The sequence below is a fragment of the Bufo bufo genome, chromosome 9 (assembly GCF_905171765.1).
Source record: "Bufo bufo chromosome 9, aBufBuf1.1, whole genome shotgun sequence".
Taxonomy (NCBI): Eukaryota; Metazoa; Chordata; class Amphibia; order Anura; family Bufonidae; genus Bufo; species Bufo bufo.
Window position 1 is genome coordinate 176708199 of NC_053397.1, and position 72089 is coordinate 176780287.

Sequence of the window (72089 nt, forward strand, 5' to 3'; positions counted from 1 at the left end):
GTTGCTCTACGCTGCATGGGACACTCATGCAGCGCTTAGACTAAGGCCTCATGCACACGACCGTATTTTGTTTCCGTGTCTGATCCGTTTTTTTGCTGATAGGATGCGGACCCATTCATTTCAATGGGTCCGCAAAAAACGCGGACAGCACACCGTGTGCTGTCCACATCAGTATGTCCGTTCCGTTGCTCCGCAAAAAAAAATAGTGAATGTCCTATTTTTTTCTAGTTTGCGGTCAAGGATAGGCATTATTACAATGGATCCGCAAAAAAAATGGATGCCATACGGAACGTCATCTGTTTTTTTTGCGGATCCGCAAATTGCGGGCCGCAAAACACATACGGTCGTGTGCATGTAGCCTAAGGCTACTTTCACACTTGCGGCAGAGTGATCCGGCAAGCAGTTCCGTCGTCGGAGCTGCCTGCCGGATCCGGCAATCTGCATGCAAACGGACAGCATTTGTAGACGGATCCGTCTCTCCGCATGTCATCCATTTCACATTTTTACCGGTCTGCGCCGGAAGGACGGATCCGGCACTAATACATTTCGGCAACTGATCCCGAATTTTGGATGGAGATAATACCGCAGCATGCTGCAGTATTTCCTCTGTCCAAAACGCCGTTCAGTGACTGAACTGAAGACATCCTGAACGGATTGCTCTCCATTCAGAATGCATGGGGATAAAACTGATCAGTTATTTTCCGGTATAGAGCCCCTAGGACGGAACTCAGTGCCGGAAAAGAAAAACGCAAGTGTGAAAGTACCCTAACCTGCCATAAAAACAGCTGTAAAAAGGCATATTGGCGGTCACTAAGGGGTTAAAGGGCCCCTCCTGCACACTAGCAGCCAGGAAACGTTTTCCGATAGCCAGTGACGTCTCCGACTTGCTAAACATTAGCACAAAAGGGGCAAGACAACTGAGTACCAAAATGACAGCACATCAATGGGGCAAAATCAAACAGGATGATGGAGAACCAAAATACCCTCTTAGGGCTCATGCCCACAAACATGTGTGCCCCATGTTTTGGACCGCAAACTGCGGTCCGCAAAGCATGGGACCGTTCGTATGCACGCTGTTTTTGGACCGATTCATTTAAATGGGACTGTGATCCACAAGAGACGGTCCCCACCGCCAAAAAATAGGACTTTTTTTTTTTTTTTTGCAGTGCGGAGTCACATTAGTGCTTAGTAGTGCTTCTATGGGCATCCGATCCGTGCCTCCACACAGCTCCGTATCTTGTGGATTGCGGACCCATTCAAGTCAATGGCTGTATGTAGGCCGCAATACGGGCACGGGGCACACATATGGGCATGAGCCCTTACAAAGGCCATGGCTGCAATGGTTTAAGTGCACACACATTATGCATTCTAATGTGGATATCTGCAAGTGGCATACAAGTAGGATGGGATTGCAGAGGTTACAGTCGCACACGGCTGCGTAAGCCTATTGTGAAACATGAAACTAGGAGGCAGTGCAGGGGTGCAATTACTGTGCGCCATTTTCATCATGGGCTAGCAGGATCGTCATCTGGGGCAGTTGCTGCCGCATACACTGAACCAAACAATGCACCTGATTCAGTGGACCTGAAATGTGTCAGCGGCAAAAGTTACAATCTTTGTATTACAGGATACCTTGAATGAAAAAAGTTGCAAGTCTTGAATTGTAAAAAGGTTGGAATCTGCAAACGGGGAGGGGGATTTTGGCTGGAACAGCAGTGTTGTCACGGCCATGTATCTCCTCCAGGTGACACCGAGGTCAGCTCAGGTGTTGCGCCTCTTCCTGTTTCAGGTGACAGACATCTGCTATGGCCATGTTGAGAGAGCAGGAAGAAGCTGAGCTGCCGCCTCTGGCCCCCTGCCTGGTCAAATTCACTCACTGCGATCGAGATATCTACAGCAGCGCTGTCCCTCAGCAGTGCCCGGTCTGTGGGCAAAATGCGGTGAGCTCCTGGCAGCTGGAGCAGGCTCCTGTCAGCATCCCCTGCCCTTTTGTTAATGCACACAGGGAAAAATGCTCTTTTGTACTGAGACCAACAAAAGGCGGCTTTTTAGGGTAAGTTAATCATTACTAAGCCGTGATCTACAGCTCCACTCATTAACCCACTAGACTGACCGTCGGGAGGAGTTGCTATGAAAATCCCCTTTTCAGCCTTGCAGGGCACGGAAAGCATAGACACACGGAGGGGATAGACACACAGACCCTTCACCGATATCTTCATGGATGAAACACCGACCGTGTTTACTTTCTACATTATAAAGTAATACAGAAGGATTCTTTGAAGGGAACCTGTTACTAGTGTTGAGCGAACTTGTGTTTTAAGTTCGGCGTCTAAAGTTCGGCTTCGGGTTTTTGAAGAATCCCGTTATGGATTGTAAATTCCGTTATGGTCATTGGTAGCAGAATCCATAACGGGATTCTTCGATAACCCGAACTTTAGACGCCAAACTTAAAACACAAGTTCGCTGGACACTAGCTGTTACCTCTACTGATTTCAGCGGGCTAATATTTAGTACCTTATCAGTATTGACAGCGCAAAGCTCTCAGCGCACGGCCACGTTGCGAGGGGAGATGAGTCCACTGTGACTTGTGGTCCCACTCTCCCCATGACTGGCAAGTTGTGGTCATGTCAAAGAGTCACTATTCTTTCACAAATTTTATTTAAAGAGGACCTTTCATGGGTTTGTGTGTTAGAAACGGGTATGCTTACCAGATAGGGCAGCCCCCTACAGATGCAAGGACTTTTTTTTTCCTAAAATACCCCTCCGTTCCAGCGCTGTGTCCCCCACTGCAACTGCCACGTCCAATGCAATTTGATAGGGCCAGGCAGGCATGATCACGTTTACACGGCCTGGCCCTGTCAATCCAAGTGAAGAGGGCGCAGCAATTTTTCCCAGTAATGTGTACACATATGAACATGGGACAAACACAGATGCCTTCAGCGGCCAAGTGCACATGTAACAGGTCAGTCAGTGTCATAGGTACAAATCTGCTGACAGAGGCCCTTTAACACAATCCTATCATTCTGATGCTGAAGTCACTGACCACTTACCTTTCTTTGTAGTCTTGCTATATGACATCTCCTGTACTATTATTTAAGTTTAAAAGGGGTTGTCCGCGCTTTTTACCATTGAGGATAATACATGGTCATTAATATTAAAAAGCCCGGACAACCCCTTTAATGATGCAAATGATCAGCGCATCTTATTGTTTCCTCCAGGGAGTACGATGGCTGCTCAGATCTTCACGTTGGCATCACCAGTTCTAAAGGTGAAGAAGGCTATATGTAACACAATTAACAAACTTTGATTATTACTCAAACTCTTCATTGGAATACAATGTTGTAAATGCACAAAAGAAAGTTGACAATGGGTAACATTTAGGGTTTATTCAGGCAAGACATATAAAACGCGTTCATGTTCCAGATGCTAGAAACGGGACGGAAATGGATGACGTCCGCGTGCGGTCCTTTTTTCCCCCACAGATCCAATGAGTTAAATGGGCAAAATTGGACCAAAGCAGTTAATGCAGCAATTTTCTTGTCTGTGCGGACTATCCGTCATGTGAACTCGGCCAATGAACATAATGGCTGCAACAAATGCCACTTATAGGATCCTCACAAAAAATGAGTACCGTGCTGCACACTTATATTTACTGTATCTGTTTGTATAGGAAAGCTCAGCAGACTGCAAATTAACAAAGAAATAAAACAGTATGGCTGTGCATACCGGCCTGACATATGCCAGGTGCATGGGGCACTATGGATAGGTCCGGTTTATATGCCGAACACGCTCACATCACGACGCATGAGCAGAGCCTAACGGTGCAAATCTGAACCATGTTTAATTTTCTAATTATCTTAACATGTAAAAGGTCTTCGTTAGACAAACCTATAAGGCCAGATCCAGACGAGTTCAATGCGTGTCAGTGTGAGTTCCCGTTCTGATCTCCACTCTTCTGAAGGGAGCGCACAGCATGATGTCAATTCAGTAGACTCCATGTCTCACAGGGACACACAGCCTCATAAATCATTATAATGCTGTGCGATCCTGGCAGAAGAGCGGAGGTCAGAACAGGACCTCACACTGATACTCGCATTGAACGTGCTAGTGTTCACCTGGCCTAATACACACCATAATCTCATTTCCTGCTCTCCCATACAGTGTGACCTTTGACATTTCGGATCCTTTCACTGGAATATCTTTTTACCCAAAATGCTAAATGAATGAGGAAACACTCCATCTAATGGGCTCCATCTACTGGGTCTGTCACCAGGAAATTCACCGATAAACCAGGCACAATGCTCAGCTGAATGTAATTATATATTTCACATAGAGATCTGAGGCTTCATTTTGCAGAAAAAGTACTTTTAATCCATATGCAAATGAGCAGTTAAGTGCACTAAGGATGTGCCCAAGCCACTCAGTGCACCCTTGCTCCTCCTGCTTGCCCTTCCAGCCCCTCCCTCTCCTTCTTGATTGTCTGTGCAGGAGCCTGACCCTGTCTTGTCTGGCTCTGGTGGGGCTGGCAGAGGAAGGTGGAAGATCAAGGGTGCACAGAGTGGCTTGGGTCTTCCCTCAGTGCACTAAACTGCTTATTTACAAGTGGATTAAAAGTACTTTTTCTCCAGAATGAGTAAACACATCGCTAAGTGAAGCCCTACAAGGCATTGTGCGTGGTTCCCAGCTGACAGACTCCAATGAAATGTGTTTATTTCCCCAGGAATTATCCATCATTACAATGAAAGCGGCTCCCACAAAGACGCTACTGGCTGGGAACAGTGTGTGAGCATACCATTAGTGCCGCCAGACCAATATGCCCTCATCCACCAGTGGGATTCCTATCTAGAAGTGTTCTCCTGCAATGAGGAATGGCTTCCTCACAGGTATATCTACAAGCTTCCTCTATAGACCTCTAGACCTTCCTCTACATCTCCAGGCTTCACATTTTAAATATCACAAACATCTCTTACAGATATGATGAAAACGACCACAACTGCTACACGTATGCCTTAACGTTCATCAACAGTCTCCTACATCTACAAGAGAAGAGAACATTTACCAAGGAGGAATTTACAGAAAAATTTGTATTACCAAGAACCCGCCGAGCATCTAAGTACATCACTCTGTGTCATGAGGTCACCAAAAATTATTACTATATAGTAGATCACTCTACACTCTAGTTGGGTGGGCCAGAAGTAAAAAGTCTAGGGGAGAATTTATCAACTGCAAAGAAAAAAAAGGAGCTCAGTCAGCACATCCCAATACGCAGGGGCACGTTGCCGTGGCTGAAAACAAAAAGTAAAAAATACAATGCAACAGCACTCTGCAAACCAAATAAAGTACAAAAAAGTATTCTAATGCTAATGCTACGCTTATTTAGTAAATTTGAGATTCTTGGCAAATACATTTTGTACAAAATTATTTGGGCCCGTCTGCCACACGTCAAGGCGATCTCTGTAAGACGGGAACCTAACACTAAATTCTACCTGTTATGTGCCATGACGGCCACCATACAATTCAGGGAGCTTAGCCTGCTCTCCCTCACTCACTGGAAGCCATTTGGCACCAGGAGAGGTGTGGAGTGGGCTTGGCATGCATGTTCGTACCTGCATTCCCTGGATTTAATGGAGGCCATTTTGGCACCAAAGATGACAAAAATTAAGGTGGGCCCAGCATGCATGTGGAACCTACACTCCCTGAATTGTATGGTAGCCGTCATGGCACATAACAGGTAGAATTTAGTGTTAGGTTCTCGTCTTACAGAGATCGCCTGGATGTGTGGCAGACGGGCCCAAATAATTTTGTACAAAATGTATTTGCCAAGCATCTCTAATTTACATAATAAGCGTAGCATTAGCATTAGAATACTTTTTTGTACTTTATTTGGTTTTGCAGAGTGCTGTTGAATTGTATTTTTTACTGAGAACTTATCGAGCCTTGCAGTCTAGAATTCTGGCTTCAAAAATTTGCAGAAAAATGGGCTTTGCAAATTTGACTTTTTACACAAAGATTTTGCAACATGTTGCATTTTTACACCACACAGTGGGTGGCAAAGTAGATGTAGTTAGACCATTGAGCTGATTTAAGGGCTCTTTCACACTTGCTTTCTTTTCTTCCGGCATAGAGTTCCGTCGTCGGGGCTCTATGCCGGAAGAATCCTGATCAGTTTTATCCTAATGCATTCTGAATGGAGAGAAATCCGTTCAGGGTGCATCAGGATGTCTTCAGTTCCGGAACGGAACGTTTTTTGGCCCGAGAAAATACCGCAGCATGCTGCGCTTTTTGCTCCGGCCAAAAATCCTGAAGACTTGCCGCAAGACCGGATCCGGAATTAATGCCCATTGAAAGGCATTGATCCGGATCCGGCCTTAAGCTAAACGTCGTTTCGGCGCATTGCCGGATCCGACGTTTAGCTTTTTCTGAATGGTTACCATGGCTGCCGGGACGCTAAAGTCCTGGCAGCCATGGTAAAGTGTAGTGGGGAGCGGGGGAGCAGTATACTTACCGTCCGTGCGGCTCCCCGGGCGCTCCAGAGTGACGTCAGGGCGCCCCAAGCGCATGGATCACGTGATCGCATGGCACGTCATCCATGCGCATGGGGCGCTCTGACGTCATTCTGGAGAGCCCCGGGAGCCGTGCGGACTGTAAGTATACCGCTCCCCCGCTCCTACTATGGCAACCAGGACTTTAATAGCGTCCTGGGTGCCATAGTAACACTGAACGCATTTTGAAGACGGATCCGTCTTCAAATGCTTTCAGTACACTTGCGTTTTTCCGGATCCGGCGTGTAATTCCGGCAAGTGGAGTACACGCCGGATCCGGACAACGCAAGTGTGAAAGAGGCCTAAGCCAGATTTATCAACTGAGACTCTTCAAAAAGTTAAAAAATTTGTTGCTATCTTATTCTAGTAAAGGATCGGTGTAGAAAGTGGAGTATCGTCTCAAGACATGAGGTTTATACTTAAAGATGCACCAAATTTAGCAAATATCATGTGACACTTGATCAATTGGGTGCAAATTACAGCAACAAAACTGACAAAGAATTCCCCTCATGACAAAACTCCTTCTTGGTACCTTCCCTGTGTCTACAAATTTTGGATCAAACTGGCACTCATTCATAATGCCTTCACTCCAGAATTCGAGCTTCAGTTGCAAAATGGGGCTTTTGTGACTTTTTGGGCTCACTTGCGCAAAAACCTTTTCTGTCTTTTTGCATTTTTATACCCCTCACTCCAGTTTTGAAATATGGGTGGGAAAGTTGGCGTGGTTTTATCTATGTTAAGGATTTTCACTCCAGATTTATCATTGAGACTTTTTTTTTAATAGGTAAAAAATTTAAATAAAAATTGCAATCTCACTCCAGTAGGAAGGTGGAGTAGGAAAACTGGAGTGGCTTTACTGGGCATAAGGTTTAGGGATGATACAAATGTATCAAACATGTGACATCCCACTCCTTCCCATTCACTTCCATGGGACAGCTCTCTCTTATACACTTGAATGGGAACGAGCCAACCCATAGAAGTGAATGGGACGGCTGCTTGCAATTACACCTGTTCCCAATGAAGAGAAGGCAGTGCTGCCACAGCATGCTCCTTCTCTTCAACCAGCTGATCGCCAGGGGCGCTCAGAGTTAGACCCCCGCCGATCTGATATTGATGACCTAATACGAGGAAAGGTCATCAATAAAAATAACTTTGAGAACCCCAGAATAAACTGACAAAATTTGATTTAGAGCTTGTGTCATTACAATACCAATAACGCATAACTTATTTTACGGATCCTATGGTTCTGAAGACATATGGCTGGGCATTATCAAGTAAAGCACCAGGCAGGTTTTGTAAACATTTTATTGTAAAAGTCATGTTATAATTCCTCGTGTTCCATTCTCTCGCGGGAGGAGATCCAGCGGTTCACAATGACTTCCTACAAAAGAGAAAGCTGAAGTTAGAAGGATAGTTTTAAAGGCATACTGGACTACTAATTTAATTCAATAACAGTGTTTGTGGGGGAGGGGGGCTCGCCAATTCCTGCAGCCGAATGAAACAAGCCTTAAAGGGGTCATGCAAGAATTCTTACGCAAGCACTTCAAACCCCAGTGCATATACCCTATTAGGACATATGGAAGTCATGGAGGAACGTGAGCCAGAATCCACTCTAGTGAATATTTTCAATACATCAGTTTGAATGAGCAGCATGTAATGCTACCAGATACGGAAGGCTTCCCCCAATCTAGGGCGATGTCTTCCATTTAATAAGAGGTTGCCTTTGTTAGCGGATTGCTGTACCGCCAGCTTCAGAAACACCTGGAAATGAGCTGTAATCGCTGGGGGTAACCTCCGGCTAGACAGACAATTAGGACGGTCCTACTCAGTGATCGTCAGACTTACCTATATGCGTGTGATTACAGAGATAGGAGTGCAAATGGCAGCACTTGCTGATTGACTAAGGGTCCATTCACACGTCCGTATGTGTTTTACGGATCCGCAAAATAGTGACACTGGCAATGTGTGTCCCATTTTGCGAACGTGTGAATGGACCCTAAGCCTGAAAAAAAAAATCAGGGATTTAAAGCAATACAATTCTGCACAACCACAATGAGGAGGAACAGGGGGCAGGGGAATCCCATTCTAGCAATCAGTGGGTCAGAACAGGTGGGTCCGCCAGCAATAAGGTGTTTCAGTCATCTCTCCAAACTTGCCTGAACTTTGAACTTCTTTATACACTCAGGGGTGTTCATGTCTTTTTCCGTGAAGCCCGGGGGTTTAATTAAATAACAGATCAGCAGCTCCTGCGAAGACATGCGGGTTACCACTTCACTCAGCAAACAGGCACGTTCTCACCCACATGACCAGGGGTTTCAGGTCAAAACACAAGTGAATACATTTTTATGTTTATTCTGTGTCAATTTCCTAAAATAGCTTCATAGCTGGGGGAGCTTGTGCCTATTCAGATACACAGTCAGCCTAATCTATAAACCTGGGGTACTCAACTGGTAGACCCCCCAGATCGGTTGTCATACATGCACTGAAGGAGTGCAGTGTCTCCCCAATATGTGTGAAAGTAGGGGAGCCATCAGGAGCGGTATACCACCAGGGACCCAGCACACAGGCCTCATGCAGCGAGAGGACCCGGGGGAAGTATAGAAGTATAGAAGTGTCTGTCTTGTTCATGCTTATTGTACTTTCTTTATAGTATGTATCTATACCCCTTTTCATATGTACAGCGTCATGGAATGAATGGGGCTTTAATAATAAATAATAATCTATTATCTATCAATATCTATCTATTTAGCAGTATATATCAATATATCAATATCTATTTATCAGTATCTATATCAATATCTATCTATCCATACATCCATCTATTATCTATCTATTCACTCTAAATAAACGAGAGTTGCAGCTCTCCAGCGAAAATCGGGTGAACGGCAAGTGAAGGTTTATTAGTCCATATCAGTGCGACGTTTCTGCTCCACCATGGAACTTTTTCATGCGTTGTGGTACATGTGAAACCGGCTCAGTTCCAACAGGAAGTAGAGTAGCGGCCATTATAGTAGAAGCCTGGAAATATCAAAGCAGCCATCTTGGTAAAGACACATAATTGCTATAGTGATTGCAACCATTGACATTTAAAAAGTGCTTAAAACTGCTGTAGACTGGTGAATACCCCCTAGCCTGGGACATACCGTAATTTAGTGGTACCCATAAATCAAATCCCACAGTTATGTGGTATAGTGACTGTTGTTGTTGTTCGTCCATCGTTTTCGATGAGGACCTTGACATCTGATAGATAGACCTTCGGCCATTAGCGATAATAAGGCCTATGTTAGCATTAAATGTTTTGTTACATGCTGAGCAGACAAATATATGTGTTTTTGTTTCGGCATTTGCAGCCCTGTGTATGCTTCTCCTGTACTAGGATTGTCCTTCTGGATTCGTATGTCTGGCAATCCTGATGGATCAGGGAACGGCATGTGTAACGTTCATGCGCCAGAGATTCGTACGAGGTAATGTTGATATCCAGGGACTTGAGAGAGGCTTTTAAGGTATCTTTTGCCCCCCATGCGATCGCTAACCCTGGGACAGCTCACCATAGAAGATCTGTCTAGGGATGCGGTGGTCTGGCATCCTTACGAAGTGGTCTGTGGTAAAGCGACTAGTAGGTATGGGAACTCCAAAGCTGTCTGATCTCCACTGTGTCTATATAATTTTACGGGCATGATCAGGGGTCTAAGGTCTTAATTCATTTTGGGATCTGGTTTCACTACTAACAAATAACAATAAATCTTGATGTAAATATTTCTGCCAAGTTTGCAGAAATGTTAACAAGGCGACATATTTACTGTTGGTGTTCAGCTCGGACTTCACTTGACCACAGACCCAGGTAGATTTGATATAAAATTGAATCAAACTGCATGGCGTCCACAGTCCACGTGTATACAGGCACAACTAATGGCTAGTGGCTTCTTCTAATGCATGCCAATCACTGACCCGCCTCAGCCAGTGATTGTGCATCTTCTGACCCTTCCTGTGTTTCGAACACAGACCAGAAAGCAGTTACTTTTTTTTTTATACAATTTTGCCCCATATCTAAAAAATATTTTTTTTCGCTCGTATCATCGACCATGGGTATAGCTGCTGCCACTAGGAGGAGACACTAAGCAAAAAAGTGTTGGCTCCTCCTCTCAGCTATACCCCTCCTGCAGACATTGAGCTAATCAGTTTAAGCTTAGTGTCCGTAGGAGGCAGGTCTGCCAAAGATCTTTCCTTTTTTCTTTTTCATTTTTTCAGCTTCAGGCTACAGGCGGGCTCTACCTGTTCCCACACTTGAGGGGGGGAGAGCAGTGGGTCCTCAAGCCCGCTGCTCGTTCCCCACCTCTGGAAGACAAGGAGGAACAGTGGATCTCAAATCCTCTGTTACCCGCCAGCTACAGTGTCACCTTGCTGCTACTTCCAAAAGTCCCCCCTGTTACCAGTGTAGCCGCCCTCCCCAAGAGGCAGCACACTGGGGAAGGTGACACTGCTGGAATCAGGGTGGGCAGAAACCATCTAGGTAAGTAGATTACCTACCTTCCCAGCCTCCCCCCTCCTTTTACTGGGTTCTAAGGGTTACCCTTCTCCTGCTGGGTCCCCTTCTCCGGTGTTCTCTAAGTGAACACAGGAAAATAGTTTTTTTCTTCAAAACCTTGGCCATGTTCCTGTAGCTGGTGACCCACCGGCCCTCGGTCCCACCTCCAGTCCCCTCACCTTCCTCCATGCCCTGCGGTGCATTCCCGCTGCTTTCCCCTCTGGGCATCAGTACGCCTGTTCCCGGCCTCCTCTGTTCGGGGGCAAGATCCACTCGGAACTCCTGCTCCCTCCCTACACCGCTCTCCCAGCTGGAAGTTCTTCCGGTCGGCCCCACCTGTACGCGAGGCCCCGGCTCTGCAGCCTACTATGCAGTGTTCTCCCAGAGTATTTGGGGGCGGGGACTGTGCACTCAGAGCGCGGAACTTCACGCCCATATCTTCTCTCCCCCAGCTGTCAACATAGCTCCGCCCCCAACCTTCTACTTAACCGCTTCCTTGCCTCAGCACTTCTGTTGCTGGGGAAAATATTTATTTATATACCGGTTGATAGCACTGGAGCTGTGTGTCATTTTTGTTGATTTTCCTTGGCACGCTCGGCGTCCCCACTCCTTCAGTAGGTGAAACGTCTGCACTGGTTGCCAGTTTTCTTCCTTCTCAGGTGTAGTATTGCGCTAGCAACAATTAATGTTGGCTACTGCTATTTCACCTAATTTTCAGGCGGAGTCTCTCCTCTGGAGAGGCCATGGGGGCTGGTATGGCCTCCCCCTATGAGGCAGTCTTTGCTCTGGCCGTAGATTTTTTGAGCTACTTCTGTTCCGTGGCTACTGCTGTGTGAACACTTCCCAGGGGGAGTGTTTGCGTTCTTCCTTCAAATGGCGACAGTTACTGCGTTCTGGCTTTCAGTGGGCGCGGCACCGGAGGTTCTTACCACATCCCCTTCTTCCATGTGGAGTATCGACCCTGGCGCTTTGTGCGGTTTATACAAAACATGTCTTCTTCTAGGGGTGGAACCTTCCCGCTAATTGTAGCTGTGCTTGGGTCTACATTTCCTTCTCCCACAGCTGGCACTGTGCTCATGTTCTGCCATCCCTGGGTGTGGTGGATCCACCAGACATGGAATGTATGGTGTTCCTGAGGAGGTGTCCGATAGGTACACTTATTCCTTATGGCACCGGTCAAATGCCTATGCCATGCTGCAGGTGATGGGTTGGCTCGCTTCTGGTGAGCATTAGTACGGTTTTCTGTACCTGGTATAACCTATGTAAACAAAGTGGTAATGGTGATTTTAGGTTAAAACATAACTTTTAATATATACAAAATTAGAATATGTCCCTAGATGCTATGATGAAAGGTAAAGAAAAAGTGCATGATGGCACCAGGGATACAAGTGTGCTTGGTGCACGGCGGCACCTTTAAATGCAAAAAATAATAATAAATGGGTGCACGGCGGCACCTTAGATAACCAGTAGGTCCTACCGTTGTGGCCGTGGTCCTCTGGTCTCTGGAGATGTCCAACGCAAAGGGGTTTTGCTGTAGAGAAGAGCGAAGGGGGCCCGGCGGGGATATTTGGTGGGTGAGGGGTACCTAGACAGCCCTAAGCTAAGGGTGCTATCTCGCCCCTAACGTCCTAATACGGAGCACCCGTTCTGAAAAGAACGACCCCGTCCGGAACCTGGCCCTTTTTCTACTTGGCCCTATTGTGCCCTAGTGTAGCTAGTCCCTACACGCATGTTTCATTTATGCTATAAAACTCATCAGGGGAATATTAGGCACACATAGAGGGGCAATATAATCTAATGACATATAGTGTTGGTAACTTATGATCAGTGAACAACACATATGTCATATATAATTAGGATGAAAATATGACACAAATGATACTGAAGCGTATTGGCCTTTAGTGAAGGCTCTAATCAAGTATCAGGGCTGGGTACTTGCCTAAGATATAGAGACAAGATCGAGGGGGTTACCTGGAGATAGTCCGGTCCCTCTCTTGGAGCGCAGCGGCGTGTCCAGAGGCCGTGATGAAGCCTGAGGCTTCATCACGGCCTCTGGACACGCCGCTGCGCTCCAAGAGAGGGACCGGACTATCTCCAGGTAACCCCCTCGATCTTGTCTCTATATCTTAGGCAAGTACCCAGCCCTGATACTTGATTAGAGCCTTCACTAAAGGCCAATACGCTTCAGTATCATTTGTGTCATATTTTCATCCTAATTATATATGACATATGTGTTGTTCACTGATCATAAGTTACCAACACTATATGTCATTAGATTATATTGCCCCTCTATGTGTGCCTAATATTCCCCTGATGAGTTTTATAGCATAAATGAAACATGCGTGTAGGGACTAGCTACACTAGGGCACAATAGGGCCAAGTAGAAAAAGGGCCAGGTTCCGGACGGGGTCGTTCTTTTCAGAACGGGTGCTCCGTATTAGGACGTTAGGGGCGAGATAGCACCCTTAGCTTAGGGCTGTCTAGGTACCCCTCACCCACCAAATATCCCCGCCGGGCCCCCTTCGCTCTTCTCTACAGCAAAACCCCTTTGCGTTGGACATCTCCAGAGACCAGAGGACCACGGCCACAACGGTAGGACCTACTGGTTATCTAAGGTGCCGCCGTGCACCCATTTATTATTATTTTTTGCATTTAAAGGTGCCGCCGTGCACCAAGCACACTTGTATCCCTGGTGCCATCATGCACTTTTTCTTTACCTTTCATCATAGCATCTAGGGACATATTCTAATTTTGTATATATTAAAAGTTATGTTTTAACCTAAAATCACCATTACCACTTTGTTTACATACATTCTAACTACTGGTGATCAAGTCACCAACCAAACATATAGCTCCTCCAGACTACCTGGTATAACCTACTGATTTCTGTGGCGCCTTGTTCCCTTCACATGTAGTGCATCACCTCTAGCATCTGCTACGGTGACAGCGTTACCTCCTTGGGGAGTTTGGGTATGCACATATCCAGTTTGCATCTGTGAGTTGTCTGCATTGCTCCCCTCACCGAGTAGAGCGGTTGTATTGTCCTTGTTGTCACCACTAACACTGGTTCTCTACTGAACCGTTCTCCCCTTCCGCAAGGTGAGTAGTGCACTTCCTCCAGTTACGGTTTCTGTCTGATTGGCCAGTTTCCATAGCCATTGGGTTCTCGTATGCCCCCTTTCTGCTGTGCAGTGCCTGCGCTGGTAGTATGGGTTCTGTTACCAGTTTTTGTCTGGGACTTTGTGGCATTAGACGTACACACTCCCTTCCTGGCGCAGTATTTATAACATCTCTGGTTCCTGTCTGGCCGTTTTGTACATTCCATCTGATAGCCACATTCTCTTCCTCTTTAGGCAGAGTTGTTCCGCAGTGGCGGTTGACCGTGTCTGATGGGTTTTACACATCCTTCATGTTTTCAGACATCGCCGTCGCTGTCCCCTTGGCCTAGGTATTTTTTTCTTTAGCTACCAGTTCAGGCAGCCTTCCATAGGTGTCAGACGGCTTCTCTCCTCTTGTTGTGGAGCTTACGGTCCTCCTCTATATGCCTCTGTTTACCACACTGTCCTTCTTGAAGGAACATCCTTATGAGGCAAACCCCTTGGCCGTAGGTCTGAAGGGGACGTTTTTTTGTTCCCGGAGGACACTCTTTTCCTACCAGGTTACTCCCCAATTGAGGGTTTTGGGTCGGTTCCACTCCCCATCCAGATTCTCTAGCCCTGACTTGTTCATCATGGTCCTGCTAGAGTGTTCTTCTCTTCTGGCAGCCCTACTTTTTCCCCCATGGGGGGGAGGGGGGGCAAGATTTGTCAAGTCTGCGGTTCTCGGGTCCTTGGTATCCAGACACCATTTTCAGTTTGTTTTCTTCTCATGCCATGTCGTGACTGTTAATCTCTCTAGGGTGGTTTTTTCCTGGGGTGCTGATCCTTGGTTTTCACTTCCTTAGAAGTCTCCTGGGCCCAGGCTCTGTTTTCTCTCTCCGGTATATTCTGCAGTTGCTCCGTTTGTTCTGGCGACTAACTTGTTTTCATTCTTGTCCATATGTGGATATTCTGTGTACTTTCCACTTCTTCCAAAGTCTCCTAGGCCGTGGCTTCTGTCCCCTGTACTGTTCTTTCTTCTGCCCAGCCGGAGCCTCTGTGTATTCAGCCGCTCTCTGGCTGGCCTTCCTGGGAAAGGCTCTTCCTGCCCCTTTTTTTTTTTTTTAAATCAGATCATTTTTATTAAACATTTTACAGTGTAAATACACGTTTTTCCACAATACATACAAGGATGACATAGAGACATATTATCCATAGGACTAATAACAAAAAGGGCACCAAACTATGTGTATTAATCCAGTCCACTCGACTCCAGTTCCATCCACCCCTTAAAATGTTGGCATTGTGCAGCCAGGAAGTACACCCAGGGGTTTGGCACTGCAAGGCCCCCTTCTGTTTTAGGATATTGCAAAGTTTCAAGCTTAATTCTCGGTTGCCCCTTCCGCCATATGAGCTCCCTGAAAGTAGCATTGATAGGAACAAATTTGGATTTTGACAGCCAGACCGGGGAGTTATGTAGAACATAGAGTAGCTGGGGCATCAACACCATTTTAATGAGATTAGCTCTTCCCGCCACCGACAGATATAGTTTACACCATGCCTTAGTCTTATTAAGAAATTTGATAACCAACGGGTCAAAGTTAAGGCGCCCAAAGTCTCGGATTCTCGGAGATATATGGATACCCAAATACTTAAAGGTCGCTACACATGGAATATTTTTGTCTCGGACTGTCTGTGATTGCACTTGCCCGTCGAGCAGCATAATCGCCGACTTACTCCAGTTAATAGTCAGACCCGACAGATCCCCGAAGCAATCAATGATTTTCATAGCCGCTTCCAACGATGGACCAGTATCTCCCAGAAAAAGCAGGGTGTCATCTGCATACATCGCCACTTTATTATTAACTGTCCCATATTGGAACCCCCGGATGTCCATTGATTTACGAATTGCTGCGGCTAATGGCTCAATCGCAACTGAAAATAGCAGAGGCGACAACGGGCACCCGTCTAGTACCCCGGCCCAGACTGAACTTGGGGGACACCCCTCCATTCGCCCTGATACATGCTTCGGGTTTAGAGTATAGCACCCGGACCCAGGATTCCTGCCCCTTTTTAAGGGTTCCTGGTGCATCCTTCCCCGCATTTCTGTGCGGGGCCTTATGACCGGCCTTGGATTCGTTCTGGAATTGTTCCCTCCCCATGGTACTGCTCTTTAATGTCCTATGGTCTTCTGTGTCCCCCAATGATACAAATGAGAAAATAGGATTTTTTTGTGCTTACCTGTAAAATCCTTTTCTCACTGAGTTCATAGGGGGACACAGCTCCCACCCCGTAAGTGCATTGCTGATTCTCCTTGATGGGTCCCTCCGGTTCTTGATTCTGACCCATTTCTGCCTTTTTTCCTTTTTCTAATTTTCTGTTGGCTTCTCCTACTGCTTTCATACAAACTGATTAGCTCAGTGTCTGCAGGAGGGGTATAGCTGAGAGGAGGAGCGAACACTTTTTTGCTTAGTGTCACCTCCTAGTGGCAGAAGCTATACCCATGGTCTTCTGTGTCCCCCAATGAACTCAGCGAGAAAAGGATTTTACAGGTAAGCACAAAAAATCCTATTTCCTGCCAGTGTTTCTAATGTATGTACCAGGATGTTCGTTTTTACCTTAGAAACATTCATAGTTGTCCTGTTGAGGCCAGATAAGGACCTCCACGTTAGATGCCGCAGAGGAGGTCCTTCAAAGTTTTCATCAACAAGGTCTACAATCACTGAGTAGCTGTAAGAAAATGAGAACGAGGATTATTATCAACCACTTTGTCCCAATTTATAAAAAAAAAAAAGCTAAATTAAAGGGGTTGGCTGCTGATAGGGAAATATTATCCAATGTAGTGTAAACAGGATTTTAATAAACTTACTAATATATCTTTAGTACTAGCTCTGCGCCGTTTTTGTGATTTTCTGGATTTTTTTTTTTTAAGATTCTGTCTCTCACAGTTAAAGTTTACCTACGATAAAAATTACAGACCTCTCTATTCTTTGTAGGTGGGAAAACTTGCAAAATCGCCAGCGTATCACATACTTATTTTCCCCATATATTTTTATTTATTTTTTGTTACCATAAAGCTATTTATTATATTACTATTTTTTTTATAGAAAAATAAAAGATTTTTAGTTATTTTTTATTTTTTGGGGTCAGGATTTTAATTAAACTTTAATGAACTTAATGTGACTAGACATGGCCTAACAGCTTTCCATGAGTGTCAGATCTGGAGGCCTTTACTAGGCCCCAGCTGCCATGGCATCTCATCAGCATTGAAGAGCTGCCAGCCCTGTTCACTCTATAAAATTCCGTAGTTGCTGAGGTTGCTATTGACAGCGGCATCTAAGAGGCTAAAGGGATTCTCCAGGAATGATTTCAAATGGACGCCAGCCACCTGTCCTAGAATGTGAGAAGAACTGGTTGCCTACACTCGCAGAGCTGCCTAGAGGAGGGCGAGAGGGCGAGGCCTCATTACACATTATGCCCTGGCATTTGCGTATACTACATAATGGGGAGGATAGCATATCATAGGCAAAATTGCCACGTAACCTTAGGCAGCTCTGCAAGCGGAGACAACTAGTCCTGTTCACATTCTAGCACAGGTTGCTGGAGGCCATTTTAAATCATTTCCGGAGAACCCCTTTAAACAGTCAGGATGTCAAGAGTGTATTACAAATGCAATAGCACTCTGCAACCAGCACTCTGCAACCAGCACTCTGCCCTGCCTCCATGCTGGATGCTGGATGAGGCATTGGTGTACATTTTGGCCAAAGCGTAATAAGCCACTCACTACGTCAAGGTCGCCTCTATGAGTGGTCCCTAACACTAGTACCTACCTGTTATGGGCCATGATAGCCACACAAAGTCCAGGGAGCGCGGGTACAGCATGCACGCCAGGCACACTCTGCTTTTAACCCCGTCCGGTGCCGTGACAGCTTTCATCGGATCCATAGCGATGTGCACCTGCATACAGGGTTGTGCTGACTGAACCCCCCACATTTTTTCTTAAGAGTGTATTACAGTTAACACCCACTGCTGCATGGACACAGCTCCTGCACCCGCTACCCACTGGATGTACTATTATGCCCTACTGTGGTTAGAATATCACTATTAGGATGTAACAGTACCTCTATTTGTGGGCAGGAGTTATACAAAGATTAAAGGGGTTTTCCGGGAGTACAATATTGATGACCTATCCTCAGAGTAGGTCGTCATTATCGGATTGGTGGTAGTCCAACTCCTGGCACCCCCATGATTAGCTCAGACAAGCACTGTGACATCCTCGCAGCATACAAGCAGAACGCTGTATAGTGGCTGTGCTTGGTACTACAGACCAGACCCATTAAATTAAATGGGACTGATCTGCACATTGGACATCTGACCAATTAACGGGATGTCACTAGCCTAGGAAGAGGCAGCGGCGCAAAACGGTTTCAAGCTGTGGATCAGTAGGGGTGCCAAGAGTAGGACCCCCCCCCCCAATTGATCTGATATTGATAACATCTCTTGAGGATACATCGTCAATATTTTTCCCCTGGAAAACCGCTTTAAGATCTAGCTGAATAAAACCAGAATGCCCCTTTAAGTTACATAATAGAAATATTACATTACATAAGGATATCATTCAAGGACAGGTACCAACCTTGCATGGTAGAAGGGTGGCCCTTTACGATACAGCACTGAAAAACAAATAAAAAAATCTGATATATAGAACATAAGTCTTAGCCGACTGATGGTAAACTGACTGATGGGGACTGAGGACGTGTCAGCCCTCTAATGGCAGGGAATTGAAGAGGTGAGTACTCTTTTTTTTTTGGGTCATTTTACAGCCTTGGGGCTCCTTTTCTAAGGAGTCGGACACCCCCTTTAACCCCTTTGGGACACAGCCTTATTTCACCTTAAGGACCAGTCCATTTTTTGCAAATCTGACCAGTGTCACTTTAAGTGGTGATAACTTTAAAACGCTTTGACTTATCCAGGCCATTCTGAGATTGTTTTTTTCGTCACATATTGTACTCCATGACACTGCTAAAATTTCCAAGTTTCAATTTCTCTACTTCTATAATACATAGTAATACCTCCAAAAATAGTTATTACTTTACATTCCCCATATGTCTACTTCATGTTTGGATCATTTTGGGAATTATATATTTTTTTTGGGGGGATGTTACAAGGCTTAGAAGTTTAGAAGCAAATCTTGAAATTTTTCAGAAATTTTCAAAAAAACTATTTTTAGGGACCAGTCCAGGTCTGAAGTCACTTTGCGAGGCTTACATAATAGAAACCACCCAAAAATGCAGCGATACCGGACGCGGCGATACCTAATATGTATACTTTATTTTCCCCCCTATTTTTTACCAATTTTCTTTAACTTTATTTGGAGAAAATTAAGTTTTTGTTTATTTTTACTTGAAACTTTTCATTTTTGCGGGGGTGAAACTTTATTTTTTCACTTCATTTTTTGTCCCACTTTGGGACTTGAACTTTTGGGGGCCTAATCCCCTTACAATGCATTCCAATACTTCTGTATTGGAATTCATTGGCTGTATGAGTAATACAGTGAGTGTTACTCATACAGCTTCCGGCCTGTGAGATCCAGGGGGCTGGATCTCACAGGCTCGTCACAGTAAGGCAGTGCGATGCCTTCCTTAGGCATCGCGCTGCCTTCCAAGCCATCGGGTCCCCCCTACAGCCGCACGGGGACCCGGTGGCACCGCCCGCCGCAACCGCAGGTAAAAGCCGCAAACCGCAGGTCTGAATTGACCTGCGGTTTGCGGTGATCGCCGACACGGAGGGGGTCACGGGACCCCCCCGCGCATTTAGCCAAGGTGCTTGCTCAAGGATTTGAGCAGGCACCTTGTTCTGATCACCGCCCGCCACCCTGGTGGTGATCGGAAATACACATGACGTACCGGTACGTCATGTGTCCTTAAGTACCAGGACAACATGCCGTACCGGTACGTCATGTGTCCTGAAGAGGTTAAAGACTGTGTGTGATAGATATACTGACTTACACAGGTCTGTTCCATACTTCAGTCCCACTTTGGGCACCCAGCCCTTGCTCCGGAAATGGTGATAGGCCATATAACACGTCTGGAAGTTTTCTTGTGCCGCACTAAACACTTCCCACAATTTTAAAATCGTTAAAGGTTCCTAGGGAAAAATAAGTCATAGTAGATGAAATAATTGGTTCAGATATATGATTTCTAGACAATATATGCAGGTATATGCTGTACAGCTTCAGTAGATCTGTGGCAGTTACCTGATCACCCTTTTCAGCAGTTTAGGATGTGTACTTCATAATCATTCTGCTGACCTCCTGTCATAAACTTGTTTTTATACACAGCAGCCAATCAGAGGAGGCAGCAATAGTCTCAACCAATGCTGAGAGAGGAGGTGTGTCTCAGACTACCTCTGACTCCCTGTAGGCACTGTAGCTAAACTGTAGTCACAGATCACAGCTCTGTCCTAATGGAGCGGAGCTAAAAAGCTGCTTAGGAGCAGATGAGAGACAAATAAATAGTAGATAATCATACCCTGTAGGGACTGACATACATATCATTTTCAGCTTTAAAGAGGTTATCTGGTAATACCTATGTTTTAACTGATGCTCCACTGCAGCCAATGACTGGCTTGAACGGTGGCATGTCTCTTGTGGACATGTCACCCCTTGAACCCAGTCATTGACTGTATCTGTGCAGGTCCAGGACCATGGCAGGTAAGAAGTAAAGAAGCCACCGACTCGATGGACATGCGGGGGCCAGCATGCCGTACTAGAGCTGCGGGGAGCAGGTAATTATGAATCTTTCAACAGTGGAGGCAGGCTGCACTAGATAAAATGTAGGTATTCTCGAAAAAAACCTTTAATACAATATAAAAAATTAAAAAAACTATAAACTATAGCAAACTACATTTTCGTGAATTCTGCTACATTTCAACTTTTTTGTAGGGAAGAAATAGTCCTTTATCTGGACAACCACTTACTATACCCACTATTCAGAAGCTTTCCCTGATAATACCAAATGTGGATGCTGGTGACTACAGACCTCTTACAGTATATACTGTGGTGTATACAGCCACTTCATTGGGAGTCACAGAACTTTCTGTGTCTATGTCCTATGTTACTGCCATTTTAAACAGAATTTAAGTGGAGACCCTCTGTACAGCACACAGTGTTATGCCTAACAAATGGCTTGAAGGGTCTCTACTGGATAAACCATATCAATACATCTTACCTTTCTATAGGTTATGGACAGACACCCCAAGGCATATACCAAGAAGAAGGCCTAAGAAGACAAATATGTTAGGGCTAAGTATTCAAAATATGTATTATATTCCATATTTTGGTGAATACAATATCTCCTTATGGACAGCACCTAAGGAGTCTTATAGGCCAGGCAATGCTCCTCTGGAATACTTGGAAGAGGGAATGTAAATGAGCTCTTAGCAAGCTCAGCCTCTGATGCCACCAGATGTAAGGTAGCTATCCTATAAATCAATGTTTGACCTTTTAAATAGGCCTTGAGATATGACTTGGAAAATAAATAATCCAACATCTCATCTGCAGACGGCTGTTTAGAGGCGATTGCGCCTCATCGGTGCCGAGCAGAGAGTACTGGCTTAACTGGGTGACAGGCCTAGGTCAGGATTCGGGGAGTTAAGCCAGTTCTCTCTGGTCTGCACTAATGAGGGGCAATCACCCTGAAACAGCTGTCTGTAGATGAGATGCTGGCTTGTTTTTTATCTAAGTCAAGGCCTGTTTAAAAGGACGACCATTGATTTATAGGATGGCTACCTTACATCTGGAGGCATTAGAGGCAGAGCTTGCTAACAGCTCAGTTACATACCCTCATCCATATGAAACATTACAGATGAAAAAACGTACTTCTTCATGGCTGAGTTGTAAGTACTCAAAAATTCTGAATGGATTCCGGCGACAAACCAACTTTAATTTCTTCACCTCCTAGGAATAGAAGCAAATCATTAGCTAAAAAGACTAAAGTGTGGACCATCAATGTTATTTACTTCACATAATTAATCTGTAAGACTCTACTTGCCAAAGAGGAAGACAGAATGACAGTCACACCAGTGTATATATAACAGAAATCCTGCATTTGATATTGATGTAGAAATCTGTATGTCCAGCTAACACGGAAATGTGGCTGTGAAAATCCAGGTATGGTCACAGGTCACAGAAATCCTTAGCTTTGCAATGAATAACCACCAAAATGAAGACAGTCTGAGGCTGTACTACTGCGGCTGCATCACCTTCCTCTGCCTACTTTGTACTGTATCTAAGACAGATTTTTTGGGGGGACTGATTTATATAATAATACAAGAATTACCAATAAGACATGCCACTTTCAACCAGCTGGTCTTACGTGAGGTGTGTTCTCATGAGTAAAGCCCCATTCACACGTCAGTGATTTCTATCAGTGATTTTGAGCCAAAACCAGGTGCGGCACTAAACACAGAACAGGTGCAGATCTTTCCCTTATACCTTATGTCTGTGGAGGCTTCACGCCTGGTTTTGGCTCACAATCACTGATGGAAATCACTGACATGTGAATGAGGCATAAAACAGACAAGATTCAACAGTGTATAATATCAGGTCCACTATAAAAGTGTACACCAAGGATGCTCAACCTTTGAACCTCCAGCTGTTGCAAAACTACAATTCCCAGAATACCTAGACAGCCTACAGCTATTAGGGCATGCTGGGGTTTGTAGTTTTGTAACAGCTGTAGGGGCAACATGTTGAGCATCCCTGATGTACACAATTCAGCTTGAACACAGACTTAAAGAAGTTATCTCATCACACTGGTGACGAATTGCTAGGATATGCCACAAATGTCAGATAGGTGTGGGTGCCCCTCTGGGAGCCACACCTATCTCCATTACGGGACCGCTAAAGTGAGCAAAGACCAGCTGCACATGTGCGGCCACCCTCTATTCATTTCTATGGGAGTTCAGAAAAATATCTGGCTTGGCTATTTCCAGCCGTCACACAGAACTGAACAGAGCGGTGGTCGCACTTGCGCGGTGCACTCTCTATTCCTTTCTCTGGGACTGCCAAAAGTAGCTGAGTGTCCTCGCTTTTTTTGGAACACCCACAAAAAATTAATGGGGAGCAAATCATCCACACGCAGTGTGCTCTCCTTCACTTTTGGGGGCCTGTTTAAGAGGGGCCTGTTCAGAGGTTAAAGTCACACATATCTGATATTGATGAAATGTCCTAGCAATATGCCATAAAAATCCAAGATAACACAACCCCCTTGAGATAGCTATTCCTCCTGTCCTCCCTACACATGCACGTGAACATGCTGAGGCCATTAGAAGATACTGGCACTGTGTTGGGACACCCGCCATACACATTACACGGTTGCCCGGTCCTGCTGAAATCACCAGGTTCATACAACAGTCATCTAATGTGTATGTCCACCTCCTAATTAAGCACTTGAGAGTTTCCTTACACCTCTTTCTTCCTCCATGTCTTCAGCCTCCGCTGTAGTGTCCTCTTCTACCATGACATACTCATGCCCCATATCTTCCCTAACACTCGTTCCTCCAGTTCCAGTGTGAACAGTCAGTTTTCCGGGCTTGCACCCACAATGTATGATAAAGTCATCATGCCTATGGCAGTGCATCTTTTCCAGAACGTCTTTGTCTAGCGGAGTACATGGGCGATTGGTGTCAAGGTCCTCCGACCCATATTTTGATAGAGGGTCATAATCAGGATGTCCTTCCCGAACTATGTCTTCTTTAGTGGAAGCCTCCGGCTGTAGCTCCTCTGCGGAACCCTCCAACGTTTCAGTCTCATCTGGCAGATTTATAGGACTAGTATATTCTCCAAGTATATTATTAATAGACTTTGAGTCCATATTCTGTCCTTTTAAAAGTTCTTTGGCCCATTCTACATGATGCTGATACCTATAAAATATAGCATTTTCCAAATTAGTTACATATGAAACACAACGGCAGATACATCAAGAATTATACACAAACGAGGCATCTAAACCTGGCCATAAGCAGGAGCTAACTGTTGGATGAAAGAAATGATTCCCGACTATTGGCCATAATCATCCTCCTGTTGTAGTGTTTGAAACCTCTCTGGTTTTCGTCTAGCTGCCTACAGATCCCTAGAACATCGGGGGGCTATAGCCGTACTGTGACCCATTCCCTCTGTGATTGGTCAGCATCTAGTAGAAATCAGAGTAATGTTCTTACTGCGCCTGGCTGACGGTCCGACCTGATGCAGCCGATGGCGTCACATTCTATACATTAGGCCGATGCACATGGGGACACACGTAGTAGTGCCATGGGCTCCGTAATTGTTACAGAAGCACTGCACCCAATGTTATCTGAAATATGCACATAAATTATGACCTATCAGCTGTTGTTAAAGGGTAACTAAACCTCTGCTAAAATAACGAGGCAGAAGCACTGCTCAGGGCACTTTGCCCCTTCCGCTATCATCGGCTCTGCTTGTCTTTTGGAGGGTGCAGAGTACACAGATGCATAGAAAGTATATGGGATCCAAAAGTTGAGCAGAGCCAATGAAAGCAGAAGTGACTTAGTTTAGTTACCCTTTAATCCATGGACACGCACAGAAACGCGTAAGCTGCTGTGGCGGGTACCCGATGGGTAACAAGGCAACCCGATGCCATGCACAGGCTGCCCAATGCCTTGCACGGCACCTGGACCTGCCTTCTACGGGTGCCCAGGAGATCCAGCCTCAGGCTGGGTCTCCTGACCTAGGCAACCTGTTAGTGTATGACTCAGTGTAATACACTAACAGGCAATTCATTACAATACAGATGTATTGTAATGCATTGCAGAGGGGATCAGACCCCCAAAAGTTGAAGTCCCAAAGTGGGACAGAAATAAAGTTTAAAAAAAAAAGCCCCAAAAAAGTGTTTTTAATAAAATAAATAAAGTTTCAAGTAAAAAAAGAAAAAACGCCCCTTTTCCCTGATTTTCATAATAAAAAATAGGAGAAAAAAAACCACATATTAGGTTTCGCCGCGTCCGTAACGACCGGCTCTATAAATATATCAGATGATCCACCCCGTCCGAGAAACACATTAAAAAAAAAATAATAATAAAAACTGTGTCAAAAAAGCCATTTTTGTCACCTTACATCACAAAAAAACACCAAGCGATCAAAAAGGTGTATACCTCCCAAAATGATACCATTAAAACCGTCACCTCATCCCGCAAAAAATTAGACCCTACCTAAGACAATCGGTCAAAAAAATAAAAAAAATATAGCTCTCAGATTATGTAGACACTAAAACATCTTTTTTTGTTTCAAAAATGGTATTATTGTATTAAAGTGAAATAAATAAAAAAAAGTTGACATATTAGGTATCGCCGCATCCGTAACAACCTGCTCTATAAAAATATCACATGACCTAACCCCTCAGGTGAACACTGTAAAAAAAAATCAAAATAAAAACTGTGCCAAAACAACCAATTTTTTGGTCACCTTGCCCCATAAAGTGTAATATTGAATGATCAAAAAAATCATATGTACCCAAAAATGGTACCAATAAAAACATCAACTCTTCCTGCAAAAAACAAGTCCCTGCACAAGACGATCGGCAGAAAAATAAAAAAATATGGCGTTCAGAAAATGGAGACACAAAAACATATATATATATATATATTTTTTACATATCTATTATGTAAAACTGAAACAAACAAAGTAGACATATTTGATATCATTGTGTCCGTAACAACCTTCTCTCTAAAAATATCACATGACCTAACCCTTCAGGTGAACACCGTAAAAAAAAATACAAATAAAAACAGTGCCAAAAAAGCAATTTTTTGTCACCTAACTGTAATGACCGGTGTCACGCACAGGGAGGAAAAAGGGAAAGCCCTGCCCAAGGGAGAGGGAAAGGTGGTGACCCCTAACTCACCTTGCGGCTGGCACCCGACTGCCCTGACGTCCCTAGACGGGTTCCTCACCCGTGCGGCGATCACGTGCCTAAACCCTGGCTTTCCCTAAAATGAGCCCTAGATAGTGAACGGGCCGGTGGGATCGCTAGTCCGCACCACTGTCACTAAGAGGGAAACACTAGGGAGAGGACAGACAAAACAGACAAACACATACACCCAGGTGGGCGACCACAATAGACCACAAAGGTCCAACAGGGATCCGGAGGGTAGCGTTCTGGACCAACTACCAGAGAACGCAGTAACACAGCTCCAGAGGGTCAGAATAGATAGAAGCTCTATATCTGGCAACCAGAGAAGTGTGAGAGGGGAATATAAGGAGGTTTGGGAGTGCTGGACAAGGAACAGCTGAGGAGAAAGGGCTACGGATCCCTGAGTGAGCCAAAAGGGTTTGCAAAGCAAACCCAGAAAGCTACCATAAGGAAACAGCCCTATCTTACATAGAGTGTGCAGCCAACCGCTGCGACTTCCTGACCCCGGGTATAACGGAGTCAGGCGTGGTTCTTGACACCCTCGTGACACTAACATCACATAAGGTGCAACACCAAATGATCAAAAGGCGTATGCCCCCCAAAATAGTACCAATCAAACGGTCACCTCATCCCGCAAAAAATGAGCCCCTACCTAAGACAATCAGCCCAAAAATAAAAAAAGCTGTGGCTCTCAGACTATGGAGACACTAAAACATTATTTTTTTTGTTTCAAAAATGCTATTATTGTAAAACTTTAATAAATAAGATTAAGTATACATATTAGGTATTCCCTCGTCCATAACGACCTGCTCTAGAAAAATATTACATGACCTCACCCCTCAGGTGAACACTGTAAAAATAAATAAATAAAAACTGTTCCAAAACAACAAATTTTTTGGTCACCCCGCCCCATAAACTGTAATATTGAATGATCAAAAAAATCATATGTACCCCAAAATGGTACCAGTAAAAATGTCAACTCTTCCTGCAAAAAACGAGTCCCTGCACAAGACGATCGGTAGAAAAATAAAAACATATGGAGTTCAGAAAATGGAGACAAAAACAATAATTAAAAGAAAATATTGCTTTATTAAGTAAAACTGAAACAAAGTAGACAGATTTGATATCACCACATCCGTAACAACCTGCTCTATAAAAATAGCACATGATCTAACCTGTCAGATGAACTTTGTAAAAAACAAAAAATAAAAACTGTGCCAAAACAAAAAAACGTAATATAGAGCGACTAAAAATCATATTTACCCCAAAATAGTACCCATAAAACTGTCAGCTTATCGCGTAGTTTCCAAAATGGGGTCACTTTTGGGAGTTTCTACTGTAGGGGTGCATCAGGGGGTCTTCAAATGGGACATGGTGTCTAAAATCTAAAAACCAGTCTAGCAAAATCTGCCTTCCAAAAACCTTTTCTTCTGCGCCCTGACGTGTGCCCTTACATCAGTTTACAACCACATAAGGAAGGGGGGGGGGGGGGGTTCTGTAAACTGCAGAATCAGGGTCATAAATATTGAGTTTTGTTTGGCTGTGTTTTCGATGTGCTAAAAGGAAAAAATTGATTAAAATGGAAAATGTGCCAAAAATGTGAAATTTAGAAATTTCTTCTCCATTTTCCTTTAATTCTTGTGGTACACCTAAAGTTTGTAAAATCAGTTTTGAGTAACTTGAGGGGTGTAGTTTCTACAATGGGGTTATTTATGGGGGTTTCTATTATGTAAGCCCCACAAAGTGACTTCTAAACTGAACTTGTCCTTAAAAAGTGGGTTTTTGAAATTTTCTTAAAAATTTTAAGAATTGCTTCTAAAATTCTAAGCCTTCTAACATCCTAAAAAAATAAAATGACATTTACAAAATGATGGCAACATAAAGTAGACATATGGGAATGTTAAGTAATAAATATTTTATGAGGTATCACTTTCTGTTTTAAAAGCAGAGAAATAGAAATTTTGAAAATTGAGAATTTTTCAAAAATGTTTGGTAAATTTGGGATTTTTTCATAGATAAAAGGGGAAATATAACGACTCAAATTTATGACTACAAAAAACAAAATGGCTGCACACCGTTATATATACAAACAATAGAGCTAAGAAATGGGGGTCATTCTAGATAAAAGTGGTACAATACCGACTATAAATGAGTAATGGAAGCTCTTAGCGCACATACGTGTCGGGCCCATCTACCAGGCGCCAAGGTGGCTTCCGCAGATACTCATTTATAGTCGGTATTGTACCACTTTTATCTAGAATGACCCCCATTTCTTAGCTCTATTGTTTGTATAACGGTGTGCAGCCATTTTGTTTTTTGTAATTATGTTTGCTTCATGGATATGCACCTGTGATTCTGAAGGTTCTAGTCTAAATTTTCTTGCAATATATTGAGGGTAGCACCTCTTTTAGACTGAACACGCCCATCTATCTGGGACTTCTGAGCAGAGTACGTTTGTAGCTGGTTCCTACACTGCCCTGAATATTGTAGGCTTAAGTAAGTCCAAAGTGAGGCAGTATATTTTGTGATAGGGACCCATCTGCGGAAGCCACCTTGACGCCTGGTAGATGGGCCCGACACATATGTGCGCTAAGAGCTTCCATTACTCATTTATAGTCGGTATTGTACCACTTATCTAGAACGACCCCCATTTCTTAGCTCTATTGTTTGTATATATAACGGTGTGCAGCCATTTTGTTTTTTGTAATTATGTTTGCTTCATGGATATGCACCTGTGATTCTGAAGGTTCTAGTCTAAATTTTCTATCAAATTTATGACTGTCATGAAGTACAATGTGTCACGAGAAAAAAATCTCAGAATGGCTTGGATAAATAAAAGTGTTCCAAAGCTATTACCACATAAAAGGACACATGTCAGATTTGCAAAAAAAAATCGGAATTAGACTTACCGGTAAATCGGTTTCCATGAGATCACCATGACGGCCACAAGTAGATTGTAGGGGCAGGAACAGAGAAAGTTTAAACACCCCCCCCCCCCTCCACCATACACCAGTTCTTTCCAAAATTACAAGAGTGAGAGGTGGAGATAAATCCAAGAAACTATTATATAAATTAGAAGGTATTAATTCATACCCTCAATGAAATTAAGCAAATAATAATAATTGGGGAGGGAATAACGGGCCGTCATGGTGATCTCATGGAAACCGAATTATCGGTGTGTCTAATTCCGATTTTCCATATCATCACCATGACGGCCACAAGGAGATATCCAAAATCAGAACATCAAGGGGGGGGCTACTGCCTGAAGGACTTTACGTCCAAAGGACAGTTCGGAAGAATTAGAGAAATCTAAGCGGTTATGCTTAATAAAAGTATGTACACTAGACCAGCTCGCCGCCCTACAAATGTCTTCCATGGAGGCACCTGCTTTCTCAGCATGAAAAGAGGACATAGCTCTAGTTGAATGCGCTTTAAAGTTGGCTGGACAAGAGAACCCCTGAGTGGTATAACAATGGGAAATTGTGCACTTAATCCACCTGGCAATGGAAGATCTAGACAAACTCTACCCTGTTTTTCCCTGAGAATAGAACAAAAAGAATATCGAACTTCCTGAATTCCTTAGTGACCTCCAAGTATTTCAGAACCGTACGTCTAACGTCTAAATTGTGAAAGGAACTTTCCCTGCTATTTTTTGGGTTATTACAAAAAGACTAGAGAATGATCTCTTGATCCCTGTGGAAGTCAGATACCACCTTAGGCAGGAACCCTGGGTCTAGTCTGAGTACTATCTTCCAGGATTCTAAGATAGGGTTCCCTGTATTTCACCCAGCCTTCTTGCGGACGTGATCGTAATCAGAAATGCGGTCTTGAAAGATAGGAATTTGAGCGGACAGTCTTCCAGAAGTTTAAACTGACTCATAGTTAAGCCATTTAAAACAGTGTTAAGGTTCCAGGAAGGGACTCGTGATTTCAAAGTGGGCCTCAATCTTGATGCTGCTCTGATGAATCTTCTGATCCATTTGTGATTTGCTAAGTCAACATCGAAGAAACAGCTGAGTGCCGACACCTATTATTTTAGAGTAGATGGCCTAAGATCCAGTTATAGACACTGTTGAAGGAAATCTAAGATTTGTTGAATTTTTGGAGAAGATTCCCCTGACCAAAAGCAAAATCTCCGCCAAATTTTTTGGTATATGGCAGATGTCACCTTCTTCCTAGTGGACCTGAGAGTGGCTATGACCTTGTCTGAAAGTCCTTGACACTTTAGTATTTCGACCTCAGGATTCAAGCTGTCAGTCTTAAAAACTCTGGATGGGGATGAAGGATGGGCCCCTGATGTAGAAAGTCTTTCCTGAGTGGAAGAGTCCATGGGATGGAGATTGAAAGTTTTTTGAGGGAGGAGAACCAACTCCTCTTTGGCCGAAAGGGGGTTATCAGGATGACAGTTGAATTCTCTTGTAGAATTTTCTGAATTACTCTTGGAATAATCGGTATTGGAGGAAACGCATAACAGAGCTTCCAGACCCATGTCGTAGCGAATGAGTCTATCATCCAAGGATTGCCCCTGGGATCCAGGGAACAGAATCTGTTCACTTTTTTGTTGTCTTTTGACACAAACAAATCTATGTCTGGTGTCCCCCATCTGTCGACTATCATTCTGAAGATTTCCGGATTTAGGGACCATTCTGTTTGGTCTATTGTGTGTCGGCTTAGATAGTCCGCCACCTGATTGAGTGTCCTTTTGAGATAAGTTGCCGAGATAGACCTCACATTCCTTTCGGCCCAGTAAAATATTCTGTTTGAAAGGTCTAGAAGCTTCTTTAATTTTGTTCCTCCCTGATGTGAGAGGTAAGCCACTGTTATTGTGTTGTCTGACAAGATCCTGAGGTGGTGATCCAGAAGAGCCTCTTTCGCAATCTTTAAGGCTTCCAATACAGCGCTGAGCTCTCTGAAGTTTGAGAATTGGCTGCTTACCGAAGGGGCCCAGGAACCTTGGTAATACTAATCCCCAATGTTTGCTCCCCAGCCTGACTGACTCGCATCCGTGTTGATCTGAACATACAGAGACTTCCCCCAGGCCACTCCCTGTGAGAAATTGTTGTCGACCATCCACCAGCTTAAGGAGGTTTTTACATAGGCTGGAATGAACCTTGCAATCTAGCGACCTCTGTTGCTTGTCCCAGATGTCCAGAATCCAGGACTGCATGGGATGGGAATGTAGTTGACTCCACATTAATGAGGGAATGCAGGCTGTCAGAGTTCCCAGCAAACTCATAGCTTATCTTATAGAGCAGATCGTCTTCCTCTAGAAGGTTTTGACTTTCTCTTTAGAGAAATCCTGTCTGTGGGCAGTAGAGTGGTCTGTGACTGCGAGTCCAGGATGACTCCCAGGAACCGTACTCTGGTCGATGGCTGTAGACATGATTTCTGCGGATTGACAATATAGCCCAGTTCTGTTAGAGTGGATAAAAAAAGTGTCCAGATCAGTATTTTGTCTACTGTATCTCCTACTAGAAGGAAGTCGTCTAGGTAAGGGATCAAGTTTAGTTCTTTTTGTCTCAGGAATGCTACCATCTCGACCACCAGCTTGGTAAATATTCTGGGAGCCGAGGAAATCCCAAACGGAAGAGCTGTAAACTGAAAATGATGAGTGTTGCCTTGCTGGTCTTTTATGGTGAATCTCAAGAATTTTTGAGAGTTGTGATGGATCGGGATGTGATAATACGCATCTTTTAAGTCCACTGTACACATATCTGCATTCCTTTTTATTAGGGGAATTAGGGATCCCAGGGACTCCATCCTGAGCTTCCTGTAGGAAATGTACTGGTTGAGGAATTTCAGATTTATAATCATACGGAATGACCTTTCTTTCTTTTTCACCAGAAAGAGACCGGGATAGAATCCCTGGCCCTGTTCTGAAACTGAGACCTGAATTACAACCCCTAAATCTATGAGATCTTTTATCCCTTGCCAAATGCTGCACTGAGCTTTCATTCACTGACCCCAGATTTGATACCTCCTGGGCCCTCTGACTACCTCCTGGGCCCAGGGATTTGATGTTACCTTCTTCTAGGAAGATAGAAATTTCTTTAGCCTTCCCACCACTCTGGCGTCATTGTTTATCGGTGGGTTTACTCTAAGGAATTGAGGAGAAACCCTTTCCCCTTACCCCCTTTTGGAGTAACTCCAGCGGCCTGACTTCCCTTTCCGTCTGTAGGATCTCTCTCGGCCCTGAAAGGAACGAAAATGGAAATTTCCTCCTATAAGGTCTATCCTCCGGAAACCCCTTCTTTTTATCTGACGCCTTTTCCAGGATCTTGTCTAAGACTGGACTGAAGACATATTCACCTGAAAAGGGGATAGAACATAACTTCATTTTTGAAGTCTTGTCCCCTGACCACAATTTGATCTGAAGGGCATGGCGTACCACATTAGAAACACCTGCATCCTTGGCCGAGAATCTAATGGACTCAGCAGACGCATCCGCTAAAAAGGCCGTTGCTGATTTTAAAAGAGGGATGGAATTTATTATTTCCTCCCTGGGGGTCTTATCCCTCAAATGGGACTCTAACTAATTTAGCCTAAGATACATAGACGTCGCGACCGAGGTTGCAGCAATGTTAGATTTAAGATTAAACATGGATGCCTCCCAGGGTTTACGTAGTAAGCTGTCTGCTTTCCTCTCCACGGAGTCCCTCAATTGGTATGCGTCTTCAAAAGGTAAAGATGTTTTTTTTAATAACCTTGGCTACCTGTACATCTATTTCGGGGATCTCATCAAATAGTCTTGACTCGAATGTTTTCGTTAATCTGGAACATTCTGTTTCTTTTTGTCCTTAGTCCCACAAACATCTCCTCCTGAATGGAGTGAGTTTTTTGAACATCCTCCACCCCCATGGTGGGAGTGTTTTAACCTTTCTCTGTTCCTGCCCCTACAGAGGTCAGGGGTCAATCTCCTTGTGGCCGTCATGGTGATGATATGGAAAATGCACATTCACCAACAGTGTAAACAAGGCCAATCAGCCAACAAACAAGCTCATCTGTCACTGATCAGATTGCGTACAATTGCTCGCTGGATGGTAGCACATCTGCCCGTTCTTCCCCATTGCAGTTTGCATTGGCCTGTATGAAAGGTTCATTTATACCACTGCTGATTGACTTGTTACATCACCAATCAGCACTTTGTCGCGGGATGAACTTGGCCCTTACAGATTGTAATTCTTGCTCCATAAGACGCACTTTTTTTCTCCTAAAAAGTTGGGGGGAAATGGCTGTGCGTCTTATGGAGCGCTCACTAGTACACAGTAGGACCAGGGAGTTGTGAATACAGCGCTTCTAGCTCTGATTGTGCTCACCGCCCCCTGGTCTTCTCCGGACACCGCAATGTCCTGACTGCGGAAAGCAACAGGACGTAGTGCACGCAGTATGACCTGACGCTGTGCACCATCAGATCACAGTGCAGTGATGTGCCTGGAAAAGACCAGGAAGCGGTGAGTGCAGGAAGATATGCTGGATCAGCAAAGTGGCAGCGCAGTCCAAAGCTGGAGAAGTAAGTTAAAGTGGTTTTAAGGATATCTCCCCATTGTCCCTCTGGGACCTGCACCTGTCTCGTAAACCCAGCCGGTGAAGTGAACGAGGGAGCACCGCCCCATAGAAGTGAATGATAGAGGTGCTCCTATTTATTTCTATGGGGATTCCAAAAATAGCAGAGTGCACCGCTCGTCTATTTTCAGCAGGCCAATAGGAACGCTTGGTGGTGGCCCGACCTGGCACTGCTGCCCACCACTTTGCCAGCTTTGTTTTCGGCTGTGCTTACGAGTGCACCTATCAGACAATGGGGGCATATCTTAGAGATATAACCCCATTGTCTGAGATGGGAATACCCTTGTAATTTATTTAATTTTTTATTTTATGTCTGATCTGAGGTCTAATTAGAAATGGAGGTATGATCTCAGGTATGATGGGGGTCTGAGGTCTAATAAGCAATGAAGGTCTGATCTGAGGTCTAATACGGAATGGGTTTCTAATAGGAGGTCTGATTTGAGGTCTGATAAGGATTTGAGGGTCTGATGAATTATCGGTGGTCTGATCTGGGGGCCTGATAAAAAATATTTTTTCTTCCTCTAAGTCTTAGTTGCGTCTTATGGTCCAGTGTGCCTTACAGATCGAAAAATACAATACTTTTAATATAATACAAAGTGATAAAATAATCACCAGTATACACTTACTTGATGGAAGAAATGACTGGAAATTTCGTTTTACAATCTGTAGAAGAGAAAAAACAGTTTGGGTATTTTGCCCATATTGAGAATTACCGATTGTGGATTTGGGCGACACAAAATGACAATCTCTGCAAAGACCAGCAATTCCTGCAGAGCTCGATAAGATGATGTTATATACATGTCATTGTCTGTTCTGTCTCTACTACACAGGACAGAACAGACAGAAAACATTTCTATAGGGGCCATCACAGCACTACCTTTGCTAATGTATATAATATGCCTCTTATATTCACTAAAAATATCCACCTTACCTTTCCAGCGCACTCTCAACTGCTCCTCTGCAATGTTGTAATCTGGTCGACTGCGTGACAAAATCCCCTTCCCAAAATATCCCTGGAAATGAAAAGAACAATCTATAGTTCATTCTAAAATATTCTGGACCATTTCCTGAAGGGCTTCTTTTATGGCTGTATCCAAGGGCTGAAGACTGATTGTTTGAGCACTCTGCAATAGCCTCGTGATCACACATGAAGTGAATGTCTGGGGAGCCAGGTAGATGCGGCCGACACATGGACCATGTCTCCCCAGCCGATCACGGTCGTGTGCATGAGCCCTTAGCCCTCTTGCACACAAACTTTTTTTTTTCTGTTTACGTTCCGTTTTTTGCGTTCCGTATACGGACCGTATACAGAACCATTCATCTCAATGGATCTGCCCAAAAAAACGAAAGGTACTCCGTATGTCTTCCGTATTTCCATTCAAAGATAGAACATGTCCTGTTATTGTCCGCATAATGGACAAGGATAGTACTTTTCTATCAGGGGGCCAGCTGTTCCGTTCCGCAAAAAACGGAATGCACACAGACATCATCCGTGTTTTTTGCAGACAGCAAAATAGTGAAAAAGCCATACAGTCGTGTGCAAGAGGCCTTAGGCTGTGACTACACCATAATTAAAGTCATGTGAATTCTGGGCATTCGTAGTTGTAATGTGCACACTAGTATTCCTTTTTGCGGAAAAAACTGGCAAGTGGAGTAGTTGCAAGATTTTGTACTTGTTTCCATATGGAATAATTAAAATTTCACATAACTTCTAGTTATTGCATGACCTGAAGAGTGCAACTGTGCCCCATAAACGGCCCCTCCAAACTGCCATTCCGGAAGATGAAAGGAAGCACAGCATTACAACAGCCCTAAAGTATCACATAAGAGACTTGCTAGAACCGTCCTGCTTTTGGCCAGTAGGTATCATGTGATCTCCACTGGGACTAACATAGGGTGCACCCAATGTCGTGGGTGTAATTAGGAAACCTTATAAATACCAAAGTAAGGCTACTTTCACACTTGCGTTGTTGTTTTCTGGTATTGAGATCCGGCAGGGGATCTCAATACCAGAAAAAAAAACGTTTCCGTTCAGTCCTCATGCATTCTGAATGGAAAGAGATCCATTAAGGACGCATCAGGATGTCTTCCGTTCCTGCAGAATTAAGTTTTTTGACCGGACACAAAATAGCTGCAAGCTGTGGTTTTGTGTCCAGTCATAAAAAGAAAAAAGAAAAAGGATTTGGTACTGAAAACAATGTAAGTCAATGGTGACGGATCCGTTTTTTTTAAGAGCTTGATCTGTCACCCATTGACTTTCAATGTACTTAGTGATGGATCCTAACGGAACGGATGCATCCTGATGTGCAAATCAAAACGGATCCGTTTAATTCCGTATTAAGATCCTCTGTCGGATCTCAATATCAGAATTAACAACGCAAGTGTGAAAGTAGCCTAAGGGCACTTATCCTCCTGACAGGTTTCCTTTATTTTGTTCATCGCTCTACATGGTATTTGTGGTAGGAATTACAAATTCTCATACTGTACATAATATTGTCAGACTCCAGGCTGCAATTTTACAGCAGCCTGTAGTCTGGTGTCCAGTGTTAGGCTGGCCATGCACGAGATACCTGCTGGTCAAACGAGATGGCTCTGCCGAGCATGTATGTGTTCTGAACAAGAGTCGCTGCCATTAGATAGTCTGCCAGTCCTGTTGAAACCAATATACATCTAAGGGCTCATTCACATGACCATATATATTCTGCGGTCTGCAAAACGCAGATCCACAAAATATGGATGACGTTTGTGTTGCATCTGTCTTTTTTGCAGACCCACTGACTTTAATGGGTCCATGTTCAGTTCCGCAAAAAGATGGAACTTGTTCTCTTCTTCGTCTCAAACTAAGGAGCAATGATAGATTGACGTGAATGAGTCCTAAAAAAAAAAAAAGATGCAACACGGACGCCATCCATATTTTGCACACCGCGGTCGTGTTCATGAGCCCTAATGTGAATGGCAAGCTTCAGTCCAGGATACTGCTAGTTAGGCAAACCTATGGTACAGTCACTTTAACCAGAACACCCTCACCTTTCCGTACAGCAGCTCTATATCCTCCGCACTCCTCACAATGACGTTATTGTTAATAATCTCTCCCTTACAGATCCGAAAATCTTTCATATACAAATCATGAGACAGTGGGATGGGAAAGGGAGATTCGTAAGACTCGTACACTTTCCTTTTCCTCCTGGGAGCGTGGAACGTGGCCTGAGACATGGTCTTCACTCTGCTGATATAAGAGGAGAGGAAACATTACTATGATATACAATAAAGAATACAGTGAGAGAGATCAAACATCCATGAATGTGCCCATTCTAGCCCACAGCATTAATGAGCACCCGGGACACTGCCATTTATTATAGATTTTACGCACGTGGTCACGGACATCACTTACACATATGCAATCTCATTCATGTTATGAAAAAGCTTCATATATTGATGACCTATCCTCAGAGTAGGTCATCAGTATGAGACTGGTGGTGGTCTGACACCCCCGCGATCATCTGAACCACGTAGCTGCTGGAACTACCACTTTGAAAAGAGCCGGAAGCCGGATCGGCTATTATAGGGTACCTTCACACTAGCGTTATTCTTTTTTGGTAATGAAATCCGGTAAAGGGACTCAATACTGAAAAAAAACACATCAGTTTTGTCCTAATGCATTCTGAATGGAAAGCAATCCGTTCAGTATGCATCAGGATGTCTTCCGTTCCGTCTCTTGTACAGTATTTAACCAGACAAAATACTGCAGCATGCTGCAGTATTTTTTTTCTGGACAAAATCCTGGAACAATACCGCACTTGCCGGATATAGATGTATTTATGCCGGATCCGGTACCAAGTGTTCCGGAAATTGCGGCATCGCCGGATCCGGTTTTCCGGTCGGGACATAGGAGGAGCTATTTTTGCTTTTGATCTTTAAATACCGGATCCGTTATTTCGGAACCATATCCGTTATTTCAGAATCATATTTCAGTTTGCATACGGTTGCATCCGTTGCCAGAACTGCCTGCCGGATCCGATCAACGCTAGTGTGAAAGTACCCATAGTCTCCTTGTGGCACTATTAAATGGAAAAAAAAAAAAAAAGCTGTAAAAAAATAAATAAAAATAAATACAATAAAAATATATTGCTTTTTTTTCCATTGAAAAAATGCTTTTCAATTGAAAAAAAATGGAAAAAATAAAATCCTCCACGTTTGGTATCAGTGTCCATAATGACTGGCACTTGCAGATATCATGTAAATTATCCCATACTGTAAACGTCGAAAAAAAAAAAAAGAAAAACAGAATTGCTGCTTTTTGCTTAGTCGCCACTAAACAAAATGGAATAAAACGCGATCAAAAAGTGTTATGTACCCCAAAATGATACCAATGAAAACTACAAGTCGTCCCGCAAAAATCAAGCCCTCACTCAGCTCCATAGAAAGAAAAATAACGTTTTGGGTCTTGGGTTACAGCGATGCTAAAATATTTTCTTAAAAAAAAAAAGTTGCAAAAGTAGTAAAACGTAACAAAAACTATATATTTTTGGTATCACTGTAATCATACTGACCCAGAGAATAAAGAGATCATGGTATTTATGCTGAAAAATGAACGCCGCTAAATTTATAACGTAGAAACTCAGTGGCAGTATTGCTGTTTTTTCCTACCCCCCCTCCCAGAAAGAGTTAAAAAAGGTTAATCAGTAAGTGATGTGTACCCCAAAATGGTGCCAATAGAAACTACAACTGGTCCCGCAAAAAACAAGCCCCAATACGGCTACATAGACGGAAAAATAAAAAGGTTATAGCTCTTGGAAGGCAACAATGAAAAAACGGAAAAAAAATAATAATAAAAATCGCTTGGTCAGTAAGGCCCAAAATAGACTGGTCACTAAGGGGTTCATTTTTATTTTATTTTATTTATTATTTTTATTATTATTTAACCACTTCAGCCCCCAGTGCTTAAACACCCTGAAAGACCAGGCCACTTTTTACACTTCTGACCTACACTACTTTCACCGTTTATTGCTCGGTCATGCAACTTACCACCCAAATGAATTTTACCTCCTTTTCTTCTCACTAATAGAGCTTTCATTTGGTGGTATTTCATTGCTGCTGACATTTTTACTTTTTTTGTTATTAATCGAAATTTAACGATTTTTTTTGCAAAAAAATGACATTTTTCACTTTCAGTTGTAAAATTTTGCAAAAAAAACGACATCCATATAGAAATTTTGCTCTAAATTTATTATTCTACATGTCTTTGATAAAAAAAAAATGTTTGGGTAAAAAAAAAATGGTTTGGGTAAAAGTTATAGCGTTTACAAACTATGGTACAAAAATGTGAATTTCCGCTTTTTGAAGCAGCTCTGACTTTCTGAGCACCTGTCATGTTTCCTGAGGTTCTACAATGGCCAGACAGTACAAACACCCCACAAATAACCCCATTTCTGAAAGTACACACCCTAAGGTATTCGCTGATGGGCATAGTGAGTTCATAGAACTTTTTATTTTTTGTCACAAGTTAGCGGAAAATTATGATTTTTTTTTTTTCTTACAAAGTCTCATATTCCACTAACTTGTGACAAAAAATAAAAAGTTCTATGAACTCACTATGCCCATCAGCGAATACCTTGGGGTCTCTTCTTTCCAAAATGGGGTCACTTGTGGGGTAGTTATACTGCCCTGGCATTCTAGGGGCCCAAATGTGTGGTAAGGAGTTTGAAATCAAATTCTGTAAAAAATGACCTGTGAAATCCGAAAGGTGCTCTTTGGAATATGGGCCCCTTTGCCCACCTAGGCTGCAAAAAAGTGTCACACATCTGGTATCTCCGTACTCAGGAGAAGGTGGGGAATGTGTTTTGGGGTGTCATTTTATATATACCCATGCTGGGTGAGAGAAATATCTTGGCAAAAGACAACTTTTCCCATTTTTTTATACAAAGTTGTCATTTGACCAATATATTTATCTCACCCAGCATGGGTATATGTAAAAAGACACCCTAAAACACATTCCCCAACTTCTCCTGAGTACGGGGATACCAGATGTGTGACACTTTTTTGCAGCCTAGGTGGGCAAAGGGGCCCATATTCCAAAGAGCACCTTTCGGATTTCACTCCTCATTTTTTCCTGAATTTGATTTCAAACTCCTTACCACACATTTGGGCCCCTAGAATACCAGGGCAGTATAACTACCCCACAAGTGACCCCATTTTGGAAAGAAGACACCCCAAGGTATTCCGTGAGGGGCATGGCGAGTTCCTACAATTTTTTATTTTTTGTCACAAGTTAGTGGAAAATGATGATTTTTTTTTTTTTTTTTTTCATACAAAGTCTCATATTCCACAAACTTGTGACAAAAAATAAAAACTTCCATGAACTCACTATGCCCATCAGCGAATACCTTGGGGTCTCTTCTTTCCAAAATGGGGTCACTTGTGGGGTAGTTATACTGCCCTGGCATTCTAGGGGCCCAAATGTCTGGTAAGTAGGTAAATGACCTGTGAAATCCGAAAGGTGCTCTTTGGAATGTGGGCCCCTTTGCCCACCTAGGCTGCAAAAAAGTGTCACACATCTGGTATCTCTGTATTCAGGAGAAGTTGAGGAATGTGTTTTGGGGTGTCTTTTTACATATACCCATGCTGGGTGAGATAAATATCTTGGTCAAATGCCAACTTTGTATAAAAAAATGGGAAAAGTTGTCTTTTGCCAAGATATTTCTCTCACCCAGCATGGGTATATGTAAAATGACACCCCAAAACACATTCCCCAACTTCTCCCGATTACGGAGATACCAGATGTGTGACACTTTTTTGCAGCCTAGGTGGGCAAAGGGGCCCATATTCAAAAGAGCACCTTTCGGATTTCACAGGTCATTTTTTACAGAATTTGATTTCAAACTCCTTACCACACATTTGGGCCCCTAGAATGCCAGGGCAGTATAACTACCCCACAAGTGACCCCATTTTGGAAAGAAGAGACCCCAAGGTATTCGCTGATGGGCATAGTGAGTTCATGGAACTTTTTATTTTTTGTCACAAGTTAGTGGAATATGAGACTTTGTATGAAAAAAAAAATAAAAAAAAAAATCATCATTTTCCACTAACTTGTGACAAAAAATAAAAAATTCTAGGAACTCGCCATGCCCCTCACGGAATACCTTGGGGTGTCTTCTTTCCAAAATGGGGTCACTTAAGGGGTAGTTATACTGCCCTGACATTTTCCAGGGGCCCTAATGTGTGGTAAGTAGGTAAATGACCTGTGAAATCCTAAAGGTGCTCTTTGGAATATGGGCCCCTTTGCCCACCTAGGCTGCAAAAAAGTGTCACACATGTGGTATCGCCGTATTCAGGAGAAGTTGGGGAATGTGTTTTGGGGTGTCATTTTACATATACCCATGCTGGGTGAGAGAAATATCTTGGCAAAAGACAACTTTTCCCATTTTTTTATACAAAGTTGGCATTTGACCAAGATATTTCTCTCACCCAGCATGGGTATATGTAAAATGACACCCCAAAACACATTCCCCAACTTCTCCTGAGTACGGCGATACCAGATGTGTGACACTTTTTTGCAGCCTAGATGCGCAAAGGTGCCCAAATTCCTTTTAGGAGGGCATTTTTAGACATTTGGATACCAGACTTCTTCTCACGCTTTGGGGCCCCTAGAATGCCAGGGCAGTATAAATACCCCACATGTGACCCCATTTTGGAAAGAAGACACCCCAAGGTATTCAATGAGGGGCATGGCGAGTTCATAGAAATTATTTTTTTTTGGCACAAGTTAGCAGAAATTGATATTTTTTATTTTTTCCTCACAAAGTCTCCCGTTCCGCTAACTTGGGACAAAAATTTCAATCTTTCATGGACTCAATATGCCCCTCACGGAATACCTGGGGGTGTCTTCTTTCTGAAATGGGGTCACATGTGGGGTATTTATACTGCCCTGGCATTCTAGGGGCCCTAAAGCGTGAGAAGAAGTCTGGAATATAAATGTCTAAAAAATTTTACGCATTTAGATTCCGTGAGGGGTATGGTGAGTTCATGTGAGATTTTATTTTTTGACACAAGTTAGTGGAATATGAGACTTTGTAAGAAAAAAATAAATAAATTCCGCTAACTTGGGCCAAAAAAATATCTGAATGGAGCCTTACAGAGGGGTGATCAATGACAGGGGGGTGATCAATGACAGGGGGGTGATCAATGACAGGGGGGTTGATCAATGACAGGGGGGTTGATCAATGACAGGGGGGTTGATCAATGACAGGGGGGTTGATCAATGACAGGGGGGTGATCAGGGAGTCTATATGGGGTGATCACCACAGTCATTGATCACGCCCCTGTAAGGCTTCATTCAGACGTCCGGATGCGTTTTGCGGATCCGATCCATCTATCAGTGGATCCGTAAAAATCATGCGGACGTCTGAATGGAGCTTTACAGGGGGGTAATCAATGACAGGGGGGTAATCAATGACAGGGGGGTGATCAGGGAGTCTATATGGGGTGATCACCACAGTCATTGATCACGCCCCTGTAAGGCTTCATTCAGACGTCCGGATGCGTTTTGCGGATCCGATCCATCTATCAGTGCATCCGTAAAAATCATGCGGACATCTGAATGGAGCTTTACAGGGGGGTGATCAGGGAGTCTATATGGGGTGATCACCACAGTCATTGATCATGCCCCTGTAAGGCTTCATTCAGACGTCCGGATGCGTTTTGCGGATCGGATCCATCTATCAGTGCATCCGTAAAAATCATGCGGACATCTGAATGGAGCTTTACAGGGGGGTGATCAGGGAGTCTATATGGGGTGATCACCACAGTCATTGATCATGCCCCTGTAAGGCTTCATTCAGACGTCCGGATGCGTTTTGCGGATCGGATCCATCTATCAGTGCATCCGTAAAAATCATGCGGACATCTGAATGGAGCTTTACAGGGGGGTGATCAGGGAGTCTATATGGGGTGATCACCACAGTCATTGATCATGCCCCTGTAAGGCTTCATTCAGACGTCCGGATGCGTTTTGCGGATCGGATCCATCTATCAGTGCATCCGTAAAAATCATGCGGACATCTGAATGGAGCTTTACAGGGGGGTGATCAGGGAGTCTATATGGGGTGATCACCACAGTCATTGATCATGCCCCTGTAAGGCTTCATTCAGACGTCCGGATGCGTTTTGCGGATCGGATCCATCTATCAGTGCATCCGTAAAAATCATGCGGACATCTGAATAGAGCTTTACAGGGGGGTAATCAATGACAGGGGGGTGATCAGGGAGTCTATATAGGGTGATCACCACAGTCATTGATCACGCCCCTGTAAGGCTTCATTCAGACGTCCGGATGCGTTTTGCGGATCCGATCCATCTATCAGTGGATCCGTAAAAATCATGCGGACGTCTGAATAGAGCTTTACAGGGGGTTGATCAATGACAGGGGTGTAATCAATGACAGGGGGGGTGATCAGGGAGTCTATATGGGGTGATAACCACAGTCATTGATCACGCCCCTGTAAGGCTTCATTCAGACGTCCGGATGCGTTTTGCGGATCCGATCCATCTATCAGTGGATCCGTAAAAATCATGCGGACATCTGAATGGAGCTTTACAGGGGGGTAATCAATGACAGGGGGGTGATCAATGACAGGGGGGTGATCAGGGAGTCTATATGGGGTGATCAGGGGTGATCAGGGGCTAATAAGGGGTTAATAAGTGACGGGGGGGGGGGGTGTAGTGTAGTGTAGTGGTGCTTGGTGGGACTTTACTGAGCTACCTGTGTCCTCTGGTGGTCGATCCAAACAAATGGGACCACCAGAGGACCAGGTAGCAGGTATATTAGACGCTGTTATCAAAACAGCGTCTAATATACCTGTTAGGGGTTAAAAAAAACACATCTCCAGCCTGCCAGCGAACGATCGCCGCTGGCAGGCTGGAGATCAACTCTCTTACCTTCCGTTCCTGTGAGCGCGCGCGCCTGTGTGCGCGCGTTCACAGGAAATCTCGGCCATCGCGAGATGACGCATATATGCGTGACTCTGCGCAGGGCTGCCACCTCCGGAACGCGATCCTGCGTTAGGCGGTCCGGAGGTGGTTAAACAAAACAACACAAAAGGCTGATAATGGTGTAAAACTAGTCATAATCGCCGTACTGATCGCCCTGCTGCTCACGTTGGGACGCATCCCGGTCCTCAGTCTGTCTCTACTTCCTGGCCCCGCTTGACATGCAGGATGACCACATAGCAGCATCCGTGACCAACTGATCAAGAAGGGCCACAAAGCAGAGTATGGCAGGGCCCGCCACACATCACCTTCATTAAAGGGGGTGTTCGGGATCAAATTGCTAAATTTAACCGCTACCCACCAGACCTGTGAAAGGAAACCATATTTACCTGCTGACAGGTGTCTTCATTGCACTTTGGTCTCCACATGGACATGGTCATGAGCGCCGCTGCAGCCAATGACTGGTCTAGTGATGAGCAGCTTCTGAGTCACCACTGAAGCCAGTCATTGGCTGCAGCAGCACACAACACATATGAACATGACATCTGTGTTGGTCCTATGTTCATATGTGCCCGCATTGCTGAGAAAAATGAAGTTTAAATATATGCAAATGAGACTCTAGGAGCAACGGGGGCGTTGCCATTACACCTAGAGGCTCAGCTCTCTCTGTAACTGCCGCATCCTCTGCACTTTAGAAGTCAGGGTCAGGCATGATGACATTTTCACTGCCTGGTCCTGTCAATCAAACTGCAGAGGACACGGCGGTTACAGAGCTGACCCTCTAGGTGTAATGGTAACGCCCCCGTTGCTCCTAGAGGCTCATTTGCATATACTAAAACTTCACTTTTCTCAGTAATGCGGCACATAGGAACATAAGACCAACACAGATGCCTTCAGCTGCCAAGTGCACATGTAACAGGTCATCCGGTGTCATAGGTACAAAGCTGCTGACAGATGCCCTAAGACTCTGTTCACACTAGTGTCATGGTTTCCCTTTATATGGCAGAACCCCTACAGACTCCACTGACTTTAATAGGAATTAAGAATCACGCTGCAGACAGCCATTTTTTACATCCCGTGAAGGAAATCCCAAAGAAAGGTCTGAAGACTAGTGTGAACACAGACTAATAAAAACTGACGTTGCCATAGTGACATTTCACCCATGTGAAACCCGGAAACAGCCACTGGCTGCTACAGTCATGTGACAAGGCATAACTACACAGGACTGCGGCCTAGTTGTCACTCAGGTGGCATGCTGTACTATGGGGATTCAACCAATCAGACTCCGGGTTTCATTTTGCCAGCCCAATTTACAAAATAAAAGCTAGGCTCTGATTGGCTGCTGTGAGTACGGCGCCCGCTCCCCACTGGCACTATGGGACATGCATACATACAGCGGAGCGTCTGTGGCATACACCGCGGACACGGTGATAAGCTACAGGGGGACTACAGCCGACACTCACCACCACAAAACACCCTGTAAGGTCGGCTATTTCCCATGCCTGGTTGGTAAAGCCTAAAATGTATGGGCTTCTTTGAGGGCATGACGTCATGGAATCATGTGACTGCTTCTTCCCGCCCCTTACAGACTGTGCCAGATGCAGGGAAAGAGTTGTAAGGAGAAGCAGAGCAGCAGCCGTGTCCAGAGCAGGCAGTGCAGGCACTTGTGTCTCTGCCCCCTCCACGCGGTGTTTTTTTCTCATCTGTGCCCCTGTAACGTTACTTTACCCTACTCCGTCAGATTTCCCTACCTCCTTTATTTAACAGAAAAAATGGCCATCAGATCTCCCTACCCCCACAGTGCGCAGGCGCGGAGATCGGATGGATGTTCTGTAGTTAGGCGCGCTTGCGCACTGGGCCGTAATCTTTCCCTACCCTTAGGCTGGTGAGGCTCTCCGGCGCATGCGCAGTGTCCCGGTGTCAAGCTGAACTCCGCTGTGAGATTTCCGTAAACCTTCGTTTTACACATGCGCAGATCGGCACAACTCCGGAACGCCTCCTCACGTCATTTCCGGTGCGACCGGAAGTTACGAGGTAGGAAAATCTCACGAAGTAGGGTCATGTAACGTTACACCCCCTCCACGCGGTGGTTTTTTCTCATCTGTGCCCCCTTCACGCGGTGTTTTTTTTCTCATCTGTGCCCCCTCCACGCGGTGGTTTTTTCTCATCTGTGCCCCCTCCACGCGGTGGTTTTGCCTCCTGTGTGCCCCTCCACATGTCTGTTTTGCCTGCAGAATGCACCCCACACTGTGTTTTTGCCTGTTGAGTGCACTGTAGTCCATACACAGATTTTTGCCATAAGCCATGCCTCTAATCCCATCCAATCTCCTCTGTGCCCCAACACAATAACCATCCACAAGAGTGATGTCCCTTAGGGTGGGTTCACAGCACATTTTATGCCTCCGTTTGACGTACACGTTAGGAAAAAAAAAAGAATACAAAAAAACGCAGCACGCCATGTTCTTGTATCCTGCACAGTACGGTAAAAAAAAAAGTATACTTTTTTTTACAATCGAACTCTATGGCCCCTTTCACACGGGCGAGTATTCCGCGCGGATGCGATGCGTGAGTTGAACGCATTGCACCCGCACTGAATCTGGACCCAATCATTTCTATGGGGCTGTGCACACGAGCGGTGATTTTCACGCATCACTTGTGCGTTGCGTGAAAATCGCAGAATGCTCCTCTTTGTGCGTTTTTCACGTAACGCAAGCCCCATAGAAATGAATGGGGTTGCGTGAAAATCGCAAGCAAGTGCGGATGCGGTGCGATTTTCACGCACGGTTGCTAGGAGACGATCGGGATGGGGACCCGATCATTATTATTTTCCCTTATACCATGGTTATAAGGGAAAATAATAGCATTCTGAATACAGAATGCATAGTACAATAGTGCTGGAGGGGTTAAAAAAATAATAATTAAACTCACCTTAATCCACTTGCTCACGCAGCTGTCTTCTTTTTTGCTGTGTGCAGGAAAAAGACCTGTGGTGATGTCACTCCGGTCATCACATGGTCTGTCATATGATCTTTTACCATGGTGATGGATCATGTGATGACCGGAGTGACGTCACCACAGGTCCTTTTCCTGCACACAGCAAAAAAGAAGACAGCTGCGCGAGCAAGTGGATTAAGGTGAGTTAAATTTTTTTATATATTTTTTTTTAACCCCTCCAGCCCCATTTTACTTTGCATTCTGTATTCAGAATGCTATTATTTTCTCTTATAACCATGTTATAAGGGAAAATAATACAATCTACAGAACACCGATCCCAAGCCTGAACTTCTGTGAAGAAGTTCGGGTTTGGGTACCAAACATGCATGATTTTTCTCAGGCGAGTGCAAAACGCATTACAATGTTTTGCACTCCCGCGGAAAAATCGCGCATGTTCCCTCAACGCACCCGCACCTTTTCCCGCAACGCCCGTGTGAAAGAGGCCTATGGAGAACGGATGCAGTCTGAGGCATCTGTTTAACATATAGGTTTTTTGACAGGAAAAACATGATGTAAACCCTCCCTTAGTGCCCCTAGGCAGCATGATGCCCCCTTTGTGTCCTTCGACACAGTATTTAGTGCCCCACTTAGTATGATGTCCATAACCCCCCGTTAGTGCCCCCTCACAGAAGATATATACACTATATACACTCCTCCCTCTATATACATTATATACACTCCTCCCTCTATATACATTATATACACTCCTCCCTCTATATACATTATATACACTCCTCCCTCTATATACATTATATACACTCCTCCCTCTATATACATTATATACACTCCTCCCTCTATATACATTATATACACTCCTCCCTCTATATACATTATATACACTCCTCTCTCTATATATACATTATATACCCTCCTCCCTCTATATACATTATATACACTCCTCTATATATACACACTATATAACCTCCTCCCTCTATATACATTATATACACTCCTCTCTATATATACACACTATATAACCTCCTCCCTCTATATACATTATATACACTCCTCTCTCTATATATACACTATATAACCTCCTCCCTCTATATACATTATATACACTCCTCTCTCTATATATACACACTATATAACCTCCTCCCTCTATATACATTATATACACTCCTCTCTCTATATATACACACTATATAACCTCCTCCCTCTATATACACTATATACACTCCTCCCTCTATATACATTATATACACTCCTCCCTCTATATACATTATATACACTCCTCCCTCTATATACATTATATACACTCCTCCCTCTATATACATTATATACACTCCTCCCTCTATATACATTATATACACTCCTCTCTCTATATATACACTATATAACCTCCTCCCTCTATATACATTATATACACTCCTCTCTATATATACACACTATATAACCTCCTCCCTCTATATACATTATATACACTCCTCTCTCTATATATACACTATATAACCTCCTCCCTCTATATACATTATATACACTCCTCCCTATATATACAGTCCTTCACTCCTCCCTCTATATACTCTATATACATTATATACACTCCTCCATCTATATACACTATATACACTCCTTCCTCTATATACACTCCTCCCTCTATATACTCTATATACATTATATACACTCCTCCCTCTATATACATTATATACACTCCTCCCTCTATATACAGTCCTCCACTCCTCCCTCTATATACACTATATACATTATATACACTCCTCCCTCTATATACAGTCCTCCACTCCTCCCTCTATATACACTATATACACACCTCCCTCTATATACACTATATACATTATATACACTCTTCCCTCTATATACTCTATATACATTATACACTCACCTAAAGAATTATTAGGAACACCATACTAATACGGTGTTGGACCCCCTTTTGCCTTCAGAACTGCCTTAATTCTACGTGGCATTGATTCAACAAGGTGCTGATAGCATTCTTTAGAAATGTTGGCCCATATTGATAGGATAGCATCTTGCAGTTGATGGAGATTTGAGGGATGCACATCCAGGGCACGAAGCTCCTGTTCCACCACATCCCAAAGATGCTCTATTGGGTTGAGATCTGGTGACTGTGGGGGCCATTTTAGTACAGTGAACTCATTGTCATGTTCAAGAAACCAATTTGAAATGATTCGAGCTTTGTGACATGGTGCATTATCCTGCTGGAAGTAGCCATCAGAGGATGGATACATGTTCTCATTCTGTTTACGCCAAATTCGGACTCTACCATTTGAATGTCTCAACAGAAATCGAGACTCATCAGACCAGGCAACATTTTTCTAGTCTTCAACAGTCCAATTTTGGTGAGCTCGTGCAAATTGTAGCCTCTTTTTCCTATTTGTAGTGGAGATGAGTGGTACCCGGTGGGGTCTTCTGCTGTTGTAGCCCATCCGCCTCAAGGTTGTGCATGTTGTGGCTTCACAAATGCTTTGCTGCATACCTCGGTTGTAACGAGTGGTTATTTCAGTCAACGTTGCTCTTCTATCAGCTTGAATCAGTCGGCCCATTCTCCTCTGACCTCTAGCATCCACAAGGCATTTTTGCCCACAGGACTGCCGCATACTGGATGTTTTTCCCTTTTCACACCATTCTTTGTAAACCCTAGAAATGGTTGTGCGTGAAAATCCCAGTAACTGAGCAGATTGTGAAATACTCAGACCGGCCCGTCTGGCACCAACAACCATGCCACGCTCAAAATTGCTTAAATCACCTTTCTTTCCCATTCTGACATTCAGTTTGGAGTTCAGGAGATTGTCTTGACCAGGACCACATCCCTAAATGCATTGAAGAAACTGCCATGTGATTGGTTGACTAGATAATTGCATTAATGAGAAATAGAACAGGTGTTCCTAATAATTCTTTAGGTGAGTGTATACACTCCTCCCTCTATATACAGTCCTCCTCCTCCCTCTATATACATTATATACACTCCTCCCTCTATATACAGTCCACCACTCATCTCTCTATATACACTTATATACCCTCCTCCATTCCTCCCTCTATATACCGTATATGCCGGCGTATAAGACGACCCCCAACTTTTACACTGAAAATATAGAGTTTGGGATATACTCGCCGTATAAGACTACCCCTTTTTCAACACACAGCAGTACATTACTGCATCCCACCACCATCCCTAGGTACCACCGCCATCCCATGGTATCACCACCATCCCTGCATCCCACCACCTTCCTTGTCCTGCCTCCCAGACCCTAAACATGTGCCACCTATACCCTGAACATGTTTTTGTTATGTTATTCTTCATATTCACATATGCACATCTGCGCCGCACGGAGATCTCGCACATGCGCAGGAGCGAGATGCGAGCGGCCGTGAGGATCCCGTGTATCCACGCTCGCCGCATGAAATCTCGCACATGCGTAGGAGCGAGATGCGAGCGGCCGGGAGGATGGAGGTACAAGGAGCATACAAGGTACAGAGCAGGGGGGAGGCATACAAGGTACAGAGCAGGGGGCGGTATACAAGGTACAGCGCGGGGGGGCATATGCCGTGGGTTACATCGCAGCTCTCAGCTGCTGGGGATACAAGGCAATAGCCCGGGCTCTCTCTGTTGATAATTTGGGCGTCCCGACACTGCAGCGCCCGCCATACCCGGCGTATAAGACGACCCCCGACTTTTGAGAAGATTTTCATGTGTTAAAAAGTAGTCGTATACGCAGGAATATACAGTACTAGGGCTGAAACGATTACTCAAATTAATCGATTAACTCGACACAACAAAATCCTCGAATCGATGATTCGTTTGTGCCATGTGAGCACAGAGTGTGAGTGAAGAGCTTGTTATTACTCACGCTCCGTGGTCACCCGCCTGCTCGCACAACGCTGGACATTTTAGTTCACCGGCGCTGCGGCTAGGAGGGGGAGTGGGAGAACTGATGGCAGTGGGGGGAGCTGGTGGCATTGGGGGAGGAGCTGATGGCAGTCGGAGGGGGAGCAACTGATGACATGGGGGAGCTGATGGAACTGGGTGGGGGAGAGCTGATGGCACTGGGATGGGGGAGAGCTGATGGCACTGGGGGAGTAGAGCTAAAGGCACTGGGGAGAACTGATGCACTTGGGCTAACCGTACAGGGGGGAACAAAGGGTGCTGGGGACTGATGAAGGGGTCTGATGAGTTTTTATAAAGGAAAACTATTTTTTTAATTATTTTTTTCTTATTAGATTACTCGATTAGTCATAAAAATAATCGGTAGAATACTCGATTACTAAAATAATCATTTACTGCAGCCCTACTATATACCCTCCTCCACTCCTCCCACTATATACACTATATACCGTCCTCCACTCCTCCCTCTATATACACTATATACCGTCCTCCCTCTATATACACTATATACCGTCCTCCACTCCTCCCTCTATATACACTATATACCGTCCTCCACTCCTCCCTCTATATACACTATATACAGTCCTCCACTCCTCCCTCTATATACACTATATACCGTCCTCCACTCCTCCCTCTATATACACTATATACCGTCCTCCACTCCTCCCTCTATATACACTATATACCGTCCTCCACTCCTCCCTCTATATACACTATATACCGTCCTCCACTCCTCCCTCTATATACACTATATACCGTCCTCCACTCCTCCCTCTATATACACTATATACCGTCCTCCACTCCTCCCTCTATATACACTATATACAGTCCTCCACTCCTCCCACTATTTACACTCCTCCCTCTATATACATTATATACACTCCTCCCTCTATATACATTATATACACTCCTCCCTCTATATACATTATATACACTCCTCCCTCTATATACCGTCCTCCACTCCTCCCTCTATATACATTATATACACTCCTCCCTCTATATACTCTATATACTCTATGTACATTATATACACTCCTCCCTCTATATACATTATATACACTCCTCCCTCTATATACACTATATACCCTCCTCCACTCCTCCCTCTATATACTCTATGTACATTATATACACTCCTCCCTCTATATACTCTATATACATTATATACACTCCTCCCTCTATATACATTATATACACTCCTCCCTCTATATACACTATATACATTATATACACTCCTCCCTCTATACTCTATGTACATTATATACACTCCTCCCTCTATATACATTATATACACTCCTCCCTCTATATACACTATATACCCTCCTCCACTCCTCCCTCTATATACTCTATGTACATTATATACACTCCTCCCTCTATATACACTCACCTAAAGAATTATTAGGAACACCTGTTCTATTTCTCATTAATGCAATTATCTAGTCAACCAATCACATGGCAGTTGCTTCAATGCATTTAGGGGGGTGGTCCTGGTCAAGACAATCTCCTGAACTCCAAACTGAATGTCAGAATGGGAAAGAAAGGTGATTTAAGCAATTTTGAGCGTGGCATGGTTGTTGGTGCCAGACGGGCCGGTCTGAGTATTTCACAATCTGCTCAGTTACTGGGATTTTCACGCACAACCATTTCTAGGGTTTACAAAGAATGGTGTGAAAAGGGAAAAACATCCAGTATGCGGCAGTCCTGTGGGCAAAAATGCCTTGTGGATGCTAGAGGTCAGAGGAGAATGGGCCGACTGATTCAAGCTGATAGAAGAGCAACGTTGACTGAAATAACCACTCGTTACAACCGAGGTATGCAGCAAAGCATTTGTGAAGCCACAGCACGCACAACCTTGAGGCGGATGGGCTACAACAGCAGAAGACCCCACCGGGTACCACTCATCTCCACTACAAATAGGAAAAAGAGGCTACAATTTGCACGAGCTCACCAAAATTGGACTGTTGAAGACTGGAAAAATGTTGCCTGGTCTGATGAGTCTCGATTTCTGTTGAGACATTCAAATGGTAGAGTCCGAATTTGGCGTAAACAGAATGAGAACATGTATCCATCCTCTGATGGCTACTTCCAGCAGGATAATGCACCATGTCACAAAGCTCGAATCATTTCAAATTGGTTTCTTGAACATGACAATGAGTTCACTGTACTAAAATGGCCCCCACAGTCACCAGATCTCAACCCAATAGAGCATCTTTGGGATGTGGTGGAACGGGAGCTTCGTGCCCTGGATGTGCATCCCTCAAATCTCCATCAACTGCAAGATGCTATCCTATCAATATGGGCCAACATTTCTACAGAATGCTATCAGCACCTTGTTGAATCAATGCCACGTAGAATTAAGGCAGTTCTGAAGGCAAAAGGGGGTCCAACACCGTATTAGTATGGTGTTCCTAATAATTCTTTAGGTGAGTGTACATTATATACACTCCTCCCTCTATATACACTATATACCCTCCTCCCTCTATGTACTCTATGTACATTATATACACTCCTCTCTCTATATACAGTCCTCCACTCCTCTCTCTATATATACTATATACCCTCCTCCCTCTATATACACTCCTCCCTCTATTTACTCTATATACAGTCCTCCACGCCTCCCTCTATATACTCTATATACAGTACAGACCAAAAGTTTGGACACACCTTCTCATTCAAAGAGTTTTCTTTATTTTCATGACTATGAAGGCATCAAAACTATGAATTAACACATGTGGAATTATATACATAACAAACAAGTGTGAAACAACTGAAAATATGTCATATTCTAGATTCTTCAAAGTAGCCACCTTTTGCTTTGATTACTGCTTTGCACACTCTTGGCATTCTCTTGATGAGCTTCAAGAGGTAGTCCCCTGAAATGGTTTTCACTTCACAGGTGTGCCCTGTCAGGTTTAATGAGGGGGATTTCTTGCCTTATAAATGGGGTTGGGACCATCAGTTGCGTTGAGGAGAAGTCAGGTGGATACACAGCTTATAGTCCTACTGAATAGACTGTTAGAATTTGTATTATGGCAAGAAAAAAGCAGCTAAGTAAAGAAAAACGAGTGGCCATCATTACTTTAAGAAATTAAGGTCAGTCAGCCAGCCGAAAAATTGGGAAAACTTTGAAAAAGTAAGGGCTATTTGACCATGAAGGAGAGTGATGGGGTGCTGCGCCAGATGACCTGGCCTCCACAGTCACCGGACCTGAACCCAATCGAGAGGGTTTGGGGTGAGCTGGACCGCAGAGTGAAGGCCAAAGGGCCAACAAGTGCTAAGCATCTCTGGGAACTCCTTCAAGACTGTTGGAAGACCATTTCAGGGGACTACCTCTTGAAGCTCATCAAGAGAATGCCAAGAGTGTGCAAAGCAGTAATCAAAGCAAAAGGTGGCTACTTTGAAGAACCTAGAATATGACATATTTTCAGTTGTTTCACACTTGTTTGTTATGTATATAATTCCACATGTGTTAATTCATAGTTTTGATGCCTTCATAGTCATGAAAATAAAGAAAACTCTTTGAATGAGAAGGTGTGTCCAAACTTTTGGTCTGTACTGTATATATAGATGTGGGAAGCACACAGATGATCTGTCTGTGCCCCAAAAAGATATAACGTGTCCTACACCTGGCTGCAGAATGCGGACCAATGATCCATTGAAGTCAATGGCTCCCAAAAAAAACATGGACGATATCTGTATTTTGCGGTTCCACAGATTTGTCGTGTGCATGTGGCCTTACAGTAGTGCTGCCTCTGTTTGTCTGCATGATGCCTCTGCTGACTTTAAAGGGTTTGTGTGACCTGATTTTTTTTTTAAAACAGCATGTCACTGCTGAGCATTTTTTTTTTTTTATAAGGCCGGACACCTCCTTTTAATTCAAATGTCTAATAATTTAAAAAGCCGTCAGCATTCCCTATTGGGTGGATGTTGCCCATTAGACTACAGTGGGTGACATCTGTGGAAAAATCTGCAACAAAATGTGGATTTCCTTAACGTAGGCTTCCTGCCCTTCCACACTCTTGTAGGCCACAGATGGTGTGACAATGTCACTGCATCATGCCATCAGTGCCAGTTCACCCACTTTACTACTTCTTCCTGCCATGTAATATGATAACTATATGTGTTTATGCATGAGACCTACAGCTGAAAATTCAAGTGTTGGATTTTCTGATACTGTTGCTTTGCAACCCTATTGACAATCATTAGACGCAATGTCGCAATGTGACATTGCGATCTTCATATTATGGGACATATATGGCCTCAACCTTAAAAGTCTAGCGGCGCCCCTCTGTACAGCATCATCAGTAGTGCAGTCAGCAGCATCCACCTCTGACCGCATGCTATGCCTAGCCTTGGACACTAGGTGTCAGGATCTGTCTATATGAAATGTATTCTCATATACTGTATAATGCAAATCAAATGACACTACTTCAAGTTGGATCTAATTAAATCTGCATGTTGATGTGTTTGTGATATGTGCATGTTACAGCTGATGTTGCTTTGAGATCACATTACATTCACAAAATTGTCCATGTCTAACTTTGACGTCTACTCGTTATAGACGGAATAGATGGAAGCATATCTGGAATAATGTAGCTCAGGTAAGATGATTAGTCTAATGGCACTCATCTTTAATTTCCTGTTAGGTGGACCCACTAAGCCTCTTGTCCGGAGGATCAGGTCAGGTGCAGCGGAGAGCAGATAAAAAATTGTTGTATTAGTGCTGATGCAGCCCACTGGAAACTAGAATAACGGAGTGATGTGGTAGGGCTGATGATGTAGCATAAGCTGAAGATGCAGCAGAATCAAGTACAGTCAGGTCCATAAATATTGGGACATCAACACAATCCTAACATTTTTGGCTCTATACACCACCACAATGGATTTGAAATGAAACAAACAAGATGTGCTTTAACTGCAGACTGTCAGCTTTAATTTGAGGGTATTTACATCCAAATCAGGTGAACGGTGTAGGAAATTACAACAGTTTGCATATCTGCCTCCCACTTGTTAAGGGACCAAAAGTAATGGGACAGAATAATAATCATAAATCAAGCTTTCACTTTTTAATACTTGGTTGCAAATCCTTTGCAGTCAATTACAGCCTGAAGTCTGGAACGCATAGACATCACCAGACGCTGGGTTTCATCCCTGGTGATGCTCTGCCAAGGCCTCTACTGCAACTGTCTTCAGTTCCTGCTTGTTCTTGGGACATTTTCCCTTCAGTTTTGTCTTCAGCAAGTGAAATGCATGCTCAATCAGATTCAGGTCAGGTGATTGACTTGGCCATTGCATAACATTCCACTTCTTTCCCTTAAAAAACTCTTTGGTTGCTTTTGCAGTATGCTTTGGGTCATTGTCCATCTGCACTGTGAAGCGCCGTCCAATGAGTTCTGAAGCATTTGGCTGAATATGAGCAGATAATATTGCCCGAAACACTTCAGAATTCATCCTGCTGCTTTTGTCAGCAGTCACATCATCCATAAATACAAGAGAACCAGTTCCATTGGCAGCCATACATGCCCACGCCATGACACTACCACCACCATGCTTCACTGATGAGGTGGCATGCTCAGGATCATGAGCAGTTCCTTTCCTTCTCCATACTCTTCTCTTCCCATCATTCTGGTACAAGTTGATCTTGGTCTCATCTGTCCATAGGATGTTGTTCCAGACCTGTGAAGGCTTTTTTAGATGTCGCTTGGCAAACTCTAATCTGGCCTTCCTGTTTTTGAGGCTCACCAATGGTTTACCTCTTGTGGTGATCACTCTGTATTCACTCTGGTGAAGTCTTCTCTTGATTGTTGACTTTGACACACATACACCTACCTCCTGGAGAGTGTTCTTGATCTGGCCAACTGTTGTGAAGGGTGTTTTCTTCACCAGGGAAAGAATTCTTCGGTCATCCACCACAGTTGTTTTCCGTGGTCTTCCGGGTCTTTTGGTGTTGCTGAGCTCACCGGTGCGTTCCTTCTTTTTAAGAATGTTCCAAACAGTTGTTTTGGCCACACCTAATGTTTTTGCTATCTCTCTGAAGGATTTGTTTTGTTTTTTCAGCCTAATGATGGCTTGCTTCACTGATAGTGACAGCTCTTTGGATCTCATCTTGAGAGATGACAGCAACAGATTCCAAATGCAAATAGCAGACTGGAAATGACCTCTGGACCTTTTATCTGCTCATTGTAATTGGGATAATGAGGGAATAACACACACCTGGCCATGGAACAGCTGAGAAGCCAATTGTCCCATTACTTTTGGTCCCTTAACAAGTGGGAGGCACATATGCAAACTGTTGTAATTCCTACACCGTTCACCTGATTTGGATGTAAATACCCTTAAATTAAAGCTGACAGTCTGCAGTTAAAGCACATCTTGTTCGTTTCATTTCAAATCCATTGTGGTGGTGTATAGAGCCAAAAACTGTTAGAATTGTGTTGCTGTCCCAATATTTATGGAGCTGACTGTATGTCATGGAGCTGAAGCAGAGCCAGTGGTACAGCAGAACCGAAGATGCAGCAGAGTTGATGAAGCAGAACAGAGAATGTAACAGAGCCAATGGTTTAGCAGAAATGGAGATTTTGCAGAGCTGATGGTGTAGTAGAACTGAAGATGTAGCTGAACTCTAGAAGCAGCAGAGTCAATAATATAACGAAGCTGAGGATGTTCCATAGTCAATGATGTAGCAGATCTGGAAATGTAGCAGAGTAGGTGCAGCAGATAGGAGAGGACATTGAGCTAGGCTGAGAAGGGGAACGAAGCAATGTATGGAGTCGGATTTGGAGCAGATGAGTAATGCTTATATTAGATGGGCACATCATACAGGTGATTGTCGGGAGAGAAGCGTTCCTTCCTGGCAATCAACTGCTCATCAGCAGAGGAGACCGCTGCTATTACATGGAGCAATCTCCTCTACTGTATGTGGAGGAATGATCACTAATGCCATCGCTTGTCCCCATACTGAATCAGTGTTTGCCGGCAGCAGATTGTGTTTAGACAGCATTATCTACCGCAAGTGAACAATGATTTTTAAACCTGCTGAAAGAATCCAATTATGGCAAATCACTGCCAGATCATTGCTAATGAGCGTTCTTATGAATACCTGTTAGCGATGATCTGCACGATTATCTGACCGTCTAATATAAGCTTAAAAGTCTCTTCACATGGGATGATACAGCATCAGATTGTCGGGAGGGAAGCGTTCCTTCCCAACAATCACCTGCTCGCTGGTGGAGGAGACCGCACCATTTACATGCAATGTCCTCCACAGTATTGGGAGGAGCGATCGCTAATGCCATCGCTGTTCACCATACTGACTCGTTGACTACTGACTACTGTGTGCCGGCAGCAGATCGTGTTTTTTTTAAACCTTGTTTTTATTGAAGCTTTTTAAAAAAATTAGTCAAGGTTTGGTGGCTCACTCACTGATAACACAATAGAATAGGTGCACTGCCACACAGCACTCCCTGTTGCTGTTAAAAGTACAAATTGGAAAAAAAAAGAAGGTTGGGCGTCACTCAATATCTGGCGTCAATATAGACAAAGTAGAAGACAATGTCCAAAATATTATTATTTAATCACACTTACAACATGTTGTATAAAATTACAGATAAAAATGCTCAAAATAGATAAAAAGGCAGTAAAGTTGTGATCCTTTCCTAAGAAAAGGAAAAGGGACTTCCCACCTGGAATGAAATAAATGAGAGGCACACCACGAAAAAATTCCCTAATGCAGAAATTACTCCAAGAACAGGAAAAGAAAATCATGCAATTAGAAGGGAGGAAGCTTGTACTCTGAGATGAGTGTGGAGGAGAAGGTACACATAATAGAGCATGCTATTCACTTATGGGAAGACACCCATCAAGAGTATATAGACTTTATCCCTCTCAAGGACTACTTTGCGGGATCCACCGACACCAGAACAGACCACCGACCTCCAGAAGCTCACCTAAGTGGGCAATTCTCCCAGAAGCAATTGTTCTTGGTACCACACCGTTACTTGTTGGAAACGTGTCTTTATATATTGTTGTAAACGTTGTGGAAGTAACTGAATAAAACTCTCCCAAGTCTCAAGGAAGTTTTGTTCCTTCTTTTCTTTGTGTAAAGAAGCTTCAGTCCAGTCCATTTTAAATAAAAAGGACAGTTTACAAAAATAAAGTTTAAATGGAGGAGCACGACCGTGGATCCATACCTGCAAGATAGACTTAATACCAGCCGCCACCACCACAAAATGGGACTTAGTGGGATCCAAGTGTATGCTATTACACAATATCCATTATTATTTTTGTTATTGTTTTATTTTTATTTTTTTTGTGAACTTTAGTAAGGTGTAAGTAACTAATTACCCTGACCTCACTACTTGACATCAATTGGTTGTTATTATGGTGATGGGACTCTTTTCTTTGTTAGGAACGTTTTAGGGTAACTAGGAGGTTCCTGACACAGGATCGCCCCTATCAGGGCGGCCATTCCGTTCCTAGGCAGGGAATAAATAGAAATAGGGAAAGGATTAGGGATAATTTTTCCATCTCTCCCATATAACACACATTGATAGGAGGTGATATCAAGTGTTTTTAGATTAAATTAATAATAAAAGTTAGGCTTTAGTGACTTTTTCTGTGATGCCTACTTTCTTTATTCCACTATATGTATCTATCTGACCTGCTGACGGTGGACTAGTCAGAGCTGAAATAGAGCATAAAATTCAGTGAAGGAATTTATGAAGGCTTCTACGCCAGTTTTCTGGTGTGGAAAAGCCATCAACTTTGTGCTAAAAAATTTGCAACCGATGTTAATTTACATTGTACTCACCACTTTCATAAATGTGGGCGCAGAATGGTCGAGAAGAGATGGCCTGGCTAATTTACACTCATGTCAGGAAACTAGCATAAATTACACATGAAATATGAGCAGGCATAGATTTCTGTTTGTGGTGTGTGGACCTCCTAAGATGAGCCAAAATTATTATGAGGCGTGCCGGAAAAAAAAATCTGCTGTGGGTCTGTTGCACAATCACAAAGTCACCACGAGTTTCACGTGGATTGTGTTGCACATTATACCATATGTACATGTCGTAGTTTTATTACGGCCGCCTCTCGGCATGTTTGCCACGCTGCCACCGGAACTCCGGCCCGCCCCCATTATAGACATTGGGGCCGGAGCGGTAGTCCGGGGGCATGCGTGCACTAGCGGCAGCATGGATCCGACAGGCTGTTCACCCGCCGGAACAGCCTGCCGGAGTTCCTTGCCGCTAGTGTGAAAGTACCCTTAGAAAGGCTAAAATCTGCAGTGGAAACCAGATTCAGTGTGTGTATGAGATTTATTTAAGTCACATCTACTTCGCTGACGCTGTAAAATGCGGTGGATTTCCGCCTGCAGTTCCCTGGCAGAAAAGCGTATGCACCCCGTGTAAACGCACCGTTCGAAACGCAGATTTACCCAGAAGAGTTAATTGTCTGCCCGACAAGTGGAAAAAATTTCAGCTGAAATGAAGCAAGATGCTTACTGAAATTCCAAATACGTGAGGATCAGATGGCGTTTTTAGATTTTGCAATTTGTATAGCTGAAATTAAAAAAATAAATGATTAATATGCCAAAACACATATCACCCTCGTTCTAAGAAAACATCCTCTTGTATTTGCGATGTTTCCGTATGTTTTTTTTATGGTAGCAGGAAAAGTTTGATGCGTCCTCTGAGGATTGTTTAATCCTATAATATGTTTGCAGGTTAAAAAGCCACGTACCACAACAATTTTTAATTGTAAAATCGCATATTTTGAGAACATTCCTTGGCATGGCAAAACATCTATTCTTCAATTATGTTTGTATAAAGGTCTGAATTCTAACACTGTCTTCACCATATTTGCGGAAATGTAGAATCTAAAATACCATACAATAAAATCTTGTATTTTACTGAAACAGCGCGGCGCATACAGTGCTGGGAATTAAGTATTTGCCCCCTTTCCACATCACCCCTATTATTATGCATTTATCATTCCAGTTTTTGAGCTTTACACAAAATATTTTCACAGAATGACCTGAGACAACACAGTTTTTAAAGCCTTACCGCGTTAGGACCCAAAGCATGCCCATATATCAGTAAATAAGAGCGCGGCGCTGTGTGGGGAGATTGGTTATTATTTATTCTGATTTATTGCACCAGAAAATTTTGCAAATGTGAGAACAGAAAGTGCAGGGTTAGGATATATGCCCTATTCCGTACAGACAATCCTCAGCGTGAGGCCTCATGCACACGACCGTATGTATTTTGCGATCCGCAAAAAACGGATGACGTCCTTGTGCATTCTGTATTTTGTGGAACGGAACAGCTGGCCCCTAACAGAACAATACTATCCTTGTCCGTAATGCGGACAATAATAGGACATGTTCTATTTTTTTGCGGAACGGAAATACGGACATAAGTAAACGGAATGCATACCGAGTACCTTCCGTTTTATTGCGGGCCCATTGAAATTAATGTTCCGCATACGGTCGGCAAAAGAACGGAACGGACACGGAAATAAAAACACGTTCGTGTGCATGAGGCCTAATACTGTCTTAGCTAAGGAGATGGGATTTTCAATAGCTCATATACATGGTGCAGACATTTTCCATGCCGAGTTTGGAATCTGCAGCATGTCAGTTGTTTGTGTGGATTCAAAAGGTGAGATCTGGGTCAAAATCCACAAGTAACACACAGGGATGTCAATTTGGGGAAGAAACGCAGCAAAAATCCACACTGGCAATCCTCATAAACTACACCGCCATGTGCATATATACCAATGAGCTGTTAGCCGAATGCTCCTCTCTCCCAGAACATCTGCCGTGAGGGGAGAGTCAGGGGGTTCCCTATAAAACTTTGGATGGTTGGGTGGTCCCACCAAAATTCATAATTTATCTAATCCTTCTGGATTTCTTGCAGTGGTCAGGACTAGTGTTGAGCGAGGCGAGCTTCGGATGCTTCATCCGAAGTCGCTTCGTTCAAAACTTCGGATTAATGCTGTACGGAGATTCGTCTCCGTACAGTATTAGAATGTAGGGGCTCCGATGAGCCCCAGCCTTTATCCCTATGTTCAAAGAAGCTATAGCACTTCAGTTTTTATCCTATACAGCAACGCCTGATCCATGTATGAACAACCCTATTCACTTCAAGAGGATCTGTCAGCTCTCCCGACATGTCTGTTTTTATAAGTAACTGTATTCCTCATGAAATGCAATTCAGGAGCATCTTTTCTCAGGATTCAGCATTGTACCATTCCTCTGTTATTCCTTCTAGAAATATATGAATAAATTGATAATTCGGTGTTACCAGCTGGGGGAGAGGGTGTCCCTAAATAGTCTGACACTGACGAGAGGAATAGTAACTCCCAGTTATCAATCAATCATTCAGTATTAACAGAGAAATGGCACTACTAAGAAAAGAAGCTCCAGAACTGTAATTTCTAGGGGAACAAGTATATACTGAAACAGATTTTCAGGCATGGTGACCGGTCCTCTTTGAATGTGGACGTGTTGCAATGCCAAATACAGTGTCTGATCAGAGCGCTGTTGTATTAGAGAACAGTTAAAGGGGCCGCTTCATTATATTTAGCCCTGAGGCCCCATCATTCCAGAATTCGGTAGGAATTCCTTTTATTGAATTTCATCTGCTGGAGAACATAATGGGGGGAGTTGGCCGGTCCCGCTGACATTGGCTGGTTCGGCCGATGTTGCATATTCTGCTTCTGCCGATTTTTCCCTCCAGCCTTGTTAATACTTAACAGGATCCCATGAATCATCCAGCAGTTTCCTGAATAAATATCTTATTTGTATGACCTTATAGAATGACTCCTTCACACGAAACATAGTAAAGCAAACAAAAAAATAGAAATAAAAAAAATATCATAAAGTGTAACTGGAGACGTGGACAGTGACGAGAGATCATCGTGACTTCCACCAGACCAGTAAAACAGGAGCCATGATAAATATTTAGTAAAGGACCAGCGACTGCGTCCATTACAACTGTGATAATGGGAATAGTATTTACAAAACATTCTTCTGCCCGGATGGACTGTTGTCAAAAGAAACGGTTACATATTAATAGGTTTTATATGCCTGACATGCAACAGTAAACATTATAGGACCATTGTAGGGCTATTTCCTCTTGGCAACTGCATATCAGGCACTGAAGCAAGTTGCAATATAACCTGATCACACAGATGGGAGATTCCAGCTGATAACTGGATGGTAGGGATGAAAAGGGGATGGGGGAGGCCCTCAAACTGTTCTCATTACTGCTACATGGACCTAGAATATACTGGTCCACAATGTTACTACCTCATGACCACTGACAGACACAACTGAAATTTAGACCTCATCAGAGTGGACCAAGCTGTATGGAAATGCTGTAGGTCCATACAGCATTGCATACATTGAGTATATGTGCACAGCAGGCCTATACGGTGCCCCCTAAAACTAGGATTTGTTGATGGGGGGCTTTGTCATATCCCATGTCTTCATGGTTTCATATATCGTATCTGGTGGGCACAGGCTCCTCGGTTGGGCACGGGCACCACGTCACTTACCCTGCTCCATCTATTGCTTTACCAGTGGTATGGGACCGCCGCTGGAGGGCAGAGGAGGGCACAACATCCCTTGCTGTTTATCCCACTGCAGGCTGCACCCACTAGATCCTCCTGCACTGCCCTTAGGGCACATGTGCTTCATGACTCTTAAAGGGCTAGTGCGTGTCCTAGTTTGCCCCAGCCAATGGCTGGACACTTCAGGTTATTTAAGTCAACTTCCCCTAGGGGAGGGTGCCTGAGCTTTATGTTTTACAGCATGCTAGTACCAAGTTAAGGTGTGCTGTATTGTTTGCCTGTCTGTGTACTGACCTCTGCCTGTCTACCAGCTGACCCTCCAATGCCTGACCTGACCTTAGCCTGTTTACTGTATTGACCCTTTTCTGCCTTTCCTGACCTAGGACTAGTTTCATGGATTCATACATACTCTTCCTGCCGTGACCTTGGCCTCTTTCCTGACTACAAGTATTGCCTGATTCCTCGGTGCTTTGCACCAGTGTCTCTGAACCCCATTGGACGGCTGCCAACTACACCAAGACTATTCCAAGAGGTAGTCGCCTGGTGGGTCCTCTGTAGCAAAGTCCAGATTTCTGTATACAGGTTAAAGAGTGAAAACCAGGGACTGCCAGGATAACGCCCTTAGATCTATCCCAAAGTCAAACCAGTTCCTTGGTGCAGTGGTTCCACACCCACCGCCTGTAACAAAACCTTATTGCTGTTATTGTAGTGTGTTTGCTGTTTAAGTTTGTCCCTGCGATCTCCGTGTAGGCAGGCTCTGATGTAATCAGCTCCTCCTTTCTCCCTATAGTGGCAGCCATTTTACATATATGCTTTGTACAGTCCACATGTTCTGTTGAACTCAGGCAAAACATCATCTTTCCATCTGCTGTTTTGTGCATATTAAGCCTGAAATAAACCTCATCTGAATTCTTTATACATGCCTGATCAGTTGAGGTGACCTGTCGGACAAGATTTCAGGAGTGAGTAGCGCTGTTCTCTAAGGACAAGCACCGCCATATTGTTTCATGAACCTCAAGCCTTGCTGCATAGTTATTGAGTCAGAGCAGGCTTCAAAAGGCACGTTGTAAGCCAATCAGCAGGTCTCCCAACAATATTCATATATAAATGTTTAACTGTTTTGCTGTGGTCCTTCTAAGCGTCATCTGAGATAAATGCTTTTATTCTGGGCCATTCCGGGCGTAACGTTATTTAGTTTGAGCTTCTGATAGATTCCTTAGTTTAAAAAGGACAGGTCATATACTGTATATGTATGTAGTTTTTATAAAGTAACCAACATGGACATTCCGCAAAAAAAAAAAAAGAACATGTCCTATCATTGTCCGCATTACGGACAAGGATAGGACTTTTCTATTAGGGGCCAGCTGTTTCGTTCCGCAAAATACGGAATGCACATTGATGTCATCTGTATTTTTTGCAGATCCGCTTTTTGCGGACCGCAAAATACATATGGTCGTGTGCATGAGGCCTTAGGAAAAGCATCCAAATCCCTCATTCAACTTAATGAATCAACCATCATTTGTCGGAGAGTTCCAGAGTCTCACTGCTCTTACAGTAAAGAATCCCTCCAACCTATACTGGCTCCAATGGGTAACCACTGTGCACATTACTATAGAATCTACACACCAAAATTACCAGTGCACAGCATACAATTTAACCACAATATACACTCACCTAAAGAATTATTAGGAACACCTGTTCTATTTCTCATTAATGCAATTATCTAGTCAACCAATCACATGACAGTTGCTTCAATGCATTTAGGGGGGTGCTTCTGGTCAAGACAATCTCCTGAACTCCAAACTGAATGTCAGAATGGGAAAGAAAGGTGATTTAAGCAATTTTGAGCGTGGCATGGTTGTTGGTGCCAGACGGGCCGGTCTGAGTATTTCACAATCTGCTCAGTTACTGGGATTTTCACGCACAACCATTTCTAGGGTTTACAAAGAATGGTGTGAAAAGGGAAAAACATCCAGTATGCGGCAGTCCTGTGGGCAAAAATGCCTTGTGGATGCTAGAGGTCAGAGGAGAATGGGCCGACTGATTCAAGCTGATAGAAGAGCAACGTTGACTGAAATAACCACTCGTTACAACCGAGGTATGCAGCAAAGCATTTGTGAAGCCACAACACGCACAACCTTGCGGCGGATGGGCTACAACAGCAGAAGACCCCACAGGGTACCACTCATCTCCACTACAAATAGGAAAAAGAGGCTACAATTTGCACGAGCTCACCAAAATTGGACTGTTGAAGACTGGAAAAGTGTTGCCTGGTCTGATGAGTCTCGATTTCTGTTGAGACATTCAAATGGTAGAGTCCGAATTTGGCGTAAACAGAATGAGAACATGTATCCATCCTCTGATGGCTACTTCCAGCAGGATAATGCACCATGTCACAAAGCTCGAATCATTTCAAATTGGTTTCTTGAACATGACAATGAGTTCACTGTACTAAAATGGCCCCCACAGTCACCAGATCTCAACCCAATAGAGCATCTTTGGGATGTGGTGGAACGGGAGCTTCGTGCCCTGCATGTGCATCCCTCAAATCTCCATCAACTGCAAGATGCTATCCTATCAATATGGGCCAACATTTCTAAAGAATGCTATCAGCACCTTGTTGAATCAATGCCACGTAGAATTAAGGCAGTTCTGAAGGCAAAAGGGGGTCCAACACCGTATAATAATTCTTTAGGTGAGTGTATATTCTTTATTAATTTCATATCAAACACAATATAAAATCAGCAGCAGTGGCATATACAAAGAAAAGAGCCACACTGTATATTATGTCACATGTCCATAAGCAAATCCCATCGATGAATTGTATATAGAATACTTCCCACCCTAAAAGGGTATTAAACAGTCACATTCATTCCAGCATAGTGCAAACCCATCTATATATCAAAGAAAAAACAAAAAAGCCCTATCCAGCACCAACAAAGGCATGCATACCTGTATACAACCATATAACCTACGAACATGTACCCCTACACAGGGACAAAAGCCATGCCCACACAATTTTTTAAAATAAAAATATACAGCTTTATTACATCAAATAAATACAAAAAATAATGAATGTACATATAAATAGCTCAGGGGTAATACCAGGGCTGGTGCAAGGATTTTTGCCAACACAAGCGAAGCTACATTTTGGCGCCCCCCTTCCCCCTCGCAGCTCACCTGCCCCGGTCCCGTCTGCAGCAGCTGGCTTCTCCTCTGTGTGGTCCTGGTATCTTCTCTCTGCTTTAGACAATCGGTGGTTTGAGGACCGTATTTTTCACCCTCTAAGACCCACCGGCCCATAAGACGCACCTAGGTTTTAGAGGAAGATAATAAGAAAAAAATATTTCCCATTACACCTCAGGTCAGACCAGCAATCAGACCCCCAATGTTAATCAGACCTCAGCTGACAGCCCCAATCAGACCCCCAATGTTAATCAGACCTCAGCTGACAGCTCCAATCAGACCCCCAATGTTAATAAGACCTCAAATCAGACCTCCAATGCCTCAGATCAGCCCCCATTGTCAGCCATCATGCCCCCATTGTCAGCCATCAGCCCCCCATTGTCAGCCATCAGCCCCCATCCATCAGCCCCTCATGTCAGCCATCAGCCCCCATGTCAGCCATCATCCCCGCCATCATGCCCCCACGTGTCAGCCATCAGCGCTAATAAAATAAAAAATAAATGACTTACCTCTCCTGCTCCTGGACGCCGCCGCTCCTCACCACCAGCGCTCTCTCTCTTCTACCTGGTTCTCGGCTGTCAGCTGTGAAGGCTGCGCACAGTGAGGTCACATGGTGTGCAGACAGCCGAGCGGAGGAGCAGGAAGAGGTGAGTACAGATCCTTCACCGCTTCCCGGTCCTCCGGTACTAATGAAGTGCTTCCAAAATGGGATCCCTTCATTAGTATTCGCTTTGGGGGGGAAAAACTGTGTCTTATGGGGCGAAAAATATGGGGTATTTAAAAAAAAAAAAGATAAATTTTTCCTCCCCGAGTCTCTGCGCCCTAAGTCAGCCGCTTGGTCTGCCTTATTATAGCGCCGGGCCTGGGTAATACTGTCAGAAAGGTAACAATGACAAAAATATGCTATATAGAATCACAGGCCCCCCCAAGTCACACTGCCCCCGAAGAGAGTGTAATACATGTCCACAACATGTTGAGATAGAGGAAAAAAATGTATAAATTAAGTAATAGAAAGCCCCAGCCAATATCCAATAGTAGCTAGTGCAGCGTCCCACTCAGGTAACCGTGGGCCCCGCAAACGTGCTTTTATCATGTATTAATGTCATGTGATATGCCTGTATTTTGTATTTTATCTCCTGTCATATTCTCCATGTCACAATGTGATTTTACATGCAAGTATTCTTTACACAGGCCTAGTCAGGGTGCACTACACTTGTTTCTCCACAAGATGGAGCAGTGTCAGTGTGTATATATAGCTTAGCTCAGACCTAAGTAAGGCTATGCAGTCATTGTGCAGTGCAGTCATGTGTCCTGTGCAGTTGTGTGCTGTGCAGAGCAGTTCAGTTCCTTTGAGGTAAATCCAAACCAGTTCAGATGAGCTCAGGTCAATCCAAGTGAGAGTTCAGTTGAAAGCAGTTCTTTCATGAGCCTACAAGAAAGAAACAGCCATGTAGCTGAATATCTGGAGGGAGGCCTATTCCTAGCCTCTCTACTCTGTCCCTGTCGGCTCCACAGCCCAGGGCTAAGGCCTGCAATCATTCTACCTAGAGGTGAGCAATCCACTCCTATAGATCGCACTTCCAGGGTGACCAATCTCTAAACTGCATGCAGCCGAGTATTTAAGGAATTATCACGTTTATGCAAGACAAAGGATTAGCAAGATAGTCGTTACCTGAGGACTTATTAGGCACCTTTGTAGTAGGTGTAGGAGACAGCATGAAGCATCCACACCTCCAGTTCAATTCCTGAGGACAGTTAGGCCAACTGTCAGAACAACATTGGAATAGAAGTTTCAGGATTCAGAAAAGCACCTTTAAACAAGGATTAGGATCAGGCCGGAGTTTTGACCAGTGTAAGACTTTCATTATTACCAGCCTAGTCTGAGCAGTAGTCTTCTTATGTATTACAAGAGCCTGTACTTCATTGAGGATTTGCATTTCCCTTTCCCCATATGTATGGGAGATTGTGCTTAATGCCGGATTATATCAAGAGACTGTTTTAATGCATTGGATGTGTTGTTACTAGAAGTCATCTTCAGTAAAGTTCCACTTTGAGTTTCATTCTGTTTGCCTCAGACTCAATTTCCTCTATTAACACTACAGTAAATGGCTGTACCTCCATACAAAACAAGGGACCTTGCCACTGGCACATTAATACAGACCACCAAGGGCACCTCAAACCACCATCTGGCCTGTGTCCCTTACACCAGAGTGTGCCCCAGAGAATCCTTGTGCCGTTCTCCTTTTCACTTTTATGCGAGCCTGCCCAGGGACGACCTGTCACAGCCAGACAGCTGAGAAGCGCTCACAGGAGCTTCTCAGATCCTCCTCCTTGAATTTCTTTGTTTTGGTTTAGTTTCTCATCTCGTTAGTCTATCTCAGCTGTCATGCAGTTAGACTGATCGCTACCCTTTAAGTTCCTCCCCATAATGCAGTAGTGTGCGGCTGATACAACTTCCTGGAGTGTGTGTGTGCATGCTGTTCCCAGTTCCCAGTTCCCTGTTCCCAGTCGTCATTCGTCTGCAAGATAAGTGCTGTTTATGTATTTATGATTGTCTTTTCTGGATCCAGGTGACCCTGACTCCCTCCGTGTCAGTGTAGGGAGCCGGTGGCCGTGTCCCTTCACTATAGTAGGGTCTTCAGGTAATAGATAGCCGAGGAACGTGGATATGCGGCCATCCACCTTTGGGGTGTTCGCATAGGCTGAGCAGTGAGGGAGAGCGGCAGGTCTATTGCAGGGGTCTCCCTTTGTTCCTTAGTTGTGGATCCAGAGAGACATTGTTTATATGGTATTGTCTTGTTTCCTGTACACCATCCGTGACACGACCTAACCGTGAGTAACCAGAACTGTATTTTCCTCGGCCCACCTATTGCTCACGCCGTGACCTCACACATAATTCCCCTGCAAGGTCTGAAGGTCTGGCATACCGCACTAGTATCTACAAAAAGGACGTCCCATAATTGAAAAAGGCTGGAAAAATTGAACTGAACAATAAAAAAACAATTATCAACCACCTCTAAACTCACCTGTGGACATGATCGGGTGGAGAGAGACAATGGATGAACCAGAAAAACACCTCGACGCGCATTTCGCCCCCAGAGCTTCATCAGGAGGTCCCTGAGGAAGCGACTTGCGAAACGTGCGTTGGGGTCTGAGCCACATTGGTCTGTATAATAATCTTTTCATGTATTCCCTGATGATTTTTACATGCTATTTATTGCACTAGGCACTTTGATACCTTTCATTTGGATTATCTACTATGTTCCATCCTCCCCTTTTCTTTATCAACTAATATATAGATGGGGTTGCACTATGCTGGAATGAATGCGACTGTTTAATACCCTTTTGGGTGGGAAGTATTCTGTATACAATTCATTGATGGGATTTGCTTATGGACATGTGACATATTATATAGTGTGGCTCTTTTCTTTGTTGATTTTATATTGTGTTTGGTATGAAATTAAAAAATAATATATACAGTCAGGTCCATAAATATTGGGACATCGACACAATTCTAACATTTTTGGCTCTATACACCACCACAATGGATTTGAAATGAAACAAACAAGATGTGCTTTAACTGCAGACTGTCAGCTTTAATTTGAGGGTATTTACATCCAAATCAGGTGAACGGTGTAGGAATTACAACAGTTTGCATATCTGCCTCCCACTTGTTAAGGGACCAAAAGTAATGGGACATAATAATATTCAGAAATAAAACTTTCACTTTTTATTACTTGGTTGCAAATCCTTTGCAGTCAATTACAGCCTGAAGTCTGGAATGCATAGACATCACCAGACGCTGGGTTTCATCCCTGGTGATGCTCTGCCAGGCTCTACTGCAACTGTCTTCAGTTCCTGCTTGTTCTTGGGGCATTTTCCCTTCAGTTTTGTCTTCAGCAAGTGAAATGCATGCTCAATCGGATTCAGGTCAGGTGATTGACTTGGCCATTGCATAACATTCCACTTCTTTCCCTTAAAAAACTCTTTGGTTGCTTTTGCAGTATGCTTTGGGTCAATGTCCATCTGCACTGTGAAGCGCCGTCCAATGAGTTCTGAAGCATTTGGCTGAATATGAGCAGATAATATTGCCCGAAACACTTCAGAATTCATCCTGCTGCTTTTGTCAGCAGTCACATCATTAATAAATACAAGAGAACCAGTTCCACTGGCAGCCATACATGCCCACGCCATGACACTACCCCCACCATGCTTCACTGATGAGGTGGTATGCTTAGGATCATGAGCAGTTCCTTTCCTTCTCCATACACTTCTCTTCCCATCACTCTGGTACAAGTTGATCTTGGTCTCATCTGTCCATAGGATGTTGTTCCAGAACTGTGAAGGCTTTTTTGGATGTCGTTTGGCAAACTCTAATCTGGCCTTCCTGTTTTTAAAGCTCACCAATGGTTTACATCTTGTGATGAACCCTCTGTATTCACTCCGGTGAAGTCTTCTCTTGATTGTTGACTTTGACACACATACACCTACCTCCTGGAGAGTGTTCTTGATCTGGCCAACTGTTGTGAAGGGTGTTTTCTTCACCAGGGAAAGAATTCTTTGGGCATCCACCACAGTTGTTTTCCGTGGTCTTCCGGGTCTTTTGGTGTTGCTGAGCTCACCGGTGGGTTCCTTCTTTTTAAGAATGTTACAAACAGTTGTTTTGGCCACGCCTAATGTTTTTGCTATCTCTCTGATGGGTTTGTTTTTTGTTTTTTCAGCCTAATGATGGCTTGCTTCACTGATAGTGACAGCTCTTTGGATCTCATCTTGAGAGTTGACAGCAACAGATTCCAAATGCAAATAGCACACTGGAAATGAACTCTGGACCTTTTATCTGCTCATTGTAATTGGGATAATGAGGGAATAACACACACCTGGCCATGGAACAGCTGAGAAGCCAATTGTCCCATTACTTGTAGTTCCTTAACAAGTGGGAGGCACATATGCAAACTGTTGTAATTCCTGCACCGTTCACCTGATTTGGATGTAAATACCCTCAAATTAAAGCTGACAGTCTGCAGTTAAAGCTCATCTTGTTTGTTTCATTTCAAATCCATTGTGGTGGTGTATAGAGCCAAAAATGTTAGAATTGTGTCGATGTCCCAATATTTATGGTTCTGACTTTATTTTGATTAATTGTATATTGTGCACTGGTAATTTTGGTGTGTAGTAAAGAATCCCTGTTTATGATGATGGTGAAATTGTCATTCCTCTACAAGTAAGGCTACTTTCACACTCGCGTTTGGTGCGGATCCGTCATGGATCTGCACAGACGGATCCGTTCAGATAATACAACCGTCTGCATCCGTTCAGAACAGATCCGTTTGTATTATCTTTAACATTGCCAAGACGGATCCGTCTTGAACACCATTGCCAGTCAATAGAGGACGGATCCGTTTTCTATTGTGTCATAGAAAACGGATCCGTCCACATTGACTTACATTGTGTCCCAGGACGGATCCGTTTGGCTCAGTTTCGTCAAGCGGACAGCAAAACGCTGCAAGCAGTGTTTTGGTGTCCGCCTCCAGAGCAAAATGGAGACTGATCAGAGGCAAACTGATGCATTCTGTGCGGATCCTTTTCCATTCAGAATGCATTAGGGCAAAACTGATCCGTTTTGGACCGCGTGTGAGAGCCCTGAAGCCAAAACGCCAGTGTGAAAGTAGCCTAATTATCACGGTTGAAGTTCCAGGTATAGAAAGATCATTAGACAGATCAGGCTAAGTTCACGTCTGCATCCTCATGTCCATTTCTGTTCTGTCATATGTCGGTCATTTTACTGGAAAAATTAGTGCAGCATTGCTCAATATTTTTTTTCCAGCAAATTTGACAGAAAGTCAATGTACCGTCTGA

The 72089-nt window shown here is 43.8% G+C and overlaps 2 protein-coding genes across 7 annotated transcripts; one reads left to right on the forward strand and one right to left on the reverse strand.

The window, feature by feature from the left end:
- The first annotated feature begins 1638 nt into the window (after positions 1 to 1638).
- MKRN2OS (MKRN2 opposite strand) lies at positions 1639 to 5288 on the forward strand. The gene is made up of 4 exons (XM_040407749.1): positions 1639 to 2053; positions 3219 to 3268; positions 4721 to 4883; positions 4973 to 5288. The coding sequence occupies exons 1-4, from the start codon at positions 1806 to 1808 to the stop codon at positions 5178 to 5180; spliced, it is 669 nt and encodes a 222-aa protein (XP_040263683.1). The 5' UTR covers positions 1639 to 1805; the 3' UTR covers positions 5181 to 5288.
- A 2549-nt stretch (positions 5289 to 7837) lies between these two features.
- TSEN2 (tRNA splicing endonuclease subunit 2) lies at positions 7838 to 45216 on the reverse strand. 6 transcript variants are annotated; one of them, XM_040407373.1, is made up of 12 exons: positions 45088 to 45216; positions 36665 to 36860; positions 34569 to 34650; positions 34264 to 34300; positions 23612 to 24068; positions 22024 to 22101; positions 21374 to 21424; positions 20153 to 20291; positions 18781 to 18817; positions 16763 to 16874; positions 8699 to 8788; positions 7838 to 7923 (listed from the first exon to the last, which is right to left on the reverse strand). In XM_040407373.1, exons 2-12 carry the CDS (start codon positions 36848 to 36850, stop codon positions 7864 to 7866), a joined length of 1329 nt encoding a protein of 442 aa, XP_040263307.1. In that variant the 5' UTR covers positions 36851 to 36860; positions 45088 to 45216; the 3' UTR covers positions 7838 to 7863. The 6 variants fall into 6 exon arrangements, with proteins under 6 accessions (XP_040263307.1, XP_040263305.1, XP_040263308.1 ...); XM_040407371.1 differs by having other exon boundaries at positions 36665 to 36863; positions 45088 to 45200; XM_040407374.1 differs by having other exon boundaries at positions 45085 to 45183.
- Positions 45217 to 72089: the final 26873 nt, after the last annotated feature.

What these genes read in the sequence shown, in the direction of transcription:
- MKRN2OS (XM_040407749.1), top strand. Translation starts at nt 1,806, where the DNA reads ATGGCCATGTTGAGAGAGCAGGAAGAAGCTGAGCTGCCGCCTCTGGCC. An exon ending in TGGCATCACCAGTTCTAAAG is followed by an intron (nt 3,269 to 4,720) that starts GTGAAGAAGGCT and finishes TTATTTCCCCAG; the next exon opens with GAATTATCCATCATTACAAT. An exon ending in GAGGAATGGCTTCCTCACAG is followed by an intron (nt 4,884 to 4,972) that starts GTATATCTACAA and finishes CATCTCTTACAG; the next exon opens with ATATGATGAAAACGACCACA.
- TSEN2 (XM_040407369.1), bottom strand. Translation starts at nt 44,030, where the DNA reads ATGAAGACACCTGTCAGCAG. An exon ending in CCAGTCATTTCTTCCATCAA is followed by an intron (nt 24,069 to 34,263) that starts GTAAGTGTATAC and finishes TATATTTTATAG; the next exon opens with GTATCAGCATCATGTAGAAT. An exon ending in TGTCCATAACCTATAGAAAG is followed by an intron (nt 20,292 to 21,373) that starts GTAAGATGTATT and finishes ATTTTTCCCTAG; the next exon opens with GAACCTTTAACGATTTTAAA.